At 39.9% G+C, this 72,089-nt stretch overlaps 1 protein-coding gene and 1 long non-coding RNA gene across 6 annotated transcripts; both read right to left on the bottom strand.

Moving 5' to 3' along the window:
* Nucleotides 1–32,195: 32,195 nt before the first annotated feature.
* On the bottom strand, nucleotides 32,196–32,826 carry LOC142181856 (uncharacterized). The gene is made up of 2 exons (XM_075255466.1): nucleotides 32,700–32,826; nucleotides 32,196–32,605 (listed from the first exon to the last, which is right to left on the bottom strand). The coding sequence occupies exons 1-2, from the start codon at nucleotides 32,824–32,826 to the stop codon at nucleotides 32,196–32,198; spliced, it is 537 nt and encodes a 178-aa protein (XP_075111567.1).
* A 2,726-nt stretch (nucleotides 32,827–35,552) lies between these two features.
* On the bottom strand, nucleotides 35,553–37,819 carry LOC107784133 (uncharacterized). Of its 5 annotated transcripts, none has more exons than XR_001647636.2 (6): nucleotides 37,684–37,819; nucleotides 37,127–37,153; nucleotides 36,394–36,680; nucleotides 36,198–36,310; nucleotides 35,929–36,083; nucleotides 35,553–35,812 (listed from the first exon to the last, which is right to left on the bottom strand). It is a non-coding gene; the product is annotated as an uncharacterized LOC107784133 (long non-coding RNA). The 5 variants fall into 5 exon arrangements; XR_001647634.2 differs by having other exon boundaries at nucleotides 35,553–35,822; XR_001647635.2 differs by having other exon boundaries at nucleotides 35,553–36,083; nucleotides 36,394–36,466; nucleotides 36,589–36,680; nucleotides 37,684–37,817.
* Nucleotides 37,820–72,089: the final 34,270 nt, after the last annotated feature.

Here is a 72,089-nt window from a genome sequence, read left to right on the forward strand (position 1 = left end):
GAAGTGTGGTAGCTTGGATTTTCTCCCATTCAACAGTTCATACGGGGTTTTGTTCAAGAGAGACCTAATCACGCACCTGTTCAGCAAGTGTGATATCCTCTGGGCCGATATCTGACGACCCCCGAAGATGAGTCTCAACCTTGGCTTCGAGCTTCGAGGGATTGACCACGAGAAGACCCTATGACGGGGAAATCGGGCCCCTGCATTTGCTACATACGCATTGGTCAGCCCAAAAGCACCAAAAACTCATAATGACCATATCGGGTCCTACAAGCTGTCTTAAGAATATCTGTGTCCCTGATCTTCAACTGGTGATAACCTGAACGGAGATCAATCTTGGAGAACACTTTTGCTCTTTGAAGCTGGTCGAATAAATCATCAATGCGATGCAAATGATACTTATTCTTAATTGTTACTTTGTTCAATTGTTTATAATCAATTCACATCCTCATAGTGCCATCCTTCTTCTTTACAAATAGAATCGGCGCACCCCAAGGTGACACACTAGGCCGAAAGAAACCCTTATCAAGGAGTTCCTGAAGCTGCTCCTTTAACTCCTTCAACTCCGCTGGTGTCATACGATACGACGGAATATAAATGGGTTGAGTGCCCGGCACCAGGTCAATACCAAAATCAATATCCGTGTCCGGTGGCATGCCCGACAGGTCAACAGGAAACACATCGGGAAAATTCCTCACAATTGGGACTGAATCAATACTGGGAGTCTCAGCACTGTCATCCCTCACAAAGGCTAGATAAGAAAGACGACACTTTCTAACCATACCTTTAAGAATGAGATCACTCTACTAGTAACATAATCACTCACACCTCGCCACTCAATCTGTGGCACACCCGGTATAGCCAATGTGACTGTCTTAGCATGATAGTCCAGAATAGCACAACACGGAGATAGCCAATCCATGCCTAGAATGACATCGAAATCCACCATACACAATAATAAAAGATCCACTCTGGTCTTCGGACCCCCAAAAGTCACCACACACGACTGGTACACACGGTCTATAACAACAGTATCGCCCACCGGGGTAGATACATGAACAGGTGAAGCAAGAAACTCACGGGACGTACCCAAATAATGAGCAAAGTATGATGATACATAAGAAAAGGTGGAAGCAATATCAAATAATACAGAGGCATCTCTGTGGTAGACTGAAACAATACCTGTGATGACAACATCTGAAGCAATAGCATTGGGTCTTCTTGGAAATGCATAGAAACGGGCCTGACCGCTTACCTCCCCCTCTGGGGTGACCCCTAGCTGACTAACCTCAACCCTTAGCACGCTGGGCGGGTGGTGATGAAGTAACTGGCACTGAAGCCGATGACTGACCCCTCTGCTAAGATGAACTCGCAAGACGACGAGGGTACTGCCTCCACATATGACCCATCTCTCCACACTCATAACAATTCCCAGGTGCTGAAGAAGGGGATTGAAGGGAACCCCTCGCACCAGAGTGACTAGCAGATGCACCTGGCATAGAAGAGCCCTGAGCTGATGGAGCACGGGACGAGCTCTGAGGTTGGAAGGGCACTAAGTGATGATTGGCCCTGATGAGAACTGTGAGAACCATGACCTGATGACGCCCCAAGATAACCTGGGCGAGCTGGTTGAGCATGACTGAATAGACGGCCTTTGCCATGCTGAAATTTACCAGATCCTCGAGACCTCTTGGACTCCCTCTCCTCGCGCTCCTGGCGACGAACAGACTCAATCTCCCGAGAAATGTCTACAACCTCCTCAAAGGTAGCACCAATCACCCTCTCCCTGGTCATGAGAATACAAAGCTGATAAGTGAGGCCATCAACAAACCTCTTAATCCTCTCTCTATCTATTGGAACCAACCAAATAGCATGACGAGCTAACTCGGAGAACCTTATCTCATACTGTGTCACAGTCATCTCTCCTTGATGTAACCACTCAAACTCCCTACGCAGCTCCTCTCTACGGGACTGCGGCATATACTTCTCCAGAAAGATAATGTATAACAGCTGCCAGGTAAGGGGTGCTGCACCAACAGGCCTATGCCTCTCAAAAGGCTCCCACCAAGTGAAGGCAGCAACAGAAAACTGATAAGTGGTGAAAGCGACCCCGGTGGTCTCTAGAATACCCGCTATGCGAAGCATCCTCTAACACTTATCCAAGAAGCCCTAGGCATCCTCGCCTCTACACCACTGAAGGTCGGAGGCTGAAGTCTACCAAACCTCTCCAACCTACGCTGCTCGTCCTCTATCATGGCAGGAAATACATAGTCCTGAGCAACTGTAGCCGGCTGGGCTAGATATGCCCCCAGCGTCTGAAATCCCTACACGACCTGCTCAGGTGTGCGAGCGGTGGGAGTCTGATTGCCTCCCCTGGCCTGAGAAGTAGTTGTGGATGTAGTAGCTGAGATCGCCTGATCTAGGCCAGTGCAAACTGATAGGATCTGAGCCAAGGCCTCCTGAAGACCCGGAATCACAATGGGCACCGCTAGTGCCTGAGCTGGTGCTACTGGAGTGCCCATAACTGGGACCTGATCCTGAACTGGGGCTTCTGGTGGATCTGTAGGTGCTACCCTAGCTATTGTACGGGCCACAACGTTGCCCCTACTGTGACCACGACCGTATCCTCGGCCTCTAGTGGACACAGTTGGTGGTACTAGTGGTCATCCATCCTGACCGATAGTGCATGTCCTCACCATCTATAAGAGAATAGAATAACAGAAGTTTAGTACTCGGATCAACAAATTCGCACGACAAGAATTTCAAGAATATGAAGTTTTTTCTATAGGTTCTACATCCTCTCGAGGATAAATAAAGATGTCTTCGTATCGATCCGTGAGACTCTACTAAACCTGCTCATGACACGTGAGACATATGTAACCTAGGCTCTGATACCAACTTGTCACGACCCTAAACCCAAAGACGATCGTGATGACGCCTCTCATGAAGACAAGGCCAACCGACACTTTCCATTTCAGTATTTAACAGTTAAACAATAATATTCAATTCTAAAGCATGATAAAATAATCCAAAGTTAAGCAGGTAATAGTATAATGAGCGGAAAACAACCCAACACAACCTGATTCCGGGGTGTCACTAGTCATGAACATCTAAACAAATCCGAAATACTCAGAGAAAACTACAAAGTTCAATACAGAAACAAAGAACATGAAGAAATAAGATAGGGAAGAGCTCTGGACTGTGGACACCGACAGCTACCTAGAGACTCCTCGGATCCGCCTGAGCTGGAAATGATCAGCACTCGGGAGCGGGACCAGATACGCCTGAATCTACACATAGGGTGCAGGGAGTAAAGTGAGTACTCCAACTCAGTGAGTAATAATCATAAATAAAGACTGAAAGTAGGAAATCACATAAGGCACATTACAAGCTATAATGAGCAGTAAAACCAGTAAACACAGTAAATCAGTGAAAGATAGGTAAAAATCTTTTAACTCAAATTTAAACTTCATGAAAAGCCTTTTTCAACAATTAAGCAGGTAATTGACAGGCAATTAAGAAAGACAAACACATAAAGGTTCGCCCCTCATGCACCGTATCAACAATCCGCCCCTTGGGAAACATCTTAGAACAATACCAGCCCCTCGGGCTCAATCTCACATCACAATGGGTATCCGCGCTCATTGGGGGTGTGCATACTCCTGGAGGGGCCCTTTACGGCCCAAGCACAATATCAAGCTATCTCGTTGCATCATCACTAGGCTCTCGACCTCATATCAATCAATCAACCTCGTGGCATACATACCTCAGGACCATGGCCTCATAATCAATATCAAATGTTTCCTCACAACATAGGCCCTCGGCCTTACTCAGTCAAAGTCCTCTCACAAGCCACTCAGGCAAAAGTAAAACATGATTCTTAGCCCAAAATATCATTTAAAGATCATTAAGTGTTAGAATAGAGTAAACATGGTTGAGTACGAAAAGAGTAAAATATATCAGGACTGAGTTCAAGTATAAAGTCAAAATAGTGAGGAAATATCAATAAAAGTCCCCGAAGGGTTCAAATAGTTGGCACAGAGCCCAAATATGGCATTCAACCCAAATAATGATGATAGAAAATAGATTTCAGTCAAATACGCGATAAAATAGTCATTCGAGATAGACTAAGTCACAATTCCCAACAGTGTACGACCCCACGCTCGCCATCTAGCATGTGTGTCACTTCAATATAGCACAACGATGTGCAATCCGGGGTTTCATACCCTCAGAACATCATTTACAATCATTACTCACTTCATTCCGGTCAAATCTCTATCATGCGATGCCTTTGCCCCATGAATCGGCCTCCACTCGCGTTGAATCTATCCAAAATCAGAACGGGGACGTCAAAATATGCTAAAGGAACGAAGCCCAAGCGAAAATAATCAATTTACAACATAAATCCCAAAATTACCAAAACCCGACCCCCTGGCCCACATCTCGGAATTCGATAATTTTTACATCAATAGATTCCTTATCTCCCCACGAGTCCATACATACCAAGAACACTGAAATTGGAGTCCAAATGACCCCTCAAGTTCTTATTTTAAAGTCTCTTAATCTCAAGCCCTAATTCCTCAATTTTTGGCTTAGATTCCATGATTTATTAGGTAGATTTCACAATAGAATTGAGTTTTAAGTCCAAAATGCTTACCTCCAAGTGATTCCCCTTGAATCCCTCTTCAATCCCCTTCACAAAGCTCCAAAAACGACCAACAATGGAAGAAATAAACCCCAAATGCGCGGACAAGACGACTATTTAAACCTTCTGCGCAAGCCTAAAATCCTTCTTCGTGAACGCGGTCAAATCCTCGCGTTCGCAAAGAACAAAAATTCCATTGACCAAAATTCTTCTTCACGAACGTGATCTCACCATCGCGAACGCGATGCCTCAGCTTCACCAACCTTCGCGAACGCGATGCTTACCATCCCGGCCCTTTGCGAATGCAGGAATCCCTTCGCAAACGTGAAGGACAAGCCTGACGCCTCCCTTCCCGACCCTCCGCGAACGCGAAGAACAAAATACCTGCAACAGCTGAAGCCAAAATCTGCAACTTTTCTTTAACCTAAAATGATCCGTTCAACCCTCCGAAACTCACCCGAGGCCTCTGGGACCTCCACAAAAGGCACCAACATATCCCGAAACCTTATTCACACTTGTACCAATCTTCCAAACACCTGAAACAATATCAAATCAATCAAAACACATCGGCTTCAAGCCTAACTTTCCAAAATCTTCCGAATTCCGCTTTTGATCAAAAACCTAACCAAACCATGTCCGAATGACCTGAAACTTTGCACACTCCTCCCAAATGACACAGCGGAACTACTGCAACTCTTGGAATTCCATTCCGACCCCAATATCAAAATCTCACCTACCAACCGAAAATCGCCAAAAATCCACTTTTGCCAATTCAAGCCTAAATCTACTCCAGACCTCCAAGACTTATTCCGATCACGCTCCTAAGTTCCAAATAACCTCCTGAAGCTAACCGAACCATCAGAACTCACATTTGGGCCCTCTAACACATAAGTCAACATCCGGTTGACTTTTCCAACTTAACCTTCCTCAAAAGAGACTAAGTGTTTCAATCCTTACTAATTCCTTTCCGAACCCTAACCAATCAACCCGGTCACATATAGAACAATTATACAAAGCAATAAGAAGCATAAATGGGGGAAACAGAGTGGTAACTCATGAGACGACTAGCTGGGTCATCACAATTGACTTTGGTGATATCGGGTTCGAATTTTGGTTCCGAGAGTTGGAATGGCTTTGTTATATCATTTGGAACTTGTGTGCAAAATTTGAGGTCATTTTGAGTTGATTTGATATGGTTCGACATGAGTTTTGAAAGTTGAAGGTTCAAGAATTCATTAAGCTTGATTTGAGGTACGATTCGTGGTTTTTATGTTGTTGTATGTGATTTGAAGCTTCGAATAAGTTCGTATCGTGTTTTATAACTTGTTGGTATGATTGAATGGGGTCCAGAGAGGCTCGGGTTTGTTTTAGATCATTGGTTGAGAAAGTAGTTAGGTTAAGGATTTGGAGTTTGACCATGGTCAATATCGCGTCAAGATTACCTCTTTTAGGTGTTTTGAGTGTGCGAGCAGGTTCGTAGCGTATTTTATGATTGAACCGACAGGTTCCTAATGAGTTTTTGCTAAAACAAAAATTCTTTCGTTGCTAAATACTCAGTATTGGGGAATCTACCGGGTGCAGTCCTGTAGTTCCAATATAAAAGTGTAGGGGGATCTCCCGGAATACCGATTCATAGTCCCAAAGTAAACACACATGGGGATCTCCCGGGATACCATACCATAGTAAAAAAGTAAACACACAACAACAACACGAAGAATAGACAATTCAATTCAAATTCCATACCAAGGTAAAACAGGTATTTCTAGCCTAACATGCTGCACATAATCCAAATAAGGCAGTTTGAGCAATTAAAGCAATTAAGTCAATTAGACATGCTTCCCTAAACTAACAACAGGCTTAAATCACAAGTAGTATAAATAGGAAAGGAAACAAGAATATAGTTAAATAATGAAAAACGGATTTTTAACAATTAGCACAAATACGCACTTGCCACCTCACGTACAAGGCATTTTAGATATCAATAATACCAAATCCTAAGGGGACTTTCCCCCATACAAGGTTAAGCAAGTCACTTACCTCGAACCGGCTCAAAATCAACCTGAAACCACGTTCTTGCCATGAGTACTCGACTCCAAATGGCCCAAATCTATTCAATTATTATGATATGAACCCAAAACCCTCAATTTTGAAATTTATGTTCTACCCAGAAGCGTTCTTCTTCGCGAACGTGAGACCATTGTCGCAAACGCGATACACAAAATTCCACTGGCCAGCATTCCTTTTTCGCGAACGCGATGTCCAAGTCGCGAATGCGATGACCATCTTCCCTCCTCCTACGCGAAAGCGGGACCATGTTCACGAACGCGTAGGTATAAGACCCCACAGCCTCGCGAACGTGAAGCATTAAACCTCCACCAGTCCCAGCTCCTCTTTGTGAACGCGAGACCCCACTCGCAAACGCGAAGAAGGAAACCAGAACTGACCTGCTGCAATTTTCTACAATACTCTAAGTTCCAAAAATGACCCGTTGAGCATCCCGAGGCCCCCAGGACCTCAACCAAACATGCCAACCAATCCTAAAATATCATTCAAACTTGTTCCAACCTTTGGACGCTCAAAACAATATCAAAACACCAATTTAACATCAGATTCAAGCCTAAGAACTCCAAAACTCTCAAATTACGCTTTCGATCAAAAAGTCTATCAAATCTCATCTGAATGACCTAAAATTTTGCAAGCACGTCACATTCAACACTACGGACCTACTTCAACTTCCGAAATCCCATTCCAACCCTGATATCAAAATCTCACTATCGAACCGGAAACTTCAAAATTTCAACTTTTGGCATTTCAAGCTTAAATAAGCTACGGACCTCCAAAGCACAATCTGAACACGCCCGTGAGCCCAAAATCACCCAATAGAGCTAACAGAACCGACAAAATTCCATTTCGAGGTCGTCTTCATACTACTTCGACTACGATCCAAATTTTAAAGCTTAAGCTCTCTTTTAAGGACTAAGTGTCCCAAAACACTCCGAAACTCAAAACTAAACATCCCGGCAAATAAAAATAGCAGAAACAAACAAGGGGAAAGCAGTTAATAGGGGATCGGGCGTTAATTCTTAAAACGACCGGACGGGTCATTACATCCTCCTCCACTTAAACATTCATTTGTCCTTGAACGAGCATATAGATATACCTGAAGTAGTGAAAGAATGAGGATAATGGCTGCGCATATCCTGCTCGGTCTCCCAAGTTGCCTCCTCGAGCGGCTGACCCTGCCACTGAACCTTCACTGATGCAATGTTCTTTGACCTCAGCTTTTGAACCTACCTATCCAATATTGCCATTGGCTCTTAAACATAAGATAGATTCTTGTCCAACTTAACTAAACTGAAATCCAACATGTGTGACGGATCACTGTGATACCTTCGGACCATCGAAACATGAAATACCGGATGAACTCCTGCCAAGTTGGGAGGCAAGTCAAGCTCATAAGCAACCTCCCCAACACGCCGCAATATCTCAAATGGACCAATAAACCTCTGACTCAAATTCCCTTTCTTCCCAAATCTCATAACACCCTTCATAGGCGAAACACAAAGCAAAACCCTCTTTCCATCCATATAGGAAACATCACGAACCTTCCAGTCCGCGTAAATCTTCTGTCTGGACTGGGCTATACGGAGTCTATCCTGAATCACCTTAACCTTCTCCAAAGTATCCTGAACCAAGTCTGTGCCCAATAATCTAGCCTCGCCCGACTCAAACCAACCCACTGGGGATCTACACTGCCTACTATATAAAGCCTCGTACAGTGCCATCTAAATGTTGGACTGATAGCTATTGTTGTAGCAAAACTCCGCCACTGGTAAGAACTGATCCCAAGACCCTCCAAACTCAATCACACAGGCACGGAGCATATCCTCAAGAATCTAAATAGTGCTCTCGGACTATCCATCCTTCTGAGGGTGAAATGATGTACTCAACTCCACCCGAGTATAACTCATGTTGTACGACCCTCTAGAACCGTGATATGAACTGAGTACCTCTATCTGAAATGATAGAAACTGAAATACCATGCAGACGAACAATCTCCCGGATATAAATCTCCACCAGACGCTCCAAAGAATAGGTAGTACACATAGAAATGAAATGCGCAGATTTGGTCAGCCGATCCACAATCACCCAGATGGTATCGAATTCCTCAAAGCCCGTGGGACCCAACTACAAAGTCCATGGTGATCCACTCCCACTTCCACTCTGAAATCTCTATCTGCTGAAGCAACCCACCCGGTCTCTGGTGCTCATACTTCACCTGCTGACAATTAAGCCACAGAGCTACAAACCCAACTATATCTTTCTTCATCCACCTCCACCAATAGTGTTGCCTCAAATCCTGGTACATCTTCGCGACACCCGGATGAATGGAATACCGCGAACTATGGGCCTCCTCTAGAATCAACTCCTGAAGTCCATCAACATTGGGTACACATACCCGACCCTGCATCCTCAATACCCCGTCATCACCAATAGTCACATCTTTGGCATCGCCATGCAAAACTTTGTCCTTGAGGACAAGTAAATAAGGGTCATCAAACTGACACTCCCGGATACGATCAAACAAGGAAGACTGAGAGACCACACAAGCTAGAACCCAACTGGAATCCGAAAGATCCAATCTCATAAACTAGCTGGCTAAGGCCTGAACATCCATCGCCATGGGCCTCTCTGCTACTGGTAAATAAGCTAAACTCCCCAAACTCTCTGACCAACGACTCAAAGCATTGACCACAATATTGGCCTTGCCCGGGTGATACAAGATAGTGATATCATAGTCCTTCAGCAGCTCTAACCACCTCTTCTAACGCAAATTAAGGTCCTTCTATTGGAATAAATGCTGCAAACTCCGGTGATCAGTATAAATCTCACAAGGCACACCATACAAATAATGATGCCAGATCTTCAAGGCGTGAACAATAGCAGCTAACTCGAGATCATGGACATGATAATTCTTTTTATGTACCTTCAACTGTCTGGACGCGTAGGCAATCACCCTACCGTCCTACATCAATACCGCTCCAAGGCCAATCCTCGAGGCATCACAATAGACAGTATAAGACCCCGAACCTGTAGGAAATATCAAAACTAGGGATGTAGTCAAAGCTGTCTTGAGCTTCTGAAAGCTTGCCTCACACTCTTCCGTCCACAGAAACGGAGCACCATTCTGGGTCAGCCTGGTCATAGGGGCTGCAATCGATGAAAACCCCTCAAAAAACGACGGTAGTAACCCGCCAAGCCAAGAAAATTGTGGATCTCTGTAGCTGAGGATGGTCTGGGCCAACTCTGCACTACTTCCACTTTCTTCGGATCCACCTAAATACCCTCACTCAATACCACATGGCCTAAGAATGCCACTGAATCCAACCAAAACTCACATTTCGAGAACTTTGCATATAACTTCTTTTATCTTAAGGTCTGAAGCACTGTCCTCAGGTGCTGCTTATGATCTTCCCGACTCCAAGAATACACCAGAATATCATCAATAAAGACAATGACAAATAAGTCAAGATATGGCCGAAACACACTGTGCATCAAATGCATAAAGGCTGTTGGGGCATTGGTCAACCCAAAAGACATAACAAGGAACTCGTAATGACCATACCGAGTCCTGAAAGCAATCTTCGGGATATCTGGCTCCCGAATCTTCAACTGATGGTAATCTGAACACAAGTCAATCTTAGAAAACACTCGTTCACCTTGAAGCTGGTCAAACAAATCATAAATATGAGGAAAAGAATAACAGTTCTTTACTATAACTTTGTTCAACTAGCGATAATCAATGCCCATACGCATAGAACCATCCTTTTTCTTCAAAAACAAGATAGAAGCACCCCAAGATGATATATTGGTCCGAATAAAACCCTTATCAAGCAATTCTTATAACTGATCCTTCAACTCAGGAGGGGCCATATGATACAGAGGAATAGAAATGGGATGAGTGCCTGGCAATAGATCAATGCCAAAATCAATATCTCTATCGAGCGGCATGCTTGGAAGATCAGCTGGAAACACATCAGGGAAATCCCGCCACTCGGACTGAATCAGCTGTAGGGGTATCAATACCGACATCTCTCACATAAGCTATATATGCGTCACACCCCTTCTCAACCATACACAGAGCCTTAAGAAATGAAATAACTCTGCTAGAAGTATGATCTAAGGTACTCCTCCACTCTACTCGCGGTACACCTAGCATAGCCAGCGTTACGATTTTGGCGTGACAATCAAGAATAGCATAATGGGGCGACAACTAGTCCATGCCCAAGATAACATCGAAATCTACCATGCTAAGCAATAATAAATCAGCTCTGGTCTCAAAACTAAGAGCAACCACACACGACCGATAAACGCGGTCCACAACAAGAGAATCTCCCACATGAGTAGAAACATAAACAGGGGAACTCAAAGAATCCCGAGGTACACCCAAATGCGGGGCAAAATAAAAAGACACATAAGAATAGGTGGAGCCTGGATCTAATAAAATCAATGCATCTCTATGACAAACCAGGACAATACCTGTGATGACAGAATCGGAGGCGACAACCTCGGTATGGGCAGGAAGGGCATAATATCTGGCCTGGCCTCCCCCTCTTGGGCAACCTCTACCTCCCCGACCTCCACCTCTAGCTGGCTGAGCCGGCGGGGTAGCAACTGGAGTTATAACCCTGAGAACTCTACGGGGCACGTTGTGGATGAGAAGTATGTGGAGGTCCACCCCTCCTAAGTCTAGGGCAGTCAATCACCATATGGCACGTATCACCATACTCAAAATAATCTCTTCGAGGACGTGGTGGTTGTGACTGGCTTGGGTCAGGTCTGCTAGACTGACCACTAAAAGCACCCCACGCAGGAGGCGCAGAAGATACTAGAGGTGCATAATAAGGCTCTTGAGGCCTAGGAGGAGCTGGAATACCACTGGTTGCTGGGAAAGCTGAATGAACAAGGCAACTCATATAACCCCTACTATGAAGACCTGCAGCTGGGGCAAGGGCACCAGAATAATAGCCCGACTTTTGAGACCTTTTGGCCTCCCTTTCCTCTCTATCCCTAGCATGCATACCCTCAATCATCCTAGCAATGCTCACCACCTGCTGATAAGAAATATCCATCTTCAACTCATGAGCCATGCTAGACCTAATGCTAGGAATAAGCCCCTCAATAAACCGACGAACCCTCTCGCGAACAGTAGAAACCAAGGCTGGGGCATGTCTAGCCAAGCTAGTGTAACAGACAGCATACTCTGAGACAGTCATAGTACCCTGGCGCAAATGCTCAAACTCTACGCACCATGTGTCTAAGGCTTTGAGGAACATACTCTCTTAGAAACATATCTGAAAACTGAGTACAAGTCAGGGAAGCAGCCTCATCTAGGCTGTCTAACTCATAGGTGCGCCACCACTCATAGGCGGCTCCTCAAAGCTGGAAGGTAGTAAAGGAAACCCCGCTCGATCCTAATATACCCATGGTACGGAGAATACGGTGGCACTCATCTAGAAATCACAGAGCATCATCTTATGCTAGACCACTAAATATAGGAGGCTTGTACTTCTTGAACCTCTCAAGCCTCAGCTGCTCATCCTCGGAAACCGCTACCCTGTCCTTGGTCTGATCTGGGACTGCAGGTTGTACAGGAATAATCTCTGGAACCTGATCATCATGCACTCGCTGCTCAGGAGTGCAGGCAGCGGGAGTCTGTGTTCCTCTCATGGCCTGAGATGTAGCTATAGCAAGGGGAAGCAACCCTGCCTGAGCCATAGTGGTGTACATGCTCATGAACTGTTCTAGAGTCTCCTGAAGTGTTGGAGTAGTGGCAGTAGGCGTATTAGGTACTCGGGCTCTGGCTGGAACTGGTGGTGGCTCTTCACTGACAGCTCACGCAGGTGCTCTAGCTGCACCGCGTGTGCGTCCTCGGCCTCTACCTCGACCTCGTTATCTGACGGCTCCAGTAGGGGTGCGGGTGCTTGGTCATCTCTGGTAGCATGTGTCCTCACCATCTGTGAGAGAATAGAAAGCAGAAGTTTAGAATTATGATATCAAAATCTTGCACGACAAAGAAATCAAATGAAGTGGAATATTTCTAATAGTTACATAGCCTCTCGTAGATAAGTACAGACGTCTTCGTACCGATCCGCGAGACTCTAATAAACCGGTTTGTGATTCATGTCTCTTTTGAACCTAGAGATCTGATACCAACTTGTCACAACCCCAGTTCATCCTCCGAGAACTATCGTGACGACACCTAGTCTCTACGGCTAGGTAAGCCTAATAAATTGTGGAAAACAGAAAACAACAGAATAAAGCTAACCATAACTACAGAAATAACATAACGAAGCGGTTAAGATGCCGCTCGGCATATACAATACAAACTCTCGAAACTGAAACAACATTTTGCAAAATCCAAAATCTCATGAAATCACAAGCCTTTGAATGTCTACAAATATATAACTATAGAATGTTTAACAAAAGAAAAATACAGAAGGGTTAATACTTAAAGAGAGAATAGAAAGGGACTCCTCGGTCTGCGGACGCGGCAGATATACCTCGAAGTCTCTGGGAATATCGCCTCGCCTCAAGGGTGGTAGGACTGAGTCGAAGTACCTCGATCTGCACATGAAAAACTTACGCAGAAAGGCATGAGTACACCACAGCGGTACTCAGTAAGTGTCAAGCCTAACCTCGGTCGGGTAGTGACGAGGAAAGTCAGGGCCATACTGAGGTGAAATGAAGTACAGGGTATAACTGTATAGAATAAGACATCATAATTAAGTGCAATAGTAAGAAGTAACACAGGAGAGAAAGAACAACAATAGCTAACACAAAGACAAATAATCACGGAAGGAATACAGCTCAACACTGAGATAACAACTAGAGATCTCCCAGGATACCGTCCTGTAGTCCCAAATATAAATATACAGTGGATCTCTCGGGATATCGTCCTGTAGTCCAACTCATAATGCGCGGGAATCTCCCATAATACCGATCCGTAGTCCTAAATGTAAATACTCAGTATTGGGGAATCTATCGGATGCAGTCCCGTAGTTCTAATATAAAAGTGCAGGGGGATCTCCCGAAATACCGATCCGTAGTTCCAAAGTAAACATGCAGGGGGATCTCCCGGGATACCGTCCCGTAGTCCCCAAGTAAACACATAGCAATAACACGAAGAATAGACAATTCAATTCAAATTCCATACTAAGGTAAAACAAGTATTTCTAGCTTAACATGCTACACATAATCCAAATAAGGCAGTTTGAGCAATTAAAGCAATTAAGTCAATTAGACATGCTTCCCTAAACTAACAACAGGCTTAAATCACAAGTAGTATAAACAGGAAAGGAAACATGAATATAGTTACTTAATGAAAACCGGATTTTTAATAATTAGCACAAGTACGCACTCGTCACCTCACGTACAAGGCATTTCAGATATCAATAATACCAAATCCTAAGGGGAGTTTCCCCCACACAAGTTTAGGCAAGCCACTTACCTCGAACCGGCTCAAAATCAACCTGAAATCACATTCTTGCCAAGAGTACTCGACTCCAAATGGCCCAAATATATTCAATTCAATTGCATAATGTAAATATAACTTCAAGTAACTGATTCCACAAATAAATTCTAAGATAATATGCAAAATTAGCTAAAATGACCAAAATGCCCCCGAGCCCACTTCTCGGAATCGGGTAAAATTTATGGATTATGAACCTTCATTCACTCACGATTCTAACCATACCAAAATAAGCCAAATCCAATGTCAAATTCCCAATCAAAACTCAAAAATTAGGTCTAAGAACTTTTCCAAATTTTATTCCCAATTTCTCACCCCAAATCCGAAATTAGATGATGAATTCATTTTAGATTAATGGGTTATAAGCAAAAAAAGGAGTTAAGAATCAATACCCCCAAACTTCGTCCAAAAATCTTTCCAAAATTCGTCTCCTACCGAGCTCCCAATTCAATTTTGTGATATGAACTCAAAACCCTCGATTTGAAATTTATGTTCTGCCACGACGCTTTCTTCTTTGCGAATACGAGACCATTGTCGCGAACGCGATGCACAAAATTCCACTGGCCAGCCTTCCTCTTTCGCGAACGCAATGTCCAAGTCGCGAACGCGATGACCATCTTCCCTTCTCCTATGTGAACGCGGGACCATCTTCGCGAACGCGTAGGTATAAGACCCCACAGCCTCGCGAACGCAGGAATACCTTCGCGAACGCGAAGAATTAAACCTCCACGAGTCCCAGCTCCTCTTCGCGAACGTGAGACCCCACTCGCGAACGCGAAGAAGGAAACCAGAACTGACCTGCTGCAATTTTTTGCAATACTCTAAGTTCCAAAAATGACCCGTTGAGCATCCGAAATACACCCGAGGCCCCTGGGACCACAACCAAACATGCCAACCAATCTTAAAACATTATTCAAACTTGTTCCAACCTTCGGAATGCTCAAAACAACATCAAAACACCAATTTAACATCGGATTCAAGCCTAACTCCAAACATTCTCAAATTACGCTTTCGATCGAAATGTCTATCAAATCTTGTCCGAATGACCTGAAATTTTACAAGCACGTCACATTCAACACTACGGAGCTACTCCAACTTCCAGAATCCTATTCCAACCCCGATATCAAAATCTCACTATCGAACCGGGAACTTCAAAATTTTAACTTTCGGCATTTCAGGCCTAAATAAGATACGGACCTCCAAAGCACAATCCGAACACGCCCCTAAGACCTAAATCACCCAATGAAACTAACAGAACCGATAGAATTCCATTCCGAGGACGTCTTCACACTGCTCCGACTACGGTCCAAATTCTAAAGCTTAAGCTTTCTTTTAGAGACTAAGTGTCCCAAAACACTCCGAAACTCAAAATCAAACATCCCGAAAAATCAAAATAGCATAAACGAACACGAGGAAAGCAATTAATAGGGGATTGGGGCGTTAATTCTTAAAACGACCGTCCGGGTCGTTAAAGTCGACCCTAATTGATGTTGGTTATCCCTTATCATTATTGACTTACCCTTAGTTGGAGTCCTAGATTTATGTTACCGTTCTTATTGTTGAATTGTACTTATGTGGGATCATTGCTACACAGTATATCTTTCTTGTACCATTGTCTCCTATTGTGTCTTTCCTTGTGAGTTTGTTCTTCCATCTTTTTGTGTTATGGAGTTCCTGAGTTGATTTACTTGCTATATTCTTGTGTTATTGCCATTGTTTACGTGGTATTCAGTGTTGTGTTGTCACGAGGTTTCTTCCGTGCCATTGTGAGATATTTACTTTTGGGACAACGAGACTGTACCTCGGTAGCCCTGCTGCATATTTACTTTTGGGACTATGAGGCGGTACCTCGGGAGTATCCATGTTGCATATTTACTTTTGGGACTACGAGGTGGTACTTCGGGAGCATCCCTATTAAATATTTACTTTTGGGACTACGAGGCGGTACCTCGGGAATGCCCTTGTTGCATATTGACTTTTGGGACTTCGAGGCGGTACCTTGGGAGCGCCTCTGTTACATATTTACTTTTGGTACTACGAGGTGGTACCTCGAGAGCGCCCCTATTGCATATTTACTTTTGGTGAGCTGTGATTATGAGGTTCGACAATGTTATATCACGCATTTTCGTATGTTAAAATTTCGTCGTAAGTTAATTGACGTAAGTTCGGGAATGAGATTATTTTGAGATTATAAGCATCATGCTATTTCAAACAAATGATGAGTATATTCTTGAAGGTGAGAGGGGAAGCAAGTCAAAGAAAATGAATTTTCATCCAAGATTGACATGTTGGGATAAAATATGGCCCGAGCTAAAATACTCGGTATTTATGTACTAGCACCATATAGGGTACCACATGACCATGATAGTAAGGTGTATAAGATATTTAAAAAGTGAGTAGTATTTTAAGTAAGTGGAAGTAATTCTTAATTATGTGTATAAATGGTTAATTATTAAGTAATGAGACATTACCTAGTTAATTAATAATTGGTGGTGGATTAATTGAAGTCTTTGGATAAAGACCGAAGCATAAAAATGTGGAAGCCCTTTGAAATATATTGAGTGACTCATAACTTGGATGTAAAGGTGTAAATTTAATTGTCATACACATCACATATGTAGGATATATAAAGTTTGGCCCTTTGGAATTAGTGGTGGATAGATGTTATAAATTCTTTGATCAACAAGTACCTGATGATTCTATATAACTCCAGCTTTAGTAGTACTACTATTGACTAGATTCTTTCATATTTCTAGACATGTACTACACTCACATATCACTGGAAGAGCCTACAAGATATTCAGATTCATAGAGAATCAATCATTGGACTTTTGTTAATCCAATTAATACCAATCCAAATAATATAGCCTATTTAGCTGTCTTCTATGACTTCTGCATATCAACTTTTAGAGCACATCCAAGCGCTTAACTTATCACAATTTAAAACTCGATCTGATGTATGATTTACCTACAATCCTGTTGCTTAGAAAGTCGAATTTTTTGAAATTTGGACTGGAAGTGGAAATTTTGATATCGGGATCGGATTTCGATTTCGAAAGTTGGAGTAGGTCCGCAATGTTAAATATGACTCATGTGCAAGACCAACTAATCGCTCCTTAACTGTGTAGATTTTGTCTCAAGAATATCATATGAATTTTTCCCTACTCAGGTCTGTTAAGACTATCCCGTCTTTCTTTTTGGCATGATCCATATAATACAAATGAAACGAGCAAAATACGCAACTTTCATAAATAGCTCTATTCATAGAAATACTAGGGGTACCTATATTCTTTATTCCCCATGTGAATTATTATTATACATTCTATTCATGGGTCTAAAAAAATATACGTATTTGATAAAGTTTATCCGAAAGGCATATTGATTTTCATTACATTCCAAGAAAATCTTATTAACATATTTCTTATACATTTCATGCTTTTATACATGTACATTGACCCATGACCAGATGAAATTATATACACGCATATATGTATATTATATTTATGGGATATGGGAAAAGGTTACGGCGTTATATACGCACCACCACCTGATCAGTTGGTATACGTTGATGATTTGCCCATAGTGGCCGAGATGATATGATGGGATGCCCTCAGAGGCTTGATGATGTTATGAACGCATATACCTATGCATGGTATGATATTTATATGCATATACATGACATTATAAAATGAAACGATTCTCAGAACAATGCAAATGTATATGTCGAGTCTTTTACTCCATGTTTCTCTCATGTCTATTATTTACTGATTTTCATTCCTTACATACTCGGTGTATTATTTGTACTAACGTTACATTTACCTAGGGATGCTGCATTTCATACCCGCAGGTCTCGATAGACAAGTTGAGAGTCCTCCAATTAGGCGATCAACTTAGTGGAAGATGTTGGTGCACTCCATTTGCTTCGGATTTGCTTGTTTGGTCAGTATGATTTAGATGTGTATTGTTTGGTATGGTGGGGCTCTGTCCCGACCTTTATAATAATTATGTATCCTTAGAGGCTTGTATACAGTGTCATGTACGTAAAAGATGGTATCTCTTTGTTGTCCTATGTTCTGTGTACGAGTGGTTATTTTTGTCTTAGAGGCCCATATGTCTTAAATATATGTTGGTATTACATGTGTATTCTACCTATATTATGGAAGCCTCTACCGCTTAGTTATCTATGATAGTATGATACGAAAAGATACATTATATTGGTACTCGGTTGAGTAAGGTACCGGGTGCCCATCGCATCCAATCGGTTTGGGTCATGACAAAAGTGGTATTAGAGCAGTTCTGTCCTAGGGAGTCTACAAGCCATGTCTAGTAAAGTCTTGGTTATGGGTGTGTTGTGCACCACACTTATAAGTAGGAGGCTATAGGGCATTTAGGACTGTCACTCTTTCTTCTTACTCTAGATCGTGTGATAGAGCTCAGTTGTAAGAACTCAATTTCCTAAACTCTATCTTATTCGTAATACAATGATGCCTACATTCAGAAAGACGGTCGGTAAGAGATATAGTTGTGGAACTGTTGAGTTAGATGAACTCGATTTTGCATCTTGCTTATGATGAGTAAATGTGAGGTATTCAGCAGATCATGTGTGTACTAAAAGGTGTAAGGTTATTGATAAGGAGATTTAAGGAAAGAATACTTACCCACTCTTATAGTTAAAAGGAATAACGAAATTGGAAGTTAGGCACAAGTTTCAGCAAGTAAAAGAAGCAAGGTGAAGAAGGGTATGAGGTACCTAGTTAATAAATATTATCATTATTTACCATTCAAGAAGGGAGATATAAGCATTTTGAGTTACCTTCAATAGTAATAGATGTACGTACAATCGTCCACACCTATCTCAGTCATGCTCTATGGGAGCTAACATATATGGTTTAAGAGAATGACAGGATATTAGGATCTGTCTGGAGTTAGAGTAACCCCAAATGATGGATGGATGGTTTGCGTTAGTTGACATTTTCGAAGGATATTACAAAGATGCTAATAGACCTCATTGTAAGACACCCAGGTGATGCACTCTAGAATATTACAATTAAATGTGAATACTAGCATGATCAAAAAAATTCTGAGGATAGGCACTGAAAGCATGGAAGGGATAAATATTACCTTAGTGTGGTGCCCGTCCCTAGTAGAGCTAGAACGTTGAGCAAACCAAAGAGCCAATGAATGAAGCAAAGGGAACTAAAAGCAAAAGAATGTCTTGTTGAAGATTTCAAAAGAAAAGGATAGGTAGAAATATTAGCAGGGAAATAAAAAGAGAGAGATAAGGAAGTATTATGAGTAAGATATGATACATGGATGACAACAGTCGATCAAAAGATGACAGTATTACATAATCTATAGTCAAGTGAAGAAAGAGATGAGAGGCGACAGACCTTAGGACAGCAAAAGAGTATAGGCCATACAGTCATGTCCTCATTTTGAGAAATAAGTTCGCAACTCTAACGCGATTACCAAAAGGAAAAGTTAGATTCTAGAGTAATAGAACCAGTATGGATTGGTGAATAAGATAAACTAAACATGAATTAGGGACTGAGTGATTTATAAAAGTCGGCATCATGAAAAATTTCAGATTTTGTTCTGGCGATAATAGAATGGACAACAGAAGAAGATTCATGAGAAATTTAGAGAATGGTCATTCAGGAAGACGCTTCCCTAAAGCAAACAATGTGAGAAACATTCAGCTTAAGGGACTGTATGTGCCAGTTATACTAAGTGTCACCCTCGTGAGTAAGGAATTTTGTTTTCCTTGGTATAGAAGGATTATCGCAAGAAGAGTAAGGGTTATCGATGATGTGAAAGGATGCCAAAGATGAATAGGTAAACAATATGTAGGTAGGTATCGTAGCTCCAACTCTCAGTACTTCCCTAAAGGGGAGAATATGGAATAATGTGGCATTAAGCTAGAATTAAGTGGTTCTAGTAATTATGGAATGGTAAAGGATGAATACAAAAAAAAAGGGATGAGATTGCAATTATCCAAAGCCTACATATATGCTACGATTCTAGAACATTATGCAAACACGACGTCAAGGAGAGGAAGTAAGGATTCCTGCCCGAAATGTTATTGATAGTAAGGGGCCAATGCGAGAGGTAAATTAAGACAATGGAAATAACCCGAGAAATATTACGTAGATTATTGATTTGAGAATGGGCCAATGACTAGTTAACAGTTGATTCGGGAAAAGCCTAGTTATAGCTAGACATGAGGTTATAGATGAATCAGCAGATAGTTCAAGATAAGCATAGTAAACCCCAATATAATGAATTCAGCCTTGCAGTAATGTCATTATAATACTTGAAATATATTTAGATAGAAGTCGGGGTAGTTAAAAGCACTGTATGAATGTTACGGGAATAAAAGAGAGTTCCATTGGGAAGAAAGACCAGGAAAAGTAACAGCTTACGTTTAAAGAAAGCTGAGAAGGAACAAAAGGAATTATTCGATGAATGATCTAGAGTTAGTTACGTTATGGATACACTTAACAGTTTGGAGTTTTATACATGCAACATATACAACCGTGGAAGATTCTGGTATAAGTTAAAAGAAAGAATTGAGCCCAGATCATAGATTGAATTGTTAAAGGATTATATCATGGATACTCCATAGCACCCATGAAAGGCTAAACATAATAACTAATACCATGAACCGCAGATCAGGAGATAGCTTAAGCCTACATAAAAGCTGATCAAAAGAAGAAGGAAACTAAAGAGTTAAATCAACGAAGTAAATCAGGAATCTAATTATTGGAATCAAAAAATTATAAAAATCATGATTGAGCACATTATGGGGTCACTCTTAATGTGAGAGGTACAAGAGGGATAGTACAACAACCATATTCTATAATGGCCATACAATAAAGCTGGTTAGAAAAGTACCAGCCTCATTAAAAGTCAGTACGAAGCTCCTACTGGATTGTGTATGCACCAGAGGTGCAAGTATAGAGCTTCAAGTTATCGACATGAATTACACCAAGGTGGAAGAGAGGTCATGAAAGAGATAGAAGATACGATGCGGGATTTTAAGGTAAGTAACGTAAATGTGAACAATGTATGTGATACTAAAATGTAGGAGGTTGTGAATAGTCCATACTTTTCATAAAAAATAGAAGCGAGGGGATTCTGTATCTAGGAATAATAGTGGCATCGTCAGTAGCATATCTTCCAGCCTATGTTCTAGGTATCGAAAAGCCTGACTAAGAGAGTAAAGAAGAGTTAGAGACGATGTGATGTCTCGCTTGATGTTCCCAAATGACATAAAGAAATCTATGATTCAAGAAAGTTGAAAGGTTGCAAGTAATATAAATAGATATGTGTAGGTCGCAAGCTATTGTATGGTGGAGCAACAAGGTTCTAGAAGATAGGAGTAAGGATAAGAACGAGAGAGGGAGAAGGTAACGAAATGGATAAGTCCTCAAGATTAAGCCCATGAAAACAAGAAGAGCAGATGGTTTCTCTAAGTTATACAAAGCTCACTATATCCTGAATGAACTCAAAGGAGTCTAAGACTAATAGCATTTAGAAGAGATGGAATGCTGCCCTGGTAATAGAATGAGGGTGTAATTGTGATAGATAAAGGTTGACGTTTGAGCCTTCAATTGAGTAATGATCTGACGAAGAAAATAAAGGGATCTCATGAATTGGACAGTATTAAAATACCCACGCAAGGTGAATCGCATTGGGATGCTGTGAGATGCGGTTATGCAAGCATGATATCGCTCCAGGTGGATCAGTCTAATCATTTCAGATGTTCCTTGATGAAACGTGAACCCTAGCGGCAGTGTTACATAAAAGGTAAAGTTATCAGGGGTAGATTATAGATCAATATTAAGGTGAATCCACAATGGATGGATAAAAGTTATAAAGTATAAAACGAGATGAGACTGTCATTCTTAAGATAAACAGTAATGTGGAAGCATTAAAGGACATAGATGTATATATATTGGATAAGCAATGAAAGTAACCTGGAATTTGGTAGCAGACGTTAGTAACAAGAAATCGAGGTAAGAGTTATGGCATAATATGACCTACTTAGATACAGTAAAGTCATACGGATAGATAACCGGGTCTATAAAATAAGATATAGCAATATTCGTATGTTCAACAAAATACCGAGCGAAGAACTTTAGTAATGGCTAAAAATAGGAGGGAAAAGGAAAGAAGAGTTGCATAAGTGCACTTACAAGGTCAGAGTCATACAGGCTACATGATAAAAGGTAGCAAAATTACGAGACTGAAAGGATTCCGACCATAAGTCGTGGTGTGAGAAAAAGGCCTAAAGGGGGAAATGCCCTGGACTTTCGACTTATTCACATAACAGTTGCCTAGATAGCAAGAGGAGCACCAAAGTATTCGTAAAGGCTACGGGTTATGAGAATGATAAGTACATAAGTCAACATTCGAGGATGAATGTTCCAAAGGGGGGAATGATGATACATCCCGCATTTTCGTATGTTAAAATTTTGTCGTAAGTTAATCGACGTAAGTTCTGGAATGGGATTATTTTAAGATTATAAGCATCATGCTATTTCAAATAATTGATGAGTAAATTCATGAAGGTGAGAGGGGAAGCAAGTCAAAGAACATGAATTTTCGTCCAAGTTTGATATGTTGGGATAAATATGGCCCGAGCTAAAATATTCGGTATTTATGGACTAGCACCATACAAGGTACCACATGACCATGATAGTAAGGTGTATAAGGTATTTGAAAAGTGAGTAGTATTTTAAGTAAGCAGAAATAGTTCTTAATTATGTGGGTAAATGGTTAATTATTGGATAATGAAAAATTACCTAGTTAATTAATAATTGGTGGTGGATTAATTGAAGTCTATGGATAAAGACTAAAGCATAAAAACGTGGCAACCCTTTGAAATATATTGAGTGACTCATAACTTGGAAGGAAAGGTGTCAATCTGTCATACATATGACACGTCCGTAGAATATCAAAAGTTTGGCCCTTTGGAATTAGTGGTGGATAGATGTTTATAAATTCTTTGATCAACAAGTACCTAATGATCCTATATAACTCCATCTTTAGTAGTACTACTATTGACTAGATTCTTTCACATTGCTAGACATGTACTACACTCAAATATCTCTGGAAGAGCCTACAAGATATTCAGATTCATAGAGAATCTATCATTGGACTTTTGTTAATAAAATTAATACAAATCCAAATAACATAGCCTATTTAGAAGTCTTCCTATGCCTTCTTCATATCAACCTTTAGAGCACATCCAAGCGCTTAATTTATGACAATTTAAAACTCGATCCGATGTATGTTTTACCGACAATCTTGTTACTTAGAAAGTCGAATTTTTGGAAATTTGGACGGGTAGTAGAAATTTTGATATCGGAATCTGATTTCGATTCCGAAAGTTGTAGTATGTCCGCAATGTTGAATCTGACTCATGTGCAAGACCAACTGATCGCTCCTTGCCCGTGTAGATTTCGTCTCAAGAATATCATACGAATATTTCCCTACTCAGGTATGTTAAGGCTATCCCTTCTTTCTTTTTGGCATGATCCAAATAATACAAATGAAACGAGCAAAATACGCAACTTTCATAAATGACTCTATTCATATAAACGCTAGGAGTGTCTATATTCTTGATTCGCCATGTGAATTATTATTATATCTTCTGTTCATGTGTCTAAAAAAATATATGTATTTGATAAATTTTATCCGAAGGCCATATTAATTTTTTTGGCATTCCGAGAAAATCTTATAAACGTATTTCTTATGTATTTCATGCATTTATACATGTACATTGACCCATGAACAGATGTTGTTATATACGCGCATATATGTATATTATATTTATGGGATATGGGAAAAGGTTACGGCATTATATACGCACCAGCACCTGATCAGCTGGTATACATTGATGATGTTACCCACATTGGCCGAAATGATATGATGGGATGCCCTTAGAGGCTTGATGATGTTATGAACACATATACCTAAATGGTATGACATTTATACGCATATGCTTGACAATATAAAATGAAATGATTCCCAAAGCTATGCAAACATACATGTCGAGTCTTTTACTCTATGTTTCTCTCATGTCTATTATTTACTTATTTTTATTCCTTACATACTCGATACATTATTTGTACTGACATCCCTTTTGCATGGGGATGCTACATTTCATGCTCGCAGGTCTCGATAGACAAGTCGAGAGTCCTCCAATTAGGCGATCAACTCAGCGGAAGATGTTGGTGCACTCAATTTGCTCCAGAGTTGCTTGTTTGGTCAGTATGATTTAGATGTGTATTTTTTCGTATGGTGAGGTTCTGTCCTGACCTTTATGACAATTATGTATCCTTAGAGGCTTGTAGATAGATATCATGTATGTAAAAGATGGTATGACCTTGTCGACCTATGTTCAGTGTACGAGTGGTTATTTTGGTCTTAGAGGCCCATATGTCTTATGTATAAGTTGGTATTACATGTGTATTCTACCTATTTCACGGTAGCCTCTACAGCTCGGTTATCTGTGATAGTATGATACGAAAATATACATTATGTTGGTAATTGGTTGAGTAAGGTACCAGGTACCCGTCGCGGCCCATCGGTTTGGGTCGTGACAGACACCTTGTGGAAAGGGTTGAACAAATCTGGTGTGAAAGCGGTTGTTCTTATTGAGTTGTTGATGGCTTTCCCTTTTATTTGGTTTTTCCCCAGACTTACACTATGATCAGTTACTCTATAGCATTATTACCTGACTGCTTCTTGTTGTTTGTTGTTGTTACTAGTGTATCATTGCAAGTATTATTTTGTATTCCTTATCCTGTCCAGCTTTATATTAATATTGTTATCTGTTAGCTCATCTACAAACTTGTTCAGGTTATTTTGTCCAGTAGGTTTCTTGACTGTCCCTCGTCACTACTCCATCAAAGTTAGTCTTGATACTTACTGGGTATTGCTGTGGTGTTCTCAAACTATGATTCTGCATATTTTTGTGCAGATCTAGGTGCTACAGTTGTTGTTGATTATTAACTGACTGGTCGAGCTATGGAGACTCAAGATAAACCTACCGTCGCATTCATAGGCCTCGGAGTCACCTTCTGATTTTGTTTTTGTACTGTTTGATTTCCATTCCGAACAATTGTACTTAAGGATTTTCTTAGCAAACTCAGTAGAGCTTATGACTTGTACTACCGGTTTTGGAAATTATAAGTTTTGTATAGAGATTTCTATTTCATATTTAATAGTTATTGGTTAAATATTGTTATTATTTAAGTAAAGGTTAGGCTTACCTAGTCCATAAGACTAGGTGCCATCACGAATACAGAGGGAAATTTGGGTCGTGACAATTTGGAAAGGGGATTTTCATCTACAAACATTAGGTAAGTGATTCTAATCAATTTAAAACTATATTTCATGATTATATCTTAGATTTAACATCAATTTATGAGAATCAAAGAGGAAAATTGGGAAATTTGTCAAGTTTTTAAAAAATGAAGAATTGAGTTTTGAGAGTCGATCTGGATCCGGATTTGAAAATAAAATACATATATCGACTTGTAGGTTTATGGATAGTCGGAATCTATCCTTGGATTCCGGTTTTTACTTGTCGAGGTCGGGGTTAACATTTTGTTGACTTTTTGGGAATTTGTAAAGATTAAAGTTTTATCTATTGTAATTGGTTTTCCTTACATTGTTTGACGATATTAAGTCACTTTTGGTTAGATTTGAGCTTTATTGAGGCAAATTTTAGAGGAAAAGATATTTTTGAGGGTTGAGTTTGCCTAGTTGAGGTAAGTATCTTCCCTAACTTTGTGTGGGAGAACTACCTCTTAGGACTTTGGTTGATAGTGCTATTTGTGCTATCTGAAAGTCCTATACGCAAGGTGATGAGTGGGTACACAGGCTATATATGGTATTAGATCGGTTAGATTATTTAGACTCTTTCCATGCCTTTAATTGAATCGTCGTAACATGTTATATCACTCATTGTTAATCCGCTCTTACATGTGTTAATCTACTCTTACATGCTCTGTTTGACGTTGTTAGCAATTGTTCTACCTCTTACTTATTATTTTGCTCTTATATACTTCAGCCGAAGTTCTTTCCTTCCTTATTGTCTTATTTGCTCTTTGATTGTGGAATTATTTTTACTTGAAGTTATTATCTTTTGGAATATCTTCTTGTTGAGTTATTATTGCTGAAGTTGTAAAATCTGTTATCACAGTGAGGTGAAGTTGTTATTTGTTGAGATATCTTTCTTGTACAGCAATTCACATTCATTTTATTATTGTTGAGATTCTTGTAAATATTGTGGTTGAGCCATGGGCTATTTATTATGGAAATATTAGTATTGTTGATTCTTTTGGCAAGTTATAGTATATGGGAACTTGTGCTGCGAGTTGTGATTATGTTGTGATATTGATATGCATGCAGTGGTATAAGGCTAAGGGCTGATATGCATGTGGTGAAATAAGGTGGGCTTGATACGCGTGTTGCTACTAGGGGAGCTACTTGAAGCCACGCTGTGAGATAAGGTTGGCTAAAACGTGTGTAGTTATTTCGGGAAAAGTAATTTTCAAAACTAAATGTAAGGCTCACGCGGTGGTATAAGGAAAGATTGTGATTGAAATTGTGAAATGTGAATACGAGGCCGTACCTCGATTGTGAATCTTGTTGTGCATCTCATATTGAAAAGAGTTATTGGTTGAATAGTTCTTGTTGCTTTTATTCTTCCTTGTCTTACCGGCTTTGTCCGTAGTTGATTATTTGTGGTTCTCATTATTTGCTTCCTTCTTGTTGTCTATTTGCTTACAATTCTATCATTAGTTTACGTTACTAAACTGCTTTGTTATCATTCGTTTCTCCGCTTTCCATTATTTTCCTGTTATTATATTTTTTTTGTTTACCTTGTCCTAGTAGGTGTCTTAACCTGGCCTCATCACTATTCTACCGAGGTTAGGCTTGATATTTACTGGGTACCATTATGGTGTACTCATATTACGCTTCTACACATCTTTTGTACAACTCCAGGTACGTCTGCACGTGCTGGACTCTAGAAATTGATTTGTAAACTGCTTTCAGGAGACTTCGAAGTATACATGCCCGACGTTCGTAGGCCTCGGATTACTTTTAGTTATCTTCCCATTTCTATTATTTCCTTTATGAGACAAGGTTGTAGTAGACATTTCAGAATATTTTGTAGAGCTTATGACTTAGCTCCTCCAGATTTTTGGTGCTATTTGTCAGCTGTGCTATTGAGATTTATTATGATAGTTTAAATGTTTAAATTTGATGTTTTATTATTATTTATGATATTTTGTCTTTATATGCTAGGCTTACCAAGTCATAGAGATTAGTGTTTAACCAAAAATCGGGATTTTGGCCAAAGCTTATTTTAGAAGAACTCCGACTACTGATAATAAAAAAGAAATAAGAATAATTGATAAATAACAGCTGAATATAAGAGAAAAGTAAATCAATATATTTCAATAGTATTCCGTGTCCTTACAAATGATCAGACTTCTCCTTTATAGCTATCTTTATATAATACGTTTCGTTTCTATCATAATAGAGTCATTATTAATAATTAATGGCAATTACTGTAACGTTATAATAGGTAATCATATTTGATTCAGTGCAAATTCTCTAACTTTTTCCGTATTTAATGCCTACTAATTATTCGTATCTATACCCTTTTTTACTATCAGATTCATTCTCTTAATATGACCCTCGAACATCAAGAGGTTCGAGTATCTATCCTTTCTGATTTTTTTTGAACCTTTGCTCGTGCCTGTTGAAGCTCGTGCCTCTTTGATTGTTCTTTGCCAATCGTCATCCTTTGACCAATCCACGCGTCATGACGTGTCATCTTACAATCAATTCCATATATGAACTTAATTTTTCCCAATACAGATAGTTCCCCCACTTGCCATTTATTCATCAATAGAAAATTTGGGAAGTGGATCTTATTAAAGTGGGAATATTTGCCGCCATTAATTCTTCTCTGGAGCTGATGCTTCATTTGTCACTTCCATTTAATATTCGTAACACATGGCATTTCCTGGTTGGTTCTATAACTTTTCGGCATCTTTTAAGGCTTTTTACGGCTTTACCAATTACGAAACAACAGTTCCCATCATGACGTTTCCATCATTGCACCTTTTCCTTTGACGGTTGCTTCTGAGTATAAATATAACTTTTTACCTTTGTCTTTTTTCACAAAAGGTTTAGAGTATTCAATTATGGTTTTCTTCTTCCTCATACTACTATGTCTTCTTCAAACCCCAACCCTCGGAGAGTCCCCATCGTTGATAGCCTTCATCTTGCTCCTGTTAGAAGTAGGAGAGGAGGAAGACTTCGTAGTTTACGAGGTCCTTCTATTCCTTCAATGAGTTCTACTCCACCTTCTAGAACCAGAGGTTCTCTTCCTCAAAGATCCTCATCTAGAAATAAAGAACCCACTGAACCTCTTCGTGAACATTTATAAGATGAAATTGTTCCTGCTGAACTATCTTTTTACAATGATAGAGAGTCCATCAGAAACCAAGTTTCTTCTATGTCTTCATTAAATTGTGCGACATTTACCCGAATCAGATCACTGAAGGTTTGATTTCTGTGGTTCGTAGAGATTGCCAGTGGAGTCATGATTTCCCTATTATAATCCCCAATGAAAACCAAAGAATCACTTCTTACTTGACTGGATTTTCCTTCGTATATACATACCCTTTCACATTGAATTTCAAGCCTCCCATTGACCCTGTTACCATCGCATTCTGTTGCTTTTTCGATGTTTGCTTAGGACAAATTGGCCCCATCATGTGGAGGGTTGTTGCTTGTTTGAGGCATTTGGCCAACATGGCTGACATGCCTTTTACTTTCTTCCATTTAATCCATAGTTATTCTCCCAAACTCTTTCGTCAAGGAATCTTTACTTTAGTAGCCTAGAGGATGATAAGGGCTGTGGCTGGTATGCCAGGTTTGTTGCTGCCCCCACTGTTGGTTTAGTAGGTCAAGAGAATGTTCTCTTTCCTGAGAAGTGGAATTTTGCATGTGAGTTTTTTTTTATAACTTTCTCATACCTTTTTCTCAATCTTGATGGTTGTCATTTTAAGTTCCTCTTCTTTTTCAGCAACCATGGGAATTGTTGATGAGATTTCCAATTTCCGTGGTTGGGTAGGAAAGTTGTTAAGTGTTGCTCCAATGGATGGTAGATCCTTGAAAAACTTTTCTCATCGGTTTGGTTGGAAAGTGAAAACTCACGGTAAGTACTTTTCTTTTTACACCTTTTGCATTTTTGTTTACTTCTTTCCTTAGAAATTATTTTGACCCTTCTTTTTGTCAGGGTTTCCCATTCGAGACATAAGTGTTGAGGCCATCGTGGCTTCCAGAGTTTCTTTGGAAAGGGCCCAAGAGATAATTTTGGGTTCTTCATCGAAAAGGAAGGCTTTTTCCGACCAAGGTTCTGAAGAATAAGAAGAACAAGACGGAGGTTCTTTAATAAAAAGGCCACGAGCTAGAAGATGCATTATCTCAGATGATGATGCATCTTCCCCCCGTTCTATTTCTTTAACCAAGCCTGTTGAAGCCAACTTGGTGATCTCTAATGATGACACTCCCGCGGCTGCTCGTGATTCTGTTGATCAGCTTTTTGCTCGTGGGTTTGATGACGAAAATTTGGGCCCAGTTTCTGAGGGAGTGCCCCTTGCCTCATTTTCCAAGCCTACTCCTGTGGTATCTTCTTTACCAGTTGTGACTGCTGCCGTTGCTACTTCGGCCCAAGCTATTTTGACTGCTTCCCCAGTTCCTCCTACAGTTGTTCATCACACTGAAGCTGGTTCCTCAAGTGGAGGTGGAGCTATGAAGCAAGTTATCATCGAGGTTCCTGCCGATGGTAACCTTTTGAGAAAATCAGGTTGGGCTGATGTGTGGTTGTAACTTCTGATTGGACCAGTTGAGAGATTCAAGCTTGAGAGCCACAACTCTTTGACTTTGATGAATGACATAGTGCATTCATCTTTAAAGGTATCCCTTTTTATACTTTATTACACCCTTCTTCTATTAGGGTTATTACCTCTCTTTTTCTTTTTCAGATCAATCTAATTGGCACAGAAATGATGAAGAGGGTTTCTCACACGGAGCAGTTAGTGCATGATTATCAAACTGAAGTAGACAACTGGAGGGAACAGTATGAAAGCATTCAAAATTATATGGAAGTATTAGAAGAGAACAAGTGCACTTTAGAGCAGTAATTGAGGGTTTTGACCTCAGAATTGGTAGTTGAGAAGGCTTCCTCGAATCAAGCTGATAAGGATAAGAATCTTCTTGAAACATCTTTTTCTAAGCAACTCTCCAAGGCTAGTGAAGAAAATAGAGCATTGAAGGCTTTGCTGAGTGAGAAAGAAGCTTATGTTGGTGAACTCGTACAAACGCTTACTCATACCCAATAAGATCTCCGTAAGTCTTCTAATAAGGCCAGTTTTTTAGAAAGTTCATTCACTCCTTTGCAAGTTTCTTATGATTCTACCTTGGCTGAGAATGAAAAACTTAAAAACGAGATTGATCAATGGGAAAAAGATTACGAGATTCTTGAGGACAAGACTGCAATTGAAGTGAGTTGGGCATTTTTGAACACTCGTCATGATACCCTTGCGCAAGCTAGCCAAAAGGGCTTTAACTTGGAGGCTGAATTAGCTAAGATAAAAGAAACTATTGAAAAGACTCAGCAATGCCAAGATTTTCCCTCTCACATGGCTGATACTCCCGAGCATATTGAAGATGATATGGGTATGGTGAATGCTCCAACTCCTTCAAGCCAACTCAAACCTTCTGCTGCTGGTGACCCTGCTCTAGATCCTTCTTCATCTCCTCAATGACAAGTTTATGATATGTGACTCCCCTTTTTTTGGTGGAATGTGGTTTTAACCCTCTGCCCTATTTGGGGGTTTAGTTTTTGGAAACAACAAGTTCCCAGACCTTTTTGGGGCGTTTTGTATAAATGACCAATAGTTTATGGCTAAGTTCATACTTAGTCTAGACTTTTTAATATTAAGAAGTTTTCCATTTTGACTTAGTTATTTTGAGCTTCTCTTTGGCTCATTCTTGCCTTTATATTCAAGAATTTGTTTGAATAATTCGCACTTTTATCTCATAAAATGCTTTCGTAACTTCATGAATGTTTAAGTCAAACATGAATTTTATAAAAGAGAGCCCTTTTATATGCGACACTTAATGAAGAAGACGTCTCAACTTCATAATGGTGCAAATGTACGACAAAAGAAATAGGAACACACATGTTTCTTGAAATAACTTTGATAAAGTTTTTATTTGAACTTTGTCAATAACATCTTACATGCATTTAAATGACTTCTATAACTTTTTTGTAACTATTTTCTGTACAACATATTTCAAAAAAGAAAATAAACACGAGGTGTTTATTTATAACCCGTTTCTATACATTGCCTTTAACCTAACTATGATAAGGTTTTCTTTGGCTTTATGTTATTGGCTCGTAACTTTGCTCTGCACTTGATTCATTCAATGAGTAGACTTTTCGGGCTTTGACTTGAACTTTGATTATATCTCAATCTTCTTTGCCTTCTTTACATATATGCCTATGTATTTATATAGTCCCCCAAGTGTTTGAGCTTTGAAGTATAAAGTCTCAAGCACTTGATTACTCCTCTTATTTGGTCTTTTTCCTGAAAAGGAAGAAACATACGGGACTCGGAGGTGCGATTATAGATGAAGACTGCTTAACCCGTCTGAATTTCTATCAAAATAGTTGTAACCCTAGACCGGCAATTTATATTCTTCCATGTGCCTTGCAGGTCGTGATTCATCATTTAGTATGGGTTAGCTTTTTGCCTATCATCTAAAATCGTTAGTAAAATTTTAACAATTCAAAAATAAAATTTTAAAATGAGGATACCTGACCGTGGGTACTCCTTAGAAATAGTATCTCTTCAAGTGAACGACATTCCAATATGAAGGTAATATCTTGCCATCCATTGTTTCCAACTCGTATGCTCATTTCCCTGCGATACCTTGAATCTTGTAAGGTCCTGGACTCAATTTTCCTGCGTTAGCGGCTCTCGTGGATTGAAAAACTTTCTTGAGTACGAAGTCCTCAATATTGAAGTATCTTAGGCGAGCTTTTCCATTATAGTATCGTTCCATGACTTGTTTTTGTGCTGCTATTCTTATTAATGTAACTTCCCTTTTTCCTTCAAGTAGATCAAGGTTCATTCGCATTTCTTCTTCATTAGATTCCTCAGTTGCTTGCGTATACCTCGTGCTTGGCTCCCCTATCTCAACTGGAATTAAGGCTTCAGCTCCATATAACAATGAGAATGGTGTTTCACTCGTACTTGTTTTTGATGTTGTGCGGTACGACCATAAAACACCAGGCAACAACTCTGGCCAATTGCCTTTGGACTCTGTTGTAAACATCAATCTAAGTTGTTGCTGGAAATTCACGCAGACTTTCCTTGAGTCGTCTCGTGGCTTCTGAGCTTTTCTCATTCAAATTACTGGCAAAAGCCACAGCTGCCCAGTTAACAGGTACACGCGGTAATGTCATCCTTTCACGCTGGAACCTATCCACGAACTCTCTAAGAAGTTCGGAATCTCCTTGCTTTATTTTAAAAATATCTTCCATTCTTTTTTCGACTTTTTGAGCTCCCGAATGCGCTTTGATAAATGAATCTGCAAGCTCAGCAAAAGAATTTATAGAATTTTCTGGTAAGAGAGAATACCATGTCAATGCTCCCTTATTGAGTGTTTCACCGAATTTCTTGACCAACACTGATTCAATTTCTTGTTTGGTTAAATCGTTGCCCTTCACACAAGTTGTGAATGCATTCACGTGGTCTCACAGATCAGTTGTGCCATCATATTTTGGAATATCGGGCATCTTGAACTTCTTCAAAATCGGCACAGGAGCAGCACTGGGCTTCCATGGTTGTTGTGAATATTTATCCATGTTTATTCATTTGATTACAGGTGGTACTCCAGGTATTTGCTCTATGCGATTGCTTTGCTCCTTGAGCTACTTTTACAAGGTTAGAACTAAGTTCTATAAATCAGAATTAACTATGTTACCTGGTTCGCCATCACGAGACTTGTTGGGAGTTCCACCAGTGCCTGAATTAACAAGCCCAGAATGTGGGTTTTCCAAAGTATTGTGATTCGGAGTTGGTGTTGGTGGCGCAACTGGCAACTGGCAACTGGCTGGTAAAAGCCCGGAGAGCATTACTGACTTGTTGAGTAATTAGATTCTTTAGAGCATCATCGAGTGCTTGTTCATTCGCAACTCTGTCATTTTGATTTGCCTCAGATCCGTTTTGGTTCGCAATCCTGTTATTTGCTTCAGATCCCTGTGGAGTTCCTTCTCGTGATTGTCATTGTGAATCACGCGGTGAGGGAGGTGGGGACCTGTCGTCCGCATCATTTACTTGATGTTGAGGATCTTGGAGTGGTAAATTGTGTTGGTTATTGTCGTTGACATTCGACATGGTAAGTGTTTTGAATAAAGAATTGACTAAGAAAGCAAACGATTATTAGATTCCCGGCAACAGAACCAATTTGTTTAACCAAAAATCGGAATTTTAGCCAAAGCTTATTTTAGAAGAACTCCGGCTACTGATAATCAAAAATAAATAAGAATAATTGACAAATAACAGCTGAATATAAGAGCAAAGTAAATCAATATATTCCAATAGTATTTCGTGTCCTTACAAATGATCAGTCTTCTCCTTTTATAGCTATCTTTAGGTAATACGTTTCGTTTCTATCATAATAAAGCCATTATTAATAATTAATGGCAATTAATGTAACGTTATAATTGGTAATCATATTTGATTTAGTACAGATTCTCTAACGTTTTCCATATTTAATGCCTATTAGTTATATGTATCTATACCCTTTTTTGCTATCAGATGCATTCTCTTAATACGACCCTCGAGCATCTATCCTTTCTGCTTTTTCTTGAACCTTTGCTCGTGCCTGTTGAAGCTCGGGCCTTTTTGATTGTTCTGCCAATCGTCATCCTTTGACCAATTCACGTGTCATCTTACAATCAATTCCATATATGAACTTAATTTTTCCCAATACAATTAGGTGCCATCACGATATTATAAGGTGTGAAATTGGAATCGTTATAGAACCACAAAAAATTAGACTCAAGGGATACAATTTCATCAAAACCTCGTTTAAATATTGCTTATAGATTGGGAGATATGCGCTTTTGAAGTCAAGCCAATTGGAGAAAAGTCATATTTTATTAACTCAATTCTTCCAAAACATGCAATTAGCATGTCAAGACTTACATGAGCCCCTCGGGACTCCATCCAATTATCCTAATAAGTTCCAATACTCTATGTGACCTTTTCCAAAGGCTCAAAATACCTAAAGGATCATAACACAGCAAGGCTCAAACAAAATAGAATTTTTCTAAAGTTCTTAATGCTTCATTCTTTGAAAGAAGTATCTGAATCACACTTAAACACTTCGGATTACTTCCAACCTTTACACACAAGTTTAATTCAACTATATAAAACTATCCAAAGTCTTGAAATGCCAATCCGAGTCTAGTAACATTAAAGTCAACTTTTTACCAAATATATGAATTCTTAAGTTCTTCCAATTGCCAACTTTTGACATATAGTGCCGAATCCTTCTAAAAATATCAAAAACTCAATCCGAACATATGTAAAAGTTTAAAATTATTATAAAAACCTACCAGAATTATCAAAGCCGATTTTGAGACTGGTTTTTTCAATAGTCAAACGTGTCAACTCTTCTAACTTAAAGCTTCCATTTAGGAACTAAGTGTTCCTCTCACACCTATTGGGGCAAGAATTACCCGTACCGCAAGTCGTAAAACATCAAATGAACATATGAGAAGTCTTAAATCTAGTAAGAGGGCTCTAGAACTCAAAACGATCGGCTAAATCGTCACAGATTATACCTGTGACGGTGCCATGGTCTATAAGTTTGTAACCAACATCTCCAATGTAAGCCTATTCACACAAATTTGTGAAGGGCAGATAACTGTCAGCAAAGTCATAAAGGAATTATATATCCTGAAGGATATTAAACTTGTTCGATGTTATATTACAACTGAAAATCATGTACCCGTTGCTATGAATCTATTAATGGAGTTTCACATCATAATTTAAAAAAGAAAGAAAAGGAAAACCTCAAAATCATCCTTTATTTATACTCTAACTAGATGGGCGTGCCCGTGCTACGCCGGGGTGCCTGATGTATTTTTCCTCTCGCCACTAAAGCAATTACTTTAAACAACCTTTTACTTCAACATTTGTGTATTCAGAACCAAACTTTTTTCTGAGCATGTAATAAGTGTGTGCAAAAAAAGGCATGTAAATGAACTTTGAGAATGGATAAGCAACTAACTCAATTATTCGATCATATAAGATACTTCAAACATTTCTAGTTTAACATTCTGGTAAGTTTTGAGATCACAAAGTATTTCCTAAATGTTCCATTCTCAAATTACAACGCCAACATCATTTGCCCTCAAGCTAAGTAGCAATTGCTTCACTTCCTCTCTGGTGCGTGATAGGAAAGAAGAACCAGCTTTCTTCTGTAGTACCACATGATGTGACTTTTGATAAAATGAACTGCAATTAACTAAAAGTGCACGGTTAAATGTATCAACAAATATGAAACATTTGAATCATGTCCCAAAGTCACATTGAAATTCCTCCTAGACAATTAAATTCTAAAAAGAACTAACCTTCAACTTGTTCTCCAATATTAGCTCTATTAATATATATAGAGGATTAGTTTGACGGAAGTAAGCCAGGTCTTCCCTGACTCTCCAATGAATTGCTTCAGTTTATGCAGCTTAACAAGGTCATAATTCTAATTTTTCAATAAATTATTCTCTTCCTGTGATGTATATAAAAAACCAATGAGGATGAGTGCTGTTGCGAAAAATAACATTTTTATGAAGGATGATCTTGAGAGTATGGTAAGTCTAAGCTTTGTTACAAAAGTACTAACCTTAAATTATAATGATGTTGGAGGTTTTTCTGACTGGACAACTTCTTTATTTCGATGACACTCTTCTAATGATTTTTGATAAGGATCCTCTTCTTGTGATCAAGATTCTCCATCTGAGAAAAGGTTCGGAATATAATAGTTAATAGTAACAAACTGGTGAGGTGTAATAATAGATCAACAACAATAAAATTTTAACCTATATCATTGAGGTGTAATAATAGATCATTGTATTCGCTCACTCACTTCTTGAAGACTTTTCCCTTTTCCCTCTAGATGCATGTACACATAGGTATTGAAATAATTAGAAACCTAAATGGGTCTTATATTTGAGAATTCATGTCACATTGTAAAGTTGTTAAAAACTTTTCCAATCAGCATCACTGCTCTTTACATTGTTCATTTGTTTCTTGGTGGCATGAAATTCAAGTTCAAGCTCCCCTCTCTGTAAATGCTGGTTTTCAGTTCTCCTCTGACTATATCAACCTATATAATGGTAAATCATGTCATTAGATAAATAAATATAGTAGAAATAAATAAAGTAAAAAGATTCACTCTCGTTGTATCCTAGTTATGTACTAATAAGCAATTTCGCCGCAGCTTCTTTGAATTCTATCAAATATATAAGTTGGCTCAGCATCACTTTTCATTTTCTCTCATTCGTCATTCCATTTTCTTCTTATCATCCTTGTGCACCTCCATGTTCCATTGTAAGCACACACATGCTTGATTATAGTTTTCTTTAAATCTTACGAATTTAATTCAACATTCATACTTTAACATAACCTAAAAGATCAGAAAGTCAATGCAAATAAAATCCAGCAATTCAATCCAAAAACACATATTATACCTCATAGAAAGATTGATAAGCACAGTGATAAATACCACATGTATTGTTTACTGATACAACTGAGTAGAAGTAAATAATGTACCTTCCAGAGGACTCTGTTCTAGAATACCTGTAAAAAAAATAAATTATTCAGTTGTTTCAACTTTCAGCCATATGTCAAACACCTTGCGTAAATTAGTGTGCACAATGTTGTTTTAGTGACAATCAACTCATTAGAACCTCATATTTTCAAGTGCTTCTCAAACATTCTTCTTCAACATTTATTCCCTTTGCATAGATAAATTCATCACAGTATTAGTGTTTCTAGAGTAATGTCAACTACCAATTTACCCATAATCACTATAAATTTTCTGTAAAATGGATTAATTTGGCAGTAATTAGTTTGTAACCAAAGCGAATACTGACAAACGCCATTAAAGGATTTTGGTCAGTAATTTCTCAAGCAGACACCATTAGAGAATTAATCAAAAGAGAAATCAAATAAGAGTTATTCAAAATTACTCATTGGAGTATCTATCTAGACATGCATGTGAATTTCAGATAAAAATACTGATAGAGTGATACACATTTAAGAATCTAGCAAACGTTTTTCCACAAATAAGTCAAACAAAAAAAAGATTAATTGGAGAAAAAACGTACCACAACTGAGAGCTTATACCAGAGACGAATTAGACAAACGGACAACCTTGGCAAGAATTCTACAAATGAATAAACTTTGAAAAAATCCAGTGATAGAAATTTGGAAATAAGAGAGAAGAAGGTGCGGGAACTAGTGTGTAAAAGAGCATGACTTGTAGTGAGACAGGTATTTATTTTTCACGGCTGAAAGACGCGATTAGAGTTTAGCCACAAAGAAGCTTATATTTACGGCAATGCCCTTCGTCGTTCAAGAGGACCTTTACTTATTTTATATAGTTAAAAATTTCCCCACAGAAGATGACGTGCGTGAGAGGCAGCTTGTGCTTAATAACCTTATATCTGGCCCTTTACATGTATACCTTGCGATCTCTAGCTGATTTAAAACTTAATTATCATTAGTTTTACACGACAATTAGTTATCTTGCTAGATATTTTTTATATATTTACCGAACGATTTTGAAAAATAAGAAGTACTCAGTTCCTAATTTCACTTTATGTGACAATGCTTGATTCATGATCAAAGAGTTTAGAAAGAAAGAACGATATTTGGAACTTGGTTATTTTAAAGGGTTGTACCATATTTACAAAAAAAGGTTATGTTTGTTTACCCGTAAAACGGTACAGTTGAATTTGTAACGTGATTTATAGACACGTTAATTACTTTGATCCAAGAATATAAAATAATTAAGAACAAAAATAAATTAATTAAATAAACTTGAATAAAATATAAGCCTCGATATATGACGAAGCTCTCCAGAAGCAATAATAAGAACAATATCAAGAAAAAAAGAGAGATAGAGAGAGTAGTTTTATTGAATAAGAGCATATTTTAGCTTTTGTGTACAGATAATTTTTTATCTCCTGTAATGAATGCAAATTAACCTATTTATAGCTCAATTCAAGGAAACAACATCCCCAAATCTAGCTCTTCTTTAATGTGAATAAAACCCCTCTTCATGGTTGTATATCAGTTGAACGTTAATATAGAACGTTAATATAGAGATTATTTTAATGGCTGCTCATTGAATACTATTTTTTCCAACCGGTGTCTTCCTTTCAAATCTTCGTTCTCGGTTCCAAAGCCTTCGGAACTTATTCAGACCAGTCACATGTTTGTATCCGGTGCAACCTAGTTGCTGACTCATACCTTACCTGTTTTTAATTCCACGTGTCAACTCGTTGGGCATCCATATATTATTTACCAATTTTATCCCATACCGATATTTTTCCTACTTTTTGGTGGCAAAACTTTGTTTTACCGGAAAGTAGATAACATCCTTTTTCTTGGCGAGAAAGTTCATGAACAGTTTCTGACACTTGAAGGGACACATGTCTCCTTGCATTTAATGAACCGAACATTTGTTATTCCGTGGTTTGGTAATCATGACCATGAATTCTGTCGTCTATAAACTTCTCCAATGCTAATCACTTTTACCTTTCACTTTTACAAACATCTCTTCTTCGAGCTTTCTAATAACCCAACTGCAAAAACACCTCTTTCTTAGTAAAATCTTCTTACTCAATTTTCTTACCACCACATCTTCTACTATCCCTGTCCTTGAAAACTCTATCCTTATCATAGGTGGTGTCCCTTCTAAAAGGAACAATACTCAAGAAGTTGATGCCGAAGCTGAACCTCCTACCATCAACACAATCATACCTTCCCACCTACATTCTGAATTTGTAACGATTCGACTGGTCGTTTTGAGTATTATAGCCTGTTCCCCCATTTATTGTTTATTCTATATTTTTTGTTTTTATTTGACTTGCCGGGGTAGTTGGTTCGATTTTGTGGATGTTTCGAAATAAATTGAGATATTTAGTCTCAATGTTGGAAACCTAAGTTGAAATAGTTGACTGGATGTTGACTTATGTGTAACTAACTCTAGAATGGAGTTTTAATGATTCCGATAGCTCTGTATGGTGATTTTAGATTTAGGTGTGTATTCGGATATTGATTTGGAGGTCCGTAGGTGATTTTCGCTTGAATTGGCGGAAGTTGGAAAAGTTGAAGTTTGGAGAGTTGAGAAGATTGACTGAGAAATGACTTTGTGGTTACTAGGCTCGGGGTTTTAGTTCTGGAAATTGGAATAGGCCCGTTGTGTCATTTATGACTTATGTGCAAAATTTAAGTTCAATCAGAGTTGATTTGGTGTGTTTAGGTATTTATTTCTGAAATTGGAAGTTCAATAGCTCATTGGGCTTGAATTGGCATGCGATTTGTGTTTTGATGTTGTTTGATGTGATTTGAGGATTCGACTAAGTTCATATGATGTTTTAGGACATGTTGGTATGTTTGGACAGGGTGTCAGGGGCCCGGGTGTGTTTCGGATTGAGTTTGGGCCAAATTCTTGATACAGGATTGCTGGTTTTCTGAGTCTCGTTTCCTTCATCGCATTCGTGGAAGAGGTTCCGCGATCATGTAGATCAGTTAGTGGCACATGGAATTTTACTCTTCGCAAACGCGAAGTACGGGTCGCAATCATAGCGTTTGAGGTGATTGTTAATCGCGAACGTGTGAGATGTACCGCGTTGGCGTATAAGGGAGGTAAGGCTGGGACTGGTCATCACGTTCGCGACTGGCTTCACGCCATCACGAAGAAGGTTTTATGAGCTAGGGAGATTTGTTCTCCGCGATCGTGAAGAAGGGCATCTGGGTAGCAGTTCTTTATTTAAAAATCGAGGGTTTAAACCAATTTTTTATATTTTAAGTTAGAGACCTCGGATTTGGGTGATTCTTGAAGGGATTTTCTAGGAGTTGATTGGGGTAAGTGATTTTATATTAGTTTTGGTTTCTATATATGAATCTATAATTATTTTTACCATTTAATTAGTTTTTTAGGTTGGAAAATTTGGGTGAAACTTCATAGACCATTATTTGAGGATTTGAAGGTCGAGTTGAGATCGAAATAGAGTAATTTTGGTATGGCTGGACTCGTTATTAAATGAGTGTTCGAATTTTATAAATTATGTCAGATTTCGAGATGGGTCCCGGGGTTAACTTTTTGACTTTGGTTAAAGATCCTAACTTTATCATTTGAAATTAATTCCTATAGCTTATATTGATAGTATTACGTTAGTTTTGGCTAGATTCGAGTCTTCCAAAGATTGATACGCATGGGAAGGGCTTGCTAGCAAAGTGATTTGATTTGTTTGAGGTAGGTTTCTTATCTAAACTCGGTTGAGGCACTAGTTGCTTAAATTGTTGTGATAGATACATGCTTTTGGGTGCGCACATGCGTGGTGATGAACACATATGTATACACCAGGTTATTTATTCATGTTCGAGTTGTTCTCAGACTCTCATAAGCTTAGAATTTGAATGTTAAACCTTTAACTATGATGCTTCGCACATTTCTGACATTGTTGTGAACTATTTAGGTCATGTTTGAGGCCACATAGTGATTTAATCCCTTAATGAATTATCCTTTGATGAAAATTGCCGATTTGAGCTATGATAGTACACTTGAACATACCTACACTTTAGCATGTCGTTTATACTAGTCCAGGAGCATGAGATTTGTTATTCACTCATTTCATACATTTATACTTGTTTATTTGCTCCTATATAATATGAATGGATTGGGTGCCTGTGACCATGCCAGGCGGATTAAGATATTTTGCCTGTGACCATGCCGGACAAATTTTGTTATTATGCGTGTGACCACGCCAAGCTAATTGTGTTGTTATGCCTGTGACAATGCCGAGTAGATTGTGTTGTTATACCCGTGACCACACCGGTTGGATTGTCTTGTTGTGCCTATGACCATGCCGGTCAGATTATGATATTGAGCCTGTGACCATGCCGAGCTGGTAGCATGTTGAATTGACCATGCTTGCGTGTGGATATGGATCCACCCCCTAGTGTCACCCTCTCATGTTTCTCTCTTTGTCAAGACACAAACCGATGGGCCATGGTGGGTGCTTGAGTCCTGCCTGTCAAACACTCCTAAGCATGCATCTAAGATATGAACCTGAATAACATCTGCTGCATTACGAAAATAACAAACATGAAGGAAAAATGCCATCAAGGCATACGTACGTATACATGCAGAATACAGTGGGCGAGCCGTCAAGGCCGCTACAGACAACCATACATCCAAAATTGAAAGCTAACAAGGTCACACATAACCCAACTAGACATACTGTCCACATACTTTTAACAGAAACATAATTATACAAAGATGGGATTGAGCCACATCAAACCCATATACATATATATATATATATATATATATATATATACATATATATATACATATATACTCGTACCAAAATCAAAAGCAGCTCCGGATCAAATGGAGTACGCCAACTCTTGCTGATCAGGGATTCTAAAATGGGGGACCGTCAGCTTGCCTACCTACACCTGCGGGCATGAAACGCAGGCCCCGTGAAATAGGGAGTCAGTACGAAAAATGTACTGCATATGTAAGGCATGAAAATTAGCATGTAAAAGACATAGATAAAACATGGAATACTGAAACACATCTTTAAATATGAATAACTTTGTAAATTCTTAAATGTTTATAACATCATGCACATGCATAAAAATGTCGTGTCATGCATAGGTATGAGTGTACATAATATCATCAAGCCACTAAGGGCATCCCATCATATCGTCTCGGCCACTGTGGGAACATCATCAACATGTACCAGCTGATCAGGTGGTGGTGCGTATATAACGTCATAACCTTTTTCCATATCCCATATCCTATATCCCATATACATACATATATAAGCGTATATAGCACCGTCTGAGTCATATTTCAGCCACTGTGGGCAACATAATCATTATATACCAGCTGAGCAGGTGGTGGTGCGTATATAATACCGTAACCTTTTTTCCGTGTCCCATATAAATATAATATACATATATACGCGTATATAACGACATCTGGTCATGAGTCAATGCACATGTATAAATGGGTGAAATGCATGAAAAATACATAATAATCTTAATATTCCTTCCGGATAACCTTTTTCAACAAGCGTATTATTCTGAGACCCGTGAACAGGAAATAATAATATTTTTCATGGGAAATCAAGAATATAGATACCCCTAATAATTCTATTAATAGAGTAATTTATGGAAACTGTATATTTGCTCATTTTTTCAATATAATTTGAATCATGCCAAAAGAAAGAAGGGATGGTCTTAACATACCTGGAGTAGGGAAAATTCCATATAATATTTCATTGGAAAACCTTCGTTGATTGAATGAAATTTGCCTCTTCTCCTTAAAAATTCGTGGACGAAAATTGTTTTTGGTTCCTAAAAATCTTGGAACGGAATAACAATTTTGGCTTCCTTGAAATTGTGAGGAACACATTTCTGGTTGAAGTTTGGAACGATATCCTTGCTGAATGAAGCTTGTTTTTTAAAATAAAATTTGCTTCCGCTTCAACACTCCTCTTGAACGAATTTTGCTTGGAAATGAAGACTTGTAATGTTTTCTTTAGCTTTTAACCTTTCTAATTAAGAAAGGTAAGGTTTTGTTTTGCTGATTTGAGATGCCTAACGTTCTGCCCCTTCCCCAAAATAAATTAGAATAACAACTCATTTGGTTGTATAATTTAGATATCTCATAGATAGCCACCTAGGATAGAAGACTAAAGAGTCATTATCTATGTTTGTGGCTTCTTTCCACGTTTAGGGGAATTATTTTATTAATTTTTTATCCACTTATTAGTTAACTAGATAATGTCCTGTTACCCGATAATTAATCAATTACCCGTATAATTTAAAAGTTACCATAAATTATTTAAAATTCTATTTATTTTTGAAATACTTCATATATACTTTATATATTATACTACCGTGGTCATATGGTACCTTGCATGGTACTAGTTCGTAATTATCGGGTATTATCGCTCGACCTATATTTTACTCCAAATTGGCCACTTTAAACGAAACTTATTTTCTTTAATCCGGTTACCCCTTTATTCTTCATAACACTTATTTATCGCTTGTTATATATAGCGAAAGTACGTTAACGTCAAGATGATCTCATCCCCGAGTCAATGTCGTTTAACTGAAAACGAAATTGTAACTAACAAAAATGCGAGATGTAACATCCTTCCCCCCTTAGAAACATTCATCATCGAATGTTCAACTCCCCGTGTTCTATAAAACTTTGGCAAGGTCGCCTCTGTAACAACACCACTACCAATTCTCCCTGTAGAAGCTTAATAATTCAACGACACACAGGACCATAATTATGAATAACGACAATGGCCTCACATGACCAATGATAATAACCAACACAAGAATTTATACTCGTACTTTATGATTATGACGTCTCAGTCGGACCCTTCTCTGGAGGAGAAAATAAATAGGGATATCTAGACTTCATGTTTTCCTCGGCCTCCCAAGTCATTTCTTCCACATTGTTGTTTCTCCAAAGTACTTTCACGGAGGTTACCTCCTTATTCTGCAGCTTGCGCGCTTGTCGGTCTAGGATGACAACCGGAATTTCCTCGTATGACAAGTCCTCTGTAATCTGTACATCATCAGTGGGCACTACTCGGGTAGGATCGCCAATGCACTTCCGTAACATAGACACGTGAAAAACTAGATGGACAGACTCCAATTCCGAGGGCAATTCTAACTCATAAGCTACTCGGCCCACTCTTCGAATGATCCTATAAGGCCCAATATATCATGGGCTAAGTTTGCCTTTCTTGCCAAACCTCATCATACCCTTTATAGGCGACACCTTTAAGAATACCTAGTCATTAACCCCCGAACTCTAAATCTCATCGCCGCATGTCAAAATATGATTTTTGACGACTCTGAGCTTTCAACAGTCGATCCCGAATTAACTTTACTTTTTCTATGGCTTACTGAACTAGGTCTGGCCCGTGTAATCCAGATTCTCTAACGTCGAACCACCCTATAGGCGACCTACACTTTCGTCCGTAAAGAGATTCATATGGAGCCATCTGAATGCTGAATGGTAGCTATTATTATACGCGAACTCAATAAGTGGCAGATGATCATCCCAGCTACCTTTGAAGTCTATTACACAAGCTCGTAACATATCCTCCAGTGTTTGAATAGTACGCTCAGCCTGTCCGTCTGTCTGGGGATGAAATGCTGTACTAAGACTTACTTGAGTCCCCAATCCTTTTTGGAAGGTCCTCTAGAAGATAGCTGTAAATTGAGCTCCTCTATCCGAGATAATAGATACAGGACACCATGCAGTCGTACTATCTCCTTAATATAAAACCTCGCATAATTCTCTGAGGAATATATAGTCCTGACAAGCAGAAAATGGGCTGACTTTGTAAGCCTATCAACAATCACCCATATCGAATCGAACTTACGCTGGGTACGAGGTAAGCCTATGATGAAGTCCATATTGGTTATCTCCTATTTCTAAGTCGGAATCTCCATAGCCTGCAAGAATCCACCAGTTTTTTGATGCTCAATCTTAACCTGTTGACAATTAGGACACTGAGCAACAAATTCTGCTATATCCTTTTTCATTCCGTCCCACCAATATATCTCCTTGATGTCATGATACATCTTTGTCGCTCCTAGATGGATAGAATAATGAGAATAATGAGTTTCTCCCATAACCTGCCAACGCAACCCTGCAACATTAGGCACACATAATCGCCCTTGATATCTGAGAACCCTATCCTCTGTAATTTCAAATGGTGTCTTCTCCTTCTGAAGAGTGGTAACTCTATAGTGAACTAGCACAGGATCCTCGTACTGGCATTCCTTTACTTCAGTTACTAAAGAGTATGTTGTCGTATCTGGAAGAGTAATTCCAATGTCTCCTGAGTCTAGTAACCGAACTCCAAAATTAGCTAACTGATGAACCTCATGGGCTATCCCCCTCTTTTCTGTCCATAAATACGATAGGCAACCCATAGATCTACAACTGAGGGTGTCGGCTACTACGTTCGCCTTCCCCGGATGGTATAAAATATCAAGGTCATAGTCTTTAAGTATCTCCAACCATCTCCTTTGATGAAGATTCAATTCCTTTTTCTTGAAGATGTACTGGAGGCTCCTATGGTCTGTATAGATATCAACATGAATGCCATACAAGTAGTGCCTCCACATCTTTAGTGCATGAATCAACGCAGCTAACTCTAAATCGTGGGTCAGGTAGTTCTTCTCGTGCTTTTGTTAGTTGTCTAGAAGCATAAGCAACAACCTTACTATGCTGCATCAGCACACAATACAACCCAATGCCTGAAGCATCACAATATATCACATAACCATCGGTCCCTTCTAGGAGCGTTAGAACTGGTGTTGAAGTTAGTCTATCCTTTAATGCTTGGAAACTCCGTTCACAAGCATTAGTCCATTGAAACTTTGCTCCCTTCTGAGTCAACTTTGTCAAAGGTGCTGAAAGGGAAGAAAACCCCTCTACAAATCTCCTGTAATAACCTGCCAAACCAAGAAAGCTACGAACCTCCGTTGGTGTTGTGGGTCTAGGCCAAGTCTTTACTGCCTCAATCTTTTGTGTATCCACCCGGATGCCTTAAACCAAAATGATATGCCCAAGGAAAGATACAGAGTTCAAACAGAATTCACATTTAGAAAATTTTGCATACAACTCCCCTTCTTGTAGAACTCTGAGCACAGTACGCAGATGACCAACATGCTCATCATCTGAACGAGAGTACACTAATATATCGTCAATAAATACAATTACGAACATATCTAAGAAAGTCCTGAATACACGGTTCATCAAATCTATGAATACTGCTGGGGCATTAGTCAGACCGAACGACATAACCTGAAACTCAAAGTGCCCATATCTAGTCCTGAATGCTGTCTTCAGAATATCTTCACCCTTAACTCTTACCTGATGGTACCCAAATCTCAAGTCTATCTTTGAAAAACACATGGCACCTTGCAACTGATTGAATAAATCATCAATTATCGGGAGCGGGTACTTATTATTGTTCGTCACTTTATTCAGTTGCCTATAATCAATACACATTTGTAAGGAACCATCTTTCTTCTTCACAAACAAAACAGGTGCTCCCCACGGTGACGTACTAGGTCTGATAAAGCTTTTTTAAGTAAGTCCTTTAGCTGTTCCTTTAACTCTTTCAACTCTATGGGGGCCATTCTATAAGGAGGAATAGATATTGGGTGATTATCGAGTAGTAGGTCAATAGAAAACTCAATTTCTCGCTCTCGCGAGAGACCCAGAAGTTCATTGGGAAACTCATTAACCACTGGGATGGACTGAATGGTTGGTGACTCTATTTCCATATCCTGAACCCGAACTAAGTGATAAATACAACCCTTATTGATCATCTTCCTTGCCTTGAGATAGGAAATAAATCTACCTCTCGGCGATGCCGCGTTACCTTTCCACTCCAGAATAGGCTCCCCTGGAAATTGAAATTGGACTATCTTTGATCTACAATCAACGTTGGCATGACAAGAAGCCAACGAATCCATACCCATTATAACATCAAATTCTACCATATCTAACTCGATCAAGTCTACTACGGTAGGTCGACCATGAACTACTATTATACAACCCCTATATACTTGCTTAGCTATCACCGAGTCCCCAACAGGTGTAAATACCTCAAAAGGTTTAACCAATTCAGGTTTTATTCCAAACTTACCAGCAACTAGGGGAGTAACGTATGATAAGGTGGAACCTGGGTCAATCAGTGCATATACATCATATGAGGAGACTGATAATATACCTGTAACAACATCAGGCGATGACTCCGGGTCCTGTCATCCTGCCAACGCATAAATACGGTTCTGAGGGTTGTTAGAGTTAGAGGCTCTGCCTCTGCCTCTACCACGACTCATTGGTGCTTGGGGACCTTGCCCAGGGGGGCGTACTGATGATGACGGACCATCTACAGATCCCGTTGGCTGAGCTATGCTTGTATTACCTCTCATCGGACAATACCTTATAACGTGGCCCGGATAACCACAAGTATAACAAACACCTAATCCCATACGGCACTGTCCGGTATGCTGCTTACCACATCGAGTACATCGTGGTAAGGGTGGCCTCATCTGATTTGACTCACCCCTATACTGGGAACCTGAGGCCCTCAAATTCTAGCTAGAACCTGAATATGTAAAACAATCAAATCTCTTACCGCTAAATTGAGGGGGTGCGCTAGCCGAGGGCTGGGATGGATACCTCGAGTACTGCTACCTCTTAACACCTTGAAACTCAACAGAAGGACCCAAAGACCTCGCTCTCTTATTTTGGGCTCTATTTTGCTCACGATCGGCCCTCTGTTTCTATTTACGCTCCTCTACACCCTGAGCGTATGCCTGAATACGAGAAATATCCATGTCTAGCTAAAGTGAGACCGATATACAATCGTTAAGCAAGTGAGGATCTAATCCCATTACGAACCGGTGAACCCGATCCTCCATCTTAGATACAATAGAGGGAGCATACCTAACCAACGAATCAAACTAAAGAATGTACTCCCAAACACTCATGTTACCCTGTCGAAGGGTCAAAAACCTATCAACTCTGGCTCGCGTAAGCTCTGGTGGAAGATAATGACGAAGAAAAGCTTCTGTAAACTTCTGCCATACCGCTGGAGGGGCATCCTCACCTCTGGACAATTCCCAAGACTCGTACTAATTAACTGCAACATCTCAGAGTCTATAGTAAGCTAGCTCCACTGACTTAGTCGCAGTGGCCTTCATTACCCATAACGTCCTCTACACTCTATCAATAAATACCTGAGGGTCCTCGTTTGGATCTGTTCTAGTGAATACCGGAGGGTCTAAATTAATAGTCATGAACCCTCACACTCACCGACCTATTTGCATGACCAATACTTACTTCCTGATGCCGAGACTGTGCGGCTAATATTCGGGTCAATAACTGAATAGCATCTCTCATCTCCTGACCTGGCACATCCGGCTAAGGTGATAAATGTACAAAGGCGAGCGCTAGAGCTGGTGCCCCTCGAATCTCTTCTGGAAAGGGCGGGGTATGTGAAGTCTCAGATGGAACCTCACCATGAGACTCTCCCCGAGTCCTAGTAACTCGTGGCTCTCGACTAGTAGTCTCACCAGCCACGAACCTTCGCTTTTGGGCGACTGTACTCTTTGGACGAATCGCTGAAAATATAACGTATCGTTAGGAACATGAATTCTTGTATCGCACGATCTGAGATAAAAAGAGAGGATAACGTGCTATATGTCCTGTAGCCTCCTGTTTATAAGTATGGTGCACGACACATCCATAAACAAGACTCTACTGGACACAGTCTGTAGACAACCCTAGGACATATTTGCTCTGATACCACTTTTGTCACGACCCAAACAGATGGGCCGTGGCGAGTGTCTGAGTCGTACCTATCAAACATCCCTAAGCATGCGTCTAAGATATGAACCTGAATAACATATGCTGCATTACAAAAATAACAGACATGAAGGAAAAATGTCATCAAGATATATGTACGTATACATGCATAATATAGTGGATGAGCCGACAAGGCAGCTACAAACAACCATACATCCAAAACTGAAAGCCGACAAGGCCACACATAACCCAACTAGACATACTGTCCACAAATCTCTAACAGAAACATAACTGTATAAAGACAGGACTGAGCCACATCAAACTCATATATATATTTACAAACGTATCGTACCAAGATCAAAAGTAGCTCCGGATCAAATGGAGCACGCCAACTCTCGCTGATCAGGGATCCTAAAAAGGGGGACCGTCAGCTTGCCTACCTGCACCTGCCGGCATGAAACGCAAGCCCCATGAAATAGGGCGTCAGTACGAAAAATGTATTGAGTATGTAAGGCATGAAAATTAGTACGTAAAAGACATAGATGAAACATGGAATACTGAAACACATCTTTAAATATGAATAACTTTGTAAATTCTTAAATGTTTATAACATCATGCACATGCGTAAAAATGTCGTATCATGCATAGGTATGGGTGTACATAATATCATCAAGCCACTGAGGGCATCCCATCATATCGTCTCGGCCATTGTGGACACATCATCAACATGTACCAGCTAATCCAATGGTGGTGCGTATATAACGTCATAACCTTTTCCCATATACATATACATATATATATATGCGTATATAATGCCATCTGAGTCATATTTCAGCCACTATGAGCAACATCATTATCATATACCAGTTGATCAGGTGGTGGTGCATATACAATGCCGTTACCTTTTTCCCGTATCCCATATAAATATAATATACATATATACGCGTATATAACGCCATCTTGTCATGGGTCAATGCACATGTATAAATGGGTGAAATGCATGAAAAATACGTAATAATCTTAATATTCCTTCCCGATAGCCTTTTTCAACTGTCTATTATTCTGAGACCCATGAACAGGAAATAATAATATTTTTCATGGAGAATCAAGAATATATACACCCCTAATAATTCTATGAATAGAGTAATTTATGAAAACTGTGTATTTGCTCGTTTTTTCAATATAATTTGGATCATGTCAAAAGAAAGAAGGGATGGCCTTAACATACCGGGAGTAGGAAAAACTCCGTATAATATTTCATTGGAAAACTTTGGTTGATTGAACGAAATTTGCCTCTGCTCCTTAGAAATTCGTGGACGAAAATTGTTTCTGGTTCCTAAAAATCTTGGAACGGAATAACAATTTTGGCTTCCTTGAAATTGTGAGGAAAACGTTTTCTGGTTGATGTTTGGAACGAGATCCTTGCTGAATGAAGCTTGTTTTTTAAAATAAAATTTGCTTCTGCTTCAACACTCCTCTTGAACGAATTTTGCTTGGAAATGAAGACTTGTAATGTTTTCTTTAGCTTTTAACCTTTCAAATTAAGAAAGGTAAGGTTTTGTTTTGCTGATTTGAGATGCCTAACGTTCTTCCCCTTCCCCAAAATGAATTAGAATAACAACTCATTTTGTTGTATAATTTAGATATCTTATAGATAGCCACCTAGGATAGAAGACTAAAGAGTCATTATTTATGTTTGTGGCTTCTTGCCACGTTTGGGGGGAATTATTTTATTAATTTTTTATCCACTTATTAGTTTACTTGGTAAAGTCCTGTTATCTGGTAATTAATTAATTAATTACCCACATAATTTAAAAATTATCACAAATTACTTAAAATTTTATTTATTTTTAAAAATACTTCATATATACTTTATATATTATACTGCCGTCGTCATAAGGTACCTTGCATGGTACTAGTTTGTAATTATCGGGTATTATCTCTCGACCCATATTTTCCTCCAAATTGGCCACTTTCAACGAAACTCATTTTCTTTAATCCGTGTACCCCTTTATCCTTCATAACACTTATTTATTGCTTGTTATAAATAGAGAAAGTACGTTAAGTTAAGATGAACTCATCCCCGAGTCTACGTCGGCTAACTGAAAACGAAATTGTAACGTACGAAAACGTGACATGTAACACTCTTGATGGTGTACACTCAATTATAGAGAATAGTAATCAGTGGTTTGGAACGGATATGGAAAAGTTGAGGGAATCTGGCTTGTGTTTTGTTGGATTTTGTATTTTATCTTTACTTGCAATTTTCTTGATCATTTTTCTGACTTAACTGCATATCACCTCTATATGCCAAGATATTGTCTGAGCAACATATTTGACAAATTGTACACATACGGATGTTTTCGTACTAAATTTTATGATTTGATTTCAATATTATTCTGTGTCAGTTTAAAGGATGAAACTACATAGGTGATAGCTAGTATCATTAATAATTTGTGCTTCTCTTACCTTATCATGTTTATTTACGATACTTATTGAGTACATTGGGTCGATTGTACTCATGCTACACTCTGTACTTAATTAGGTGTGGGGACCGCTTGCTTGTTGGACTATCCGCTAGAGGCGAGGTAGAGCTGCATCCTTGGTTGCAGTTTGACTTGTCTTTTCCGTTTATACTTTTGTTACAATTCAGACAGTGTATTTATTGTTTAGTTTCAGACTTATATTCCATTGTAGAAGCTCATGACTCCGTACTTACTAGTTTTTTTTTGGGGGGGGGGGTTACTTTGTATTAGCAACTTTTATTATATTAAGACCCCAGGTTTATGCTATTTCTTTGAATTTCATTATTTTGTTGCCTTCATTATCATGTTTTGGCTTTGCTAGCTGGTGTGTTAGGCGCCATCACGACGGGTTGGGATTTTGGGTCGTGACAAATTGGTATAACAACCCTAGGTTCATAGGATTATGAGTCATGAGCAAATTTAGTACAATCTTGTGGATCGGTACAGAGACATTTGTACTTATCGTTAAGAGGCTAGAGAACCATTAGGAAACTTCACTTTCTTGAATTCATGTCATGCGAATATTTTGATTCCGAAAACTAAACTTCTACTATTCTATTCTCTCACAGATGGTGAGGATACATGCAATCGGATTGGGCAGACGGCCACCAGTACCACTAGCTAGTACTGCGAGAGGCCGGAACCGCGATAGAGGCCGAGGTGCAGCTCGTACAGCAGCTAGAGTAGCACCCGTGGAGCCACTAATTGCTCAAGCTCAATACCAGAGGTGTTTGAGCAAGTGGGACCAGCTCAGGCACCAGCTGTGTCCATCATGATTCCACGCCTTTAGGAGGCTTTGGACCAGATATTGGTTGTATGCACTATCCTTGATCAAGTGGTATGAGTTTAGGCCGCTCTAGCCACTTCTCAGGATAGGGAAGGTGCTCAAACTCCTTCGCCCATACTTCAGGGTAGGTAGTTCAGGGATTTTAGACATCGGGGTGCTACCAGCCCAGCCGGTTGCAGTTTCTCAAGCCTAGGTGGGTCCACCTATGAGTGACGAGGAGCAGAAGAGACTAGAGCAATTTAGGAAGCTCACGCCTCCAGCATTAAGTAGGGGTGAGTCAGAAGATGATCAAAACTTCTTAGACAGGTGCTAGTAGATTCTTCACACGGCGTGTATTCTGGAGACTAGTGGAGCCTCATTTACTACTTTTCAACTGTCGGGGAAGCCTTCAGATAGTGGGAGGCCTATAATTTGAGCAGGTCAGCCGGTGTTGCACCACTTACGCGGCATGAGTTGTCTGTTCTCATCTTAGAGAAGTTTGTTCCACAGGACCATACACAGGAGTTGCATAGGCAGTTTGAGCAACTATTCCAGGAGGGTATGTCCGTGACCCAGTATGAGATGAGATTTTCAGAGTTGGCTCGTCATGCGATCTGGTTGGTCTACACAAAGAGGGAGAGATTAGGAGGTTAATTAATGTCCTCAACTATGGGCTGCGCTTTGCCATGAATCGGGAGATTGCATCGGGTGCTTGGTTTGATGAGGTGGTTGATATTGCTAGGCGGCTAGAGTAGGTCCGTAGTTAGGAGTGCAAGGAAAGGGAGGCCAAGTGGCCTCATGGTTCAGGTGGTTTCAACGGTATTTATTCTGAAGAACAGTCACACCACAACAGGGGTTGTCCTTATATGACCGCTCAGATGGCTCGTCCGATTCATTATGGTGCATCAGTTGGCCATGATTCCTATAGTGCTCGTTCGAGTCAGTCATTCCTCAGTGTGTTACAAGCATCAAGTCCTTACTATGCTTTACCTTCCTAGGTTTCTACCGGTAGTTCCTCGGGTTATAAGGGTCAACAGTTCGTTAAAAGGGGTTGCTATGAGTGTGGGGATTTGAGCCATCTCACGAGAGATTTCCCTACGCTATTGAGTAGGGCTCCACAATAGAGGTCCCAAGCTATGACTTCCACACCAGTTACTTCACCACCCGCTCAACCATCTCGGGGTTAGGCTCAGGCAGATAGAGGACACCCTAGAAGGAGAGGCTGATTAGGTGGCGGTCAAGCTCAATACTATGCTTTCCCGCCAGGCCAGAAGTCGTTACTTCTCACGCAGTGATTACATGTATTCTCTTAGTGTGCTAAAGGGATGCTTCCATATTATTTGATCATGGTTCTACTTATTCATATATATCATCATATTTTGCTTGTTATTTGTATATGCCCTGTGAGTCCTTAGTTTTGCCTGTTCATGTATCTATGCCGGTGAATGATTCTATTATTGTGGATCGTGTATATCAGTCGTGTGTGGTGGCTGTTGGAGGTTTAGATACTAGAGTTGATCTTTTATTGCTTAGTATAGTTGATTTTGATGTGATTCTAGGCATGGATTGGTCGTCCCCATGTCAGTGGATTGTCATGCTAAGACCATGACATTGGCGAGGTCGGGATTACCTAGGATCGAGTGGAGAGGCTCTCTAGACTATGTTCCCAGTAGGGTGATCTCATATTTGAAGGCCCAACGAATGATTGGGAATATGTGTTTGTCATATTTGGCTTTTTTGAGGGATGTTGGTGATGATACTCCTACCATTGATTCTGCTCTGGTAGTGCGAGACTTCCCGGATATGTTTCCTGCAGATTTGCTGGGCATGCCACCCAACAGGGACATTGATTTTTGTATTGACCTATTGCTGGGCAATCAGCCCATCTCTATTCCTCTGTATCGTATCGCACCAGCAGAGTTGAATGAATTAAAAGAGCAACTTTAGTAGCTGCTTGATACAGGGTTCATTAGGCTTAGTGTGTCGCCTTGGGCTGCACCAATTTTGTTTGTGAAGAAGAAGGATGGTACTATGTGGATGTTCATTGACTATAGACAGTTGAACAAAGTTACAATTAAGAACAAGTAGTTTTTGCCGAGCATTGATGACTTATTTGACTAGTTTCACGGAGCTAGAGTGTTCTCTAAGATTGATTAGAGGTCTGTGTATCACTAGTTGATGATTCGGTACTCGGATATTCTGAAGACAACATTCAAGACACGCTATGGTCACTATGAGTTCCTTATAATGCCTTTTGGGTTGACCAATGCCCCAGCATCATTCATGCATTTGATGAACAGTGTGTTCCAGTCATATCTTGATTCATTTGTCATAGTATTTATTGATGATATCCTGGTGTAATCATGTAGACAGAAGGAGCATTCACAACATCTGAGGATTGTTACTATAGACGTTGAGGGAGGAGAAGCTTTATGCCAAGTTCTCCAAGTGTGAGTTTTGGCTCAGTTAGGTAGCATTCTTGGGGCACGTGCTGCCTAGTGAGGGGATTAAGGTAGATCTGAAGATGATTGAGGCAATTCAGATTTGGCCCAGGCCATCTTCAACTATTGATATTCAAAATTTTCTCGTCTTGGCTGGATATTATCGTCGCTTCGTGGAGGGTTTCTCTCCCATTGGAGCACCTTTGACCAAGTTGACCTAGAAGGGTTCTCCATCCATGTGGTCTGATGAGTGTGAAGAGAGCTTTCAGAAGCTCAAGACTTCCTTGACCAAAACTTTAGTTCTAGTTTTGCCTTCAGCATCAAGTTCTTATACAGTGTATTGTGATGCTTCTCGCATTTGTATTGAGTGTGTATTGATGCAGGAGGGTAGAGTGATTGCTTATGCTTCACACTAGATAAAGCCTCATGAGAAGAACTACCCCGTTCATAATTTAGAGTTGGCAGCCATCATTTATGCATTGAAAATTTGGAGGCATTATCTCTACGGTGTGACTTGTAAGGTATTTAAAGATCATTAGAGTCTTCAACGCTTGTTCAAATGAAAGGATCAAAATTTGAGGTAGCGGAGATGGTTGGAGCTGCTAAAACTCTATGATATTACCATTTTGTATCATCCCGGGAAGGCTAATGTGGTAGCTGATGCCTTGAGTAAAAAGGTGGTGAGTATGGGTAGCCTTGCAAATATTCATATTGGTGAGAGACCGTTTTCATCAGATATTTAGGCTTTGGCCAATAGTTCGTATGGTTAGATGTTTCAGAGCCTAGTCGGGTTCTAGATTGTGCGGTTTCTTGATCTTCCTTATATGACCACATCAGAGAGCATCAGTATGATGACCCCCATCTACTTGTCCTTATGGACACCGTTCGATACGGTGATTCCAAGGAGTTTTCTATTGGGGATGATGGAGTGTTACGGATGCAAGGCCGGATTTGTATGCCCAATGTAGATGGGCTACATGAGTTGATTCTTGAGGAGGCCCAGAGTTTGCGGTATTCCATTTGTCCGGGTGCCAAGAAGATGTACCAGGACTTGAGGTAGCACTATTGATGGAGGATGATAAATAAAAACATAGTGGAGTTTGTAGCACTGTGCTTGAATTGTCAGCAGGTGAAGTACGAGCATCAGAGGCCGTGCGATTTGCTTCAAAGGTTTGAGATTCATGAGTGGAAATGGGAGCGTATCACCATGGACTTCGCAGTTGGGCTCCCACAGACTTTGAAGAAGTTTGATGCTATTTGGGTGATTGTGGACTGGTTGACTAAGTTTTTGCACTTCATTCCAGCTGACACTACCTATTCCTCGGAGCGGTTGGGCAAGATCTATATCTGCGAGATTGTTCGCCTTCACGGTATGCCATTGTCCATCATTTCAGATCGGAGCATGCAGTTCACATTGTTTTTTTGGAGAGTTGAGCAGCGAGAGTTAGGAACACGGGTTAAGTTGAGTACAACATTCCACCCTCAGACTAGACGGACAGTCCGAGCGCATCATTCAGATATTGGAGGATATGATACGAACTTGTGTCACGGATTTCGAGGTTTCTTGGGATCATTTTCTGCCACTTGTAGAGTCTGCCTACAACAACAACTACCAATCGAGTATTCAGATGGCTCCGTATGAGGCCTTGTATGGGAGGCGGTATCGGTCTCCAGTTGGTTGGTTTGAGCTGAGTAAGGCTAGGCTATTGAGTATTGACTTGGTTCAGGATGATTTGGAAAAGGTTAAGTTGATTCAGGATCAGTTTTGCATGACATAGTCTAGACAAAAGATTTACGCCTATCGAAAGGTTCGTGATGTTGCCTACATGGTGGGGGAGAAGGTATTTCTCAGAGTTTCGCCTATGAAGGGTGTTATGAGGTTCGGGAAGAAGGGCAAGTGGAGCCATTAGTATATTGGCCCTTTTGAGGTGTTTGAGAGGATTTGAGATGTGGCTTACAAGCTTGCATTGTCGCATAGTCTATCAAGTGTTTATCTAGTGTTTCATGTTTTCATGCTCAAAAAGTATTTCGGCAATCCGTCTCATGTTTTGGAATTTAGCACGGGTCAATTTGATGTGGATTTAACTTATGAAGTGGAGCCGGGGGCCATTTCGGATCGGCAGGTTCAAAAGTTGAGGTCAAAGAACATAGCTTCAGTGAAGGTGCAATAAAGATGTCAGCCAGTCGTGGAGGCTACTTGGGAGACCAAGCGGGAGATATGGAGTAGATATCCACACCTATTTGAGACTCCAGGTATGATTCCATACTCGTTCAAGGACGAATATTTGTTTAAAAGGGGGAGAATGTAATGACATAGTCGATCGTTTTGAGTATTATAGCCCTGTTCCCCTATTTATTGCTTATTCTACATTCATTTGTTGCCATTTGAATTGTCATGGTAGTTGGTTTGGTTACGGGGATGTTTCGGAATGAATTAGGACACTTAGACCCAAGGTTTGAAGCTTAAGTTGAAAGAGTTAACCGCATGTTTACTTATATGTAAATGACTCTAGAATGGAGTTTAGATGGTTCCGATAGCTGCGTATGGTGCTTTTGGACCTAGGAGTGTGTCTGTATATTTATTTGGAGGTCCATAGGTGATTTTGTCTTGAATTGGCGAAAGTTGGAAAAGTTGAAGTTCGGAGAGTTGAGAATTTTTACCGAGAGTTGACTTTATGGTTACTGGGCTCAAATTTTTGGTTTCAAAAGTTGGAATAGGCCCGTTTTTTCATTTATGACTTGTGTACAAGATTTAAGGTCAATCGAAGTTGATTTTGTGTGCTTCGGCATTTGTTTTAGAAGTTTAAAGTTAAACAGTTCATTATGCTTGAATTGGGGTGTAATTCATGTTTTCGATGTCCTTTAATGTGATTTTAGGTTTCGATTAGGTTCGTATGATGTTTTAGGAATTGTTGGAATGTTCAGACAGGGTCCTAGAGGCCCGAGTATGTTTCGGATTGAGTTCGGACCAAAGGTTCTTGATATGTGATTGCTGGTTTTTCTGAGTCTGGTTTCCTTTATCGCGTTTGCGGAAGAGGTTCCGCAATCGCGTAGTGCAGTTTGTGGCAAATGCAATTTACTCTTCGCGTACGGGAAGTATGGGTTGTGATCGCAGCATTTGTGGAGATTGTATTTCTCGAACACGTGAGGTGGACAGTGTTCTCATATAAGGGAGGTGAGGTTGGGGCTGAGGTACACGATGTTCTTCGTGTTCGCATGTCCTTGGGAGGTGGGGCTGGGGTTGACTTTTTGGGTTGACCTTTTGACTTTTGTTAAAGATCATAGCTTTATCATTTGGAATCAATTCCTATAGCTTATATGGCATTATTACGTTATTTTTTGCTAGATTCGAGCCTTCTGGAGATTGATACGCGTGGGAAGGGCTTGCTAGTAGAGTGATTTGATTTGTTTGAGGTAAGTATCTTATCTAAACTTGGTTGAGGCACTAGTTGCCTGAATTTTTGTGATAGCTACGTGTTATTGGGTGCGCACATGCATGGGGATGAACTATGTGTGGACACCAGGGTTATTTATTCATGTTCGGGTTATGCTCAAGCTCTCATAAGCCTAGAATTCGACTGTTAAACCATTGACTATGATGCTTCCCACATTTGTAACACGGTTGTGAACTATTTGGGCCATGTTTGAGGCCACATAGGGGTTTAATCCCTCAATGAATAGGCCAGTCCGTAGATACCCTTCTTTTATTCGCCCATTTTAGCATTCCTGTTGTAAAGGAAGATTACAACTAGAATAACACTTAATCTCCGCCTCTATGAGGTGGAATGGGTCACCTTTAGAAATCCATGGTTCATGCATGTTTATACATACCCTTTTACCGTATAATTGGGTCAAGAAGTTGACTTTTCTTGGATCATATTAGCCCATTAATATTGCGTATGGTGGCTTGACTTCAGACACCGTGCTCCCACGCTGGAGAAACACTTACTCTTGCCCATTCGATAAACCTCTAATCTCCAAATATTTTTCGTGGAGGCGTGATCAAACTGAGAAAAGGTGGCTACCATGCTAGTGTTACCAGTGCCGACAATGATAATAACCATGGTTAGATGGAACAGTTCGTTGTCGTTGCTACCAGGGATAACCTTCCGCCCACAGCCCCATCTATCCCTAGATCTTTGAACTTTACTCATAAGTTTTCAGATATCTTTCTTATTTTGTTTAAGATAATTTCCTCCTTTGCTAGCTTTTATTTCTTGTGTTTCAGCTACCCGTTAGGAAGAACCACTATCGGTTAAAAACCTGATCCAATTAGTATTTTTTTAGAAATTTCCACGCTATACTCTCGTAGGTGGAAAGAAATTGCCCCTAGTTTTAACTGGAAAGCCAAAAACTATGGTAAGTAAGAGTTTTCCTTTTTTTCCTGTCAACCTTAAACATGTTTTAAAACAAATTTGCTGACTTCCTTTCACGATACACATGCCTTCTGAAGGGGTCTTCCATTTGCTCCATTGTTGAAGTTTCTAATGACCCGTAGGAGGCAATAATTACAAGATCTACTTAACCGAAAGAGGGCTCACAAAGTGGCGCTTGCTTTGGTAAAGGTGCCTCCTCCAGGAGTATTCAGCCCAAGGATATGAAACCTAAAAGAAGACGAACCTCTACGGCTGGAACTCGGGAGAGGATTTCAACAAAAGAAGATCCAACTAGACCGGCCATAGTAGTCCTTGATGAAGAAGGAACTGACAATTAAGTGGTTCCTCTTTAAAGAAGAAACAAATCTTCATTAGCTCAACTAGATTTTCAACCGGGAGAACTTCAATCACCTCAATTAGGAAAACTTCAAATGCTTTCATAGAAATGGAAACAGTTGAAAAAGGTGAATCTCATTATCGAATTCCCACTGTTGTTTCTGGTCAAAAGAGTTCTACCCCTGACATTCCTCCACCATTAACTTCTACACCAATCACAACACCAACTTCTACCTTACAACCGGCCCCAATCGAGCAAATAGAGGATGCTCGTTACCCACAGTCACCCGTCCAGAGGAATTTAGGGAACACTTATCCTGCACCCATCCAAAACAATAGTGGAAAGTGATACACTCAAATTATACCTATATAAATAGTGTAAGACGGTCGATGTCAAATATAATAACCCAAGTAGGTTGGGGTCGAATCCCATAGGGAATAGGTGTGAAAAGATTACTTGAGTTATGTGTAACTTGACTTAAGCCGTAATTCTACTCTGTTAGTTTGAAAATGGTTTTGTAATTGTGATTTATTAAGAACGACTATTTTGATAAGAGAGTTGATTAATATGATTAGGAAACCAAGGTTGTGTCTCCATCAATGGAATGTAATTCTATAAGTATTAATATGATGTATTTCTAATGGAAGGTTCTTTGATATGCAAATGATTCCTAATGACTACCCCATATTTTGCAATAATTATGCAGTATTTCCTCTTTACGATTTTCCAAAATATAAAAGAGTTACAATCAAGAATAACCAATTTATGCCAAGTAGAACTCACTTATTCCTAAGCGATTCTATTACAGAAGCTTTAAACCCTTGAGTTCATACTATTCAATTCAACCAAATCCTAACCCACTTTTCCAAGTAAAGATAAAGTAAAATGGCACTAGTCAATGTTTGCAACCATCAATCATAAATGAAGCATGAGAAATGAGTAAAAATAAATCAACAATTATATATATATATTCAATGGTAAACACCCATTAACATTACACCCACTTAGGTTCCACAATTAGTATTTAAAGTTAGCTACTCATATTAGAATACAAGAACAAAGCAATAAATAAAGACATAAAAGCCTACAAAAAGGAAAAAGTCTTGGATCTCTCTCAAAAGCTCCAAAATAATGGTGTATTCAATGATCTAAGTGTAGTCTCTTTTCCAGACAAGCTGGTCCACAAAAACCCTAGTCATCCTATTTATAATGGCCTAAAAGTCGTGGACAAAATGTGATAAAAATGACACTACATATTAAGTCAGCGACCGCAGACTAGGCTGCAGAACACTTTCGTCGTTCGCATATCTTCATCCACGTCGCAGATCTGATCACCATGCTTTGTAGTTCTTCCCTACATATTGATTACGTGGTTCGCATCCTGGTTTTGCGACCGCATAGTATACCACAAAATCATCTTCACTAGAAGCCCTATTGTATTTGTGTGACAGCTACGCGGTCCGCATAAGTGTTGTGCGATAACATAATGAACTGTAGATTTGACTCTCCGAAGTCCTGCTTAACTTTGCGATGGTTCTGCGGTCTGCACATCCCTTATGTGGTCGCAGACCTGTCGCATATCTGCTTTTTCATGGGTTATTGTCATCTTTTTCCTGTTCTTGGTGCTTCAAATCTGGTTTCCTGCTAAACACCAAAACTACATAAGAAATGACTTAAAATTCTTTAAAAGGTGAGCTAAAGTCTATGTATTTAGTATCAAAAAGTACCGCATTTCTACGGCACATCAACACCCTCAACATAGACTCTTGCTTTCCCTCAAGCAATTAAAAAGTCACCCTACTAAATACTAATCTACTTCTGACTAATCACAAATAATAATGACTATAGATGGTGCTGACTGTTAGCTAACAAGAATATAACTTCCTTTATTCACCCTTCAATGAAGACAACGACCGTTAAACTGTTCAAATAATCAGTTTGTGAGCTTCGAGCCTCAAAAGCAATGACACAGTGCTACTAATAGCTAGATATGCACTTGCATTATACATCAAAAAACCTAACTTCTGCTAACTCTTGCAATTCATGCGTACTCACAACAAAGAAAATCCCCAACTCAACAAATACAAATATGTACAGGGGATACAATCAAGCACTCTTGCACTAAGAACAAAAGCTAAATGCTACAAGTATCAGTCCATATGCTTGCCCTTATTTTAACTCATTACTATCCCATAAATAATTGGTTGTAGATCAAAAGGGTCTTTTAACGGGTTATAGTATAGGCTTCGGGAGGAGTTTGATGAATATTAGGGAATGTAGTGACTATACCCTCCTTGAACGCTACAAACATTCTTTCTCAAATAGCACACAATGCCCTAGTTGATATCTAAAAGCCACTATCAATCCACCTTGTAGTTCATGGCCACTCCCTAGTTACTTGCCTTACCACGTTCTCTCACCACTCAATATTCTTTTTCTTTTTCCTTTTTTTCAATTTTTTTAACTTTTTTTTGGAGTGAGTATTGCATGGTTTTTTTGGGACGTGAAGCTTTTTGTTTTAGGTACGATGGGTCTAGACTTGGCCGTTGGCTTCACACGCCACAACCTCAAAAGCTTAGCTTTTCAATACACTACCTTCCTCTACTATTTCCTAATTTATACCAACACCCCCAACTTAGGGTTATGTAAGGCCCAGGAAAGTTTTTCCAAGTAACTTGAGATTTCGTCGTGCCAAGGTAGGCTAATTATTTTATTTTGTGTGCAAATGAGGATTCATAATGTAATGAGTATCAATTAGATATGTTAATAAGCATATAAGCCATATTAGAGGTGAATTGGGGTCTAAGGAGAGGCCTAAGTCTAAGCCAAGTTGGAAAATTTCATATTAGACGAAAGTTGTAAATGAGTGCGCACAAGACCTCACTTTGAACAATTATATCTCCAGTTATATAAAGAATTGTGTTATACACAACCTATAATATTAAAGCCCTTTTAGTTTAGTTTCCAACTCAACAAACCATTCATCATTTGGAGGTGTATATAGAAAGTTATGACCATTTTACTGAGCCTGTGTCACAAGCGCGCCAAGGTGCGCGATCGCGCTAGTGGACGCGCATATTGTGAAGCTTTCTGCCTTCTTCGCGCTACTTTAGCGCGACCAGGTGCGCGATCGCGCTAGTGGAAGTCTTTTAAATACACCTAAGGACCGGAAATAAGAGAATTTGAGACATTTCTCAAGCTTAGGGCTTCCTCTACAACCCCAACTCGACCAAGGCATCCAATTGCACACCTAAGGTGAGTTTTTAAGTGTGTTTTCATGGTGATTTCACTTCTCAATCACTAGTTACAACATGATTTTGATTTGATTTCATAGGATTTCTTCAAAATCTCAAGAACACCCCAAAGTTGTCTTTCAAGATTTGGTCTACAAGAGGTAATCCTACACCTTAGACTTACATATATGGAGTTATTATGGAAATATGAGTATGGATTAAGTATTGTAACTCATGGGATGGTGATTGGAAGCCATAGGTGCCTAACCTAGGTTATGTTGGTATTGTAGAGATTGTGAGATGGGTTATTGAGGTACGGTTCTTGGGCTAATAGTATTATGTATACATGCATGTACAACTTAGGTTTGTTGGAAGATTGATAAATATAAATAAGTAAAGATTGGGTTGGGAATGAAGGAAGTCTTGTAAAAGAGATTTAAAATCAAGATGCTCAACAAGTGTTTGATAAAATGCTTAAATGAGCTGAAACCATGAATACCTTCCTAATTTGTGTTCAATTTTGTTATGTCTCAAGTAGATTGGGATTGCTAGAATTTCCGAAATGGCGTAGTAACTTAAGGAAAGCTTAAACGAGGTATATATGGCTAAAACCCCATTTTATTAGAAATTGAGCTCAGTTGGCATTTGCGAAAGTGTGGTAAGATTTGAATTGTTTAATGTATTGGCTGTTATTGCGCATTAATTAATTTGCAATTATCTACACCCATACGTGAAGGATGTACCTCAATGTGAGTAATATACCATTCTTGTTAATTAGGTAAGTATGAAGAATACAATTTATGTGTTGAAATGCTTGGGCTATAAACCAAGATTGAAACTGAGAATTATTCATGACAGTTATGTGCTCACTTACATGTTCTTGCAACTTAAATTACCTTTGTATATGCCTATGATTACAACTTGCAAAATGCATATTGAAAATGAAAGATTAAGTGGTAATGGTGGCCCTCGGTTCCAAGGACTTGACATGATATGCGTGAAATAAAGATTCAGATGTGATGATTAATGAGAAAGGAACAACGCCTAGGTAAGGCGGCCTAGCCGATCGAGTCGTGGTCGGACACCATGCCGCACACATGGTGGTAATGTGCTGTTATTGACTTCCGGATAAGGGAAATGAAATAGTGATTGAGATGTATGCCTCCAATGAGGCAAGCTAGCCGGTCGGGTCATTATCGGACTCCGCTCAAGATAGCGGTGGTATGAGAACAGTGATGAAGTTATGAAAGAAATGTCCCAAACTAAGTTTTGGAAATTATATGAAGGATTGTATGAATTGCATATTTGATTTATTCATGTGATTTACTTGTACTTGCTTGAAAGTTCTTTCTAATAAAATGGTGTTTAGTCATACATACTAGTGCTATTCGATGGCACTAATGTCCCTTTTTGCCGGGGGCGCTACATTTTTTTTATTGAATATAGGTGGATCCATTGCGGATAGTGCCGATCGCGCGTAGTGAAGTACCTTCTTCTCAAGATCTTGGTGATCCCCCTTATCCTTCAAGGGGATACAATGCACATCTTCTTATTTTGGACTTTAACTTTTGAGGTATAGCCGGGGCCTTGTTGCCGGCATTGTTATCATGTTTTTTGCATCCTTAGAGGCTCCGTATACGTTTGTGTGGGTTATGTATGGTTATTGGATAGGTCAATAGACCATGTTGTAACTTGTACTCTTGCTTTCTTCTACACTGTAATTGTATGGGAACTTGGAAATTAACTACGGTTTAAGGTTGGGATAAAAAATGAACTAACTGTTTAATGTACTATCTTTCCTAGTTTAAATAAAGGTATGTATGGATTCCTTATTCCTATCGAGTTGGGTAGATAGCGGTTGACAAGTCTTGCTCAATTGGGTTCACTCGATTGAGCGCCGATCGCGCCTCCCAAATTTGGGGCGTGACAAACTTGGTATCAGAGCCAGGATTTAAAGTGTCCTAGGATGTCTCGGAGCCATGTCTGGTAGAGTCCTTCTTATCGGTATGTTGTCGACCACAACTATAAGTTGGAGGCTATTTGGACATTTAGGAATTTAACCCTTCTTTGATATTTTGGATCGAGTGCATTGTTCTATCTTTCAGTAAATGGCACCTAAGAAGAAAGAGAGAATTGGGCAGGAAGCTGATGCTAATGCCACTTCAAGAGTGGATGATGAATCACTGCTTGTTACTGTGGGTGAGGGTAGCCGCCCTGCTATCACTATGCCTGATGCTTCTATTCCAGAGCAGACTACCCCAGTTCCAACACCTGTGGAGGGTACTACTATCCCTCCCATTGATACTCCTATTCCACCTCCAGCCCCAACTTCCGATTCTGGTATTTCTGATGGGGATCTTAGGGGAGCTATTCAGATGTTGACTCAATTGGTGGCCTCTCAGGCCCAGAGGGAAAATGTTGCACCTAATTCATCCAGCCAACCAGGGGATTCTACTAGTTCCAGGGTAAACAGATTTCTTCAGTTAGATACTGCGGTATTCACAGTTGCCAATCTTGAAGAAGACCCTCAGGACTTTATTGATGAGGTGCACAAGACCCTCAGGGTAATGCGTGCGACTGAGACAGAGGGAGTAGAGTTATCTTCCTACCATCTGAAAGGGGTGGCCTATTCATGGTTTGAGTTGTGGGAGGATTCCCGAGAGGAGGGGCGCCCTCCGGCGAGGTGGAGCGAGTTTGTTGATGATTTCATTGATCATTTCTTGCCAGCTGAGACAAGGGCAGCCCGGGCAGTAGAGTTTGAAAATCTGAGGCAAGGTAACAGAAGTTTGTGCGAGTACCACATGGAGTTTGCTTGCTTGTCCAAGTATGCTACTCATATGTTGCCTACCATGGAGGCTAGAGGGCGTCAGTTTGTTTAGGGTCTCAATCATTTGACTATTAATGAGGCTTCTACAACAGCATTGAATTCTGACATGTACTACGGGAAGATGGTAGCGTTTGCTCAGGCCACAAAGAACCGTAAGTTGAAGAACAAAATGGAGAGAGAGGGTAACAACAAGGCCCGATCTACAGGCAACATGAGAGAGTCACTAGGTGGGGGAAGATCAGATTTTAAGGTAGGACCATCAGGGCCTTCCCAGTCTGTTGAACAGTCTTCAGCCAGTGCACCGCCATTAGGGCCCAGCCAGCAGCAGTGGAGTCGTTTCAGGCCCAGTCAGGGCAATAGGGGATCTCACCAGTGAGGTCGGTCAAGAGAGAGGTTCCAGCAGTAGCAGAGGTCCCCGTGCCCCAGGTGCGGGAAGATGCACTCGGGGATTTGCTATATGGAGTTGCCTATATGCTATGAATGTGGGATGAGGGGCCATATTCAGAGACATTGTCATGTATCTCACCAGGGAGCAGGTAGGGGCATAGCTCAGCCTTCCAGTCCAACAGCTGCTACATCTCAGCCCCCTCTCCAGCTCGAGGTGCCACAGCACCCGCAGGGCGTGGTGCATCTAGGGGTGGTGCGCAAAGTTCAGGAGGTCCCAGCCTATTCTATGCTATGAGTGGTCGCCAGACTGCAGAGGCTTCTCTAGATGTGGTTACAAGTATTCTGACTGTCCAATCTCATGATATGTATGCACTTATTGACCCCGGTTCCACGTTATCATATGTTACCCCGTTTGCTGCTATGGAATCTGGGATAGAACCGGAGCAGCTTCATGAACCATTCTTGGTATCTACCCCGGTTGGTGAGTCAATTTTAGCTGCTCGAGTTTATAGGAGTTGTATTGTTACGGTGCGGGGTAGGGATACCACGGCCGATCTTATCGAGTTAGGGATGGTCGACTTTGATGTAATAATGGGAATGGATTGGCTTTATTCATGCTTTGCTAAACTTGACTGTCGGACTAGAACTATTAGGCTTGAATTCCCCGATGAGCCCGTTATTGAATGGAAGGGTGATAATGTAGTGCCTAAAGGTTGGTTTATTTCCTACCTTAAGGCCACAAGACTTGAGTCTGTACCGGTTGTGAATGAATTCCCGGACGTCTTTCCAGATGAGCTCCCTAGGATTCCCCCAAATAGGGAGATTAACTTTGGTATCGATGTGATGCCAGACATGCAGCCTATATCAATTCCACCTTATATAATGGCATCGGCATAATTGAAAGGGTTAAATGAGCAATTGAAGGATTTGTTAGAGAATGGTTTCATCTGGCCGAGTGTGTCGCCATGGGGAGCACTGGTCTTGTTTGTGAGAAAGAAAGACGGATTGCTGCGGATGTGTATTGACTACCGGCAACTCAACAAAGTCACAATCAAAAACAAATATCCTCTACCAAGAATTGATGACTTGTTTGATCAATTGCAGGGTGCTACGTGTTTCTCAAAGATTGACTTGCGGTCCGGGTATCATCAATTGAAGATAAGGGAGCAGGATATTCCAAAAACAACCTTCAGAACTCGGTATGGGCACTTCGAATTTATGGTGATGTCTTTTGGGCTAACAAATGCCCCCGCAACTTTCATGGACCTTATGAATCGAGTCTTTAAGCCCTTTCTAGACTCCTTTATGATAGTGTTCATTGACGACATTCCGGTATATTACCAAAGTCGGGAGGACCATGTTGACCATCTCAGGGCAGTTCTGCAGACTCTTCAGCAATATCAATTGTATGCGAAATTTTCAAAATGTGAATTTTGGGTTGAATCTGTCACGTTCTTGGGTCATGTTATTTCCAGGGAAGGAATTATGGTTGATCCTTAGAAGGTTGCATCAGTGAAGGATTGGCCTAGACCTACCACTCCAACCGAGATCCGTAGTTTCTTGGGTTTAGCTGGGTACTACAGGAGGTTTGTGGAAGGGTTTTCTACTCTTACCTCTCCATTAACTAAATTGATGCAAAAAGCAGTTAAATTCCAATGGTCCGATACTTGTGTAAAGAATTTCCAAGAATTGAAATCAAGGTTGACAACAACACGGGTATTAGCCCTGCCAGAGGGTACAGAGGGATTTGTGGTGTATTGCGATGCTTCAAGGATCGAGCTCGGGTGTGTGTTGATGCAACACGGCAAGGTTATAGCCTACGCTTCCAGGAAACTCAAGAATCATGAGAAGAACTATCCAACCCATGACCTAGAGCTGGCAGCAGTGGTGTTTGCGCTAAAAATTTGGTGACATTATTTTTATGGGGTCCATGTGGATGTATTTACAGATCATAAGAGCCTTCAATATATTTTCGAGCAGAAAGAGTTGAATTTGAAGCAAAGAAGATGGCTAGAGTTACTCAAGGACTATGACATCGACGTTCTCTATCACCCGGTAAAGGCTAATGTCGTGGCAGATGCACTTAGTCGAAAATATATGGGGAGTTTGGCTCATTTGGGGGCATATCAGAGGTCGTTATCCAGGGAGGTTTACCAGTTGGCCAGTTTGGGAGTTCGCCTTGTGGACTCTAGTGAATGTGGGGTAATTATACAGAATAGGGCCGAATCATTGCTTGTAGCGGAGGTGAAGGAAAAACAATTCAACGATCCATTGTTAGCACAATTGAAAGAGGGGATTCACAAACACAATACCACAGCTTTTTCCTTTGGCATGAATGATGGTACTCTACGGTACCAAGACCGCCTATGTGTTCCTGATATCGACAGTCTTCGGGAAAGGATCATGGCAGAAGCTCACACATCCAGGTATTCCGTGCACCCCGATTCTACAAAAATGTATCATGATCTCAAGAAAATTTATTGGTGGAACAACATGAAGAGGGATGTGGTGGATTTTGTAGCAAAATGTCCAAATTGTCAACAAGTGAAGGCCGAACATCAAAGGCCCGGTGGATTGACTCAAAGCATAGAAATTCCAATGTGGAAATGGGAGATGATCAATATGGATTTTGTAGTAGGTCTGCCGCGCACTCCGCGCAGGTTCGACTTTATTTGGGTGATCGTTTACCGACTCACAAAATCAGCGCACTTCTTGCCAGTTAAATCTACCGACACAGCGGAACAATATGCTCAGTTGTATATCAAAGAAATAGTCAAATTGCATGGAACTCCAGTCTCAATCATTTCAGATCGAGGGGCTCAGTTCAAGGCCAACTTTTGGAAGAAATTTCAGCAAGGTTTGGGTACGTAGGTAAACCTTAGCACATCTTTTCATCCACAAACCGATGGGTAAGCAGAGCGGACTATTCAGACGCTTGAAGACATGTTGCGTGCTTGTACTATTGATTTCAAGGGAAGTTGGGATGACCATTTCCCATTCATAGAATTTGCTTACAACAACAGCTTCCATGCTAGTATCTAGATGGCACCATTCGAGGCACTGTATGGTAGGAGATTCAGGTCTCCCATTGGGTGGTTCGAGGTTGGAGAAGCAGAATTGATAGGGTCGGACCTCGTGTATCAGGCCATGGAGAAAGTCAAAATTATTAAGGAGAGGTTGAAAACTGCTCAGAGTCGCCAAAAGTCTTATTCGGTCATTCGTCGCAAAGATTTTGAGTTCAAAGAAGATGATTGGGTATTTTTGAAGGTTTCCCCCATGAAGGGAATCATGCGATTCGGGAAGAAAGGGAAATTAAGTCCAAGGTATGTCGGACCGTACAGAATCATTCAGAGGATCAGTCAAGTGGCATACAAGATCGAACTACCACCGGAAATGTCAATGGTACATCCAGTCTTCCACGTGTCTATGTTGAAGAAGGTAGTGTGGGATCCGTCCGTTATCATGCCAATTGAAGCTATTGAGGTTAATGAAGAGGTATCTTATGAAAAAATCCCAGTTTCCATTCTTGATAGGCAAGTCCGAAAATTGAGAAATAAGGAAATTGCCTCTGTAAAAGTGTTATGGCGAAACCAGTAGGTTGAGGAAGCCACTTGGGAAGCCGAGGAAGAAATGAGAAAGAAGTACCCACATTTGTTTGAATAGGTATGTAATAGCTTTCATGCATTTGGTTCCTATAAAATCTTATCTTTAGATTCGATCTATGTTAAACTATTCCATTTTGGTTATGTATGTTGCCCATGCGGCCATGGTTGGTGTTGAACAAGTTATTTTTTGTCTATGGAACATTTATATGCTGTTGGGATGTGTATCAAGGGCCCTCTGACAGGTGGATAGTCCTAGTTACAAAGGAAACTCTACCGAAATTTTCGAAAATTTAAGGAGTTAGCCAAATTCGGGGCTGTTGATATATTCCATAATGTGAAAAAGTAGAGGTTACGTAAGGATGAATAATGAGTGAACCTTGATCCTCATTCGAGGACGAATGATCCTAAGGGCGGGAGGATGTAAGGCCCCGGAAAGTTTTTCCAAGTAACTTGAGATTTTATCGTGCCAAGGTAGGCTAATTATTTTATTTTGTGTGCAAATGAGGATTCATGATGTAGTGGATATCAATTGGATATGTTAATAAGCATATAAGTCATATTAGAGGTGAATTGGGGTCTAAGGAGAGGCCTAAGTCTAAACCAAGTTGGAAAATTTCATATTAGATGAAAGTTGTAAATGAGTGCGCACAAGACCTCACTTTGAACAATTATATCTCCAGTTATATAAGGAATTGTGTGATACACAACCTATCATATTAAATCCCTTTGAGTATAGTTTCCAACTCAACAAACTGTTTGTCATTTGGAGGTGTATACAAAAAGTTATGACCATTTTACTGAGCCTGTGTCACTAGCATGCACAGGTGCGCGATCGCGCTAGTGGACGCGCATATCGCGAAGATTTCTACCTTCGTCGCGCTACTTTAGCACGACCAGATGCGTGATCGTGCTAGTGGAAGGCTTTTGAATATACCTAAGGACCGGAAATATGAGAATTTGAGACATTTCTCAAGCTTAGGGCTTCCTCTACAACCCCAACTCGACCAAGGCATCCAATTGCACACCTAAGGTGAGTTTTTAAGTGTGTTTTCGTGGTGATTTTACTTCTCAATCACTAGTTACAACATGATTTTGATTGGATTTCATAGGATTTCTTCAAAATCTCAAGAACACGCCAAAGTTGTCTTTCAAGATTTGGTCTACAAGAGGTAATCCTACACCTTAGACTTATATATATGGAGTTATTATGGAAATATGAGTATGGATTAAGTATTGTAACTCATGGGATGGTGATTGGAAGCCATAGGTGCCTAACCTAGGTTGTGTTGGTATTGTAGAGATTGTGAGATGGGTTATTGAGGTATGATTCTTGGGGTAATAGTATTATGTATACATGCATGTACAAATTAGGTTTGTGGGAAGATTGATAAATATAAATAAGTAAAGATTGAGTTGGGGAATGAAGAATGTTTTGTAAAAGAGATTTAAAATCAAGATACTCAACTAGTGTTTGATAAAATGCTCAAATGAGCTGAAACCATGAATACCTTCCTAAAAGGGGAAATATTCTAACTCTCCACATTGGAAGGAGTATTCTTCAACTGGTTCCAAGTTGGAAAACATGCTGGAAAGAGTATTTCAAAATCAAGAGAGGTCTGACACTACAATGAAAAATATGACCGAGCTTGTGGGTTCTCACACCGTATCTATTCAAAAGTTAGAGATGCAAATGAGGGATCTCTCAAGAGAACGAAACCCGAAGCAAAAAGGCACGTTCCCAAGTGATACAATTACAAACCCAAAAGGTGGTGAGAGTGGCCCAACCTCTCATTGTATGGCGATTACAACTCGAAGTGGGAAACTACTTCAATGTGAGAATGAACAAGTGGTCGAAGTGGAAGATTCTGAACAAGAAAATGAGGTGCAAGTTGAGGTGCCAAATGTTGTTGAAGTTGAAAGATTCCCAAAGAAGGTGAAAGCTCAAGAAGTGAGCCGTGAAGAGGTTAAGGAAAAGGTATTAGAGGCATCAAAACCTCTAAAATTGATTCCTATATCTCATCCTCTTTTCCCTCAAAGACTAGCTAGAAGGTTTGCTGAGAAGTTCTATGACATCCTAAAGCAGTTGTCGGTGAACATTTCGTTTGTAGAAGCATTTCAAGAGATGTAAGGGTTTTCTAAGTACTTGAAGGACTTGTTCACTAAAAAAAAAACCACCAAGAATGAAGTGGTAAATATCACCTACCGGGTTAGATCCATTATTGCAACAATCACCGTCCAAAAGAAAGAGGACCTGGGGGCTTTCACCATTCCATGTACTATTGGATTGCGGGACTTTGCACGAGATCTTTGTGATAATAGGGATAGCATCAACTTATTTTCTCTTGCTATCTAAAGCAAGGAGGATTGGGATTTCCTAGGCCTATAAGTATTAGGTTGCAAATAGCTAACCGTTCGATAAAGCGATCAGTGGGGATAGTGGATGATGTGCTTGTGAAAGTGGGGAAGTTTCTCCTCCCACCGACTTTGTTATTCTTGTTTATGATGTTTATAAATAGATCCTTATCATATTGGGGAGACCATTCCTTGCTACCGAGAGAGCACTCATGGACTCGAAAAGAAATGAGAATAATCCCGGGTTAATGACAAAGAAGTTACCTTTCAAGCAAGTAAGA

Source organism: Nicotiana tabacum, chromosome 6 (genome assembly GCF_000715075.1).
Source record: "Nicotiana tabacum cultivar K326 chromosome 6, ASM71507v2, whole genome shotgun sequence".
Lineage (NCBI taxonomy): Eukaryota > Viridiplantae > Streptophyta > Magnoliopsida > Solanales > Solanaceae > Nicotiana > Nicotiana tabacum.

Coding starts and splice junctions, on each gene's coding strand:
- LOC142181856 (XM_075255466.1), bottom strand. CDS start 32,826: ATGGAAGATATTTTTAAAATAAAGCAAGGAGATTCCGAACTTCTTAGA. Junction 32,606..32,699: donor GGCAGCTGTGGCTTTTGCCA/GTAATTTGAATG, acceptor TGTTTACAACAG/AGTCCAAAGGCAATTGGCCA.